Below are 71,139 nucleotides of genomic sequence, written 5' to 3'. Positions count from 1 at the left end.
TGCTGCTTAGTGAGCCGGTAGTATTGCTAGGTAGTAGGCATGAGTTTCTATGTGCTAGATCCTCCTTGGAGTGCTTCATGTTCATTTCATCCTCAGCACAACCCCATGCAGGAGGCAATGTTACTTCTTTCCCCATAATACATATCAGAACCCTGAGGCACAGGAAGCTAAAGCTCCCTCATTCAAGGTTGCCCAGCTAGAAATGGAAGAGCCAGGATCTGAACCCAGGTGGAGACTCCAGAGCTTGCCCTCTTACTGCCCCACACCCTCATCCTTAAGCCAACAGTCTAGTGAAAAAGAAAGAAGCATGCTCAGAATTCATAGGAATATGCATGGGCTGGGGAAGCCCACAGAGTCCCCTAACCCACAGAAGGGAGCTTGTTGGAAAAGCCCTCTTAGAAGTGTTGGGCTCTAACAGATGAGTAGGAGTTGGCTGGATAGCTGTGGTGAGAGTGGTGCTCTTGGCAGAGGGAGTGAGTGTACATATGGAGGCATTTCAGAGAAATGCTAGGTAACAGCCAATGGGTATGGGGGACCTTGGTGACTTAGAGACCTTGATGATGTCCTGGATAAAAAACTAGACTGCACACCACAGATCCCAGAGGTGCTACCAAAGCATGGAGGACACGGTCTGCCTGGGAAAGCTAACCTGGGACAAGGGCAGATTGCACTGCAGGCTGAGACTGGGAACCAGGTGGCCTGGAGGTGGTAGAGCAGAGCAGGGCAGTGACAGTGAGGAGCACTGGTTAAATAGATGAGACAGGATGGGGCCAAGACTATGCAGAAAGAGAGAGGGAGGAGGGCAAAGGGGTCTGTGAAGAGTCTGGACACTGGCAGGACAGAGGCACCTGAGCAAGAGTGGGTAAGGCAGACCGTGAGTTCCTGGATGGGCACACTGAGTCTGGGCACCATGGGACATTCAGGAAGGAGTCCAGGAAGATGCTGGAGACACCTTGGAAGGATTCAAGCCTGACCTGCAATCCACAGATGGGTAAGGCTGCTGCTGACAGGTGAAGGGGGTGAAGGAGGCTCCAGAGCCCTGGACCCTAGCAGATGCACCTTCCCATCCTCTCTCCTCTTGACACCTTCATGTGGAGGGTGAGGCGGGGCCATTTGTCTTGATGTCTTCTGAGCTACACACTATTGTTTAGGGAAGGTCTGTGTTCTCTCTGAGTGACCCTAACAAATGTTAGGCATCCTGTGCACTAAATGCACACTGGGTCGGGTATGTTTGGCACTGTAGATTTCTGGGACAGGAGTTTCCAAGGGAGCAAAGTCTGCAACTAACTCCTCTTCTCCCCACCCCACACCCACACCACATATGCATCCCACTTCTTGGGTTCCCATGCCCCATGTGCCTGCAGTGGGTCTGTGAACAAGGTGCTGTACCCTCTATCTGCTTCATCTCTACACAGACCAGCTAACATGGAACTGCTCCAGGAACAGGCCCTACATAGGACACACAAATAAAGCTCTAGGCTGTGAGTGAGGGGTGGGATGCAGGTATGGCCCCAAGCCCCGACTGGACCCCCACTCTGAAGGCTACACAGCCTAGAGGTGCCTTCAACCCCATATTTGCAGAAGGAGCAGAACTGAATGCAATCACATGATGATTAAACACGCCAAATGCTGCACATAGTGGGCCTCACTATGAGCTCTCCAGTATTTTTTTTTTTTTTTAGCTTTTTTGTAAGGATTGGTGCCATGCAGCAATCCTGCCTTCATGCAGAAAGCACCTTAGACCCCTCCCTTCAGGACAGCCCTGTGGGAACTGCAAGCAGGTGCGTGCCAGCTGGGACCCTGCCTCCCTCCAGGGCTGGAGCCTGGTGCCTGCGCAGGGGCCAGTGGGCTGGGTCACAGGCAGATCAGAGCTGTGGAGCTGGTGCTACAACAAAAGGTATTTGCATTAGATAATGGTAAAGTGTCTTGTTATTCCATTAACTGTGTAGCAATGACTGCAGCAGAAGGTGGGAGTGCTGGAAACCCACAAGACAGGCAGGGGATGAGATTGCTAACCACCAATCAGCCTGGGGACTTCATGAGGGCCCACCAGCCTGCACAGGAGTTGCAGAGGGCTACCTTTGGGCAGAAGGGAGTGGGTGAGGCTGGGCCACAAGGCAAGGATCCAGATGGCTGCAAAAACAAGAAGCACATCCTCGACTCCACCAGTGTCCCCTGATAGAGTTCTGAGTACCCAGGACCTGGGCTGATGACAACCCTGGTATTCAGCCTCCTATGTAAAAGCTAAGGCGCTGAGCCAGTGGGAAGGGGATGGAATCACAGCCCACCTTTTACAAAGTGCTGAGGTGTACATGTACTTGGCCTTGCAGGGCTTTGAAAAAAATGAGATGATACTATTATAGCTCATAGATTAAGGCTATATCATCATCTAACATCATCTAACAAATCCCATGGAGTCCCTACATGCCAAGCACTTTCTAGCTTCTAGAGATCCAGTGAAGAACAATATGACTTTGATAAAAATTTCATCCCAGTGGAGAGGGGAACAAAAGATCATACAAATGCTAGAAAATGATAAGAACTATGAAATGTGGAAATGAGATAACAGGTGGGTATGGGCAGGGAGTATTTTAGAGAATGCTGAGGGAAGGCCACACCAAGCAGGTGACATTGGACTTAATGGGCTCATTCAAGGTGGGGAGACCAATGTGGCTGAAGCAGAGTGGGCAGCTAGGACAGTATGGGTTGAGGATGCAGAGGAAGGAGGGACTGGTCACATACAGCATACCGGCTTAGTATCTGGGTTTGATTTTAAGCATGATGGCAGCCCCTGGAAGTTTAAAGCAAGGGAGGGACATGATCTAATTTCAGTTGTTCTAAAGCCTCTGGTTGCTGGTGAGGGATGATTGAGGGGCCTGTGGGTACAGGGGTACAGAGAGGAGGCTCTGATAGTGGTGGATGAGGGTAGAGCAGGGGAAGATGGGAAAAGGTGGTAAATGAACAGGGCTGGGTTTTAAAGGTGCTGCCAACAGATCCCGCTAGTGATGATGGAGTAAGAAAAAGAAAGTGGACAAGGAAGATCAGAGTCAAATGAGGCTGTGTCTGCTGGGAAAGGGCTTATTTAGATGGCACATGATACATGGCAAGTGCGTGTTACATACTGACCTTCAAAAAAGCACTGTAGTCTGCACCAAGCACAGCCTTTCAAAGGGACCAGCCCCACAGATCACCAAGAGCAGTACTTCTGGTCCTTACTTTCCAGGGTGGGTCAGTTGACCTCAGAGGGAAGAACAGAAGACTATCCGTGCTAGGAGGGGTCAGGCAGTCATGTCTAATGTGTGCAGTGAAATATATTAGGTAGGGATTTGCCCAAGGTCACTGGGCTTCTTAGGGGCAGAACAAGGATAGGAAACAAGTCTCCGGATTCTGTGAAATCCTCTCTAGGATCTGCAAAGTCTGCGATTCCCAGGCATGAATCCTGGCAGCACCTTCCTGCACATCTGCTGAGCCACAGGCACTGAAGTCTGTTTCCTGACCTCTCTTGGGGACCACATGCACAATTGCTATAGCAGAGTCCAACCTCAGAGCCTCTGCACTTTCTCTTTCCTCTTCCTGAACCTTACCATGACTGCTGCAGGTCACTTGTCCCCTCTCCATCTCTCACCCCAGAGTCCTGTTTCCCCCGAGCTGAGCAGGAGCTCAGGCCATCCAAGGGTCAGGTCATTACCACTGCCTTATCTCCTTCCATAGCTGACGGGGAAGAAGGCATCCTCAGTCTTATGCCAGGGGTGGCTGGCATGGCTGCCTGACCCCACTCCTTAGCACTACAAGCCCCCATATGAATTGGCTTTGGCTTCTGGTGGCCATGCCATACAGGGCCACTTTTCCTGCTGGGACAGAGCCCAAGCAGAATCTCCCTTTCACTTTCCTCACCCTGCTCAGATATGAGTCAGGGAATGTCCCATGAACAATCTTCCTCTCTTCTCCTCTCCAGTCATGAGAGCACGAATAGGCCGGACCTGGCAGACGAGGAGAGGAGGAGCCAGTCTCCAAACTGCCTCTTCCTGGAAGGTCTGCCAGGAGCTTCAACCAACAGGCAACCTTACTCCTGTGCTTCAGGGTCCAGCCTTGTTCTAGCCCACACTCAGGACATGGGCTTTATGCTTAACCCCAAAGCAGTCCATGCCTCACTTGAGGCCAAGTTCAGACAAGAGGCAATCACGGGCTTAAGTGGCTGCCAGAGAAGGCCAGCCGCTGGTTATTAAATATTAAGTGGCGAAAGCCTGGGAACATATAATTGCAAATGAGAGTCCAAACCAGATATTGCCAACAGCTTGGACCCATGTTCACAGTTGAGACCAACAGGGGACTTCAAGTCACCAAGCCAGGCTGTTGGCAACTTCTCTGCATTTTCTAGGTACCTGCTGGGTGCTAGGCCTTGAACTAAATGCTGCAGGTAAAAGGCTGACCAGACATGATAGCACCTTCAAGAGGTCCCGTGTTTGGTGAAGAAGACAAAGTAAGCAAAAACTCACAGGCACAGGCAACCCTAGGCATGGTACAGGCCTGGAAGAGCCTAGGGAACTGAGGCTTCAGAGAGAAAATGATCTTCCTTTAAAGGATATCAATCAGTAGTCAATCAACAACTATTCATTTAATGCCTCCTGCATTCCAAATGTTATAGATTCTGGGAAATAAAGTATTAGATAAGTCAAACCCTTTCACTCCTGGCACTTACAACTGAGCGGGAGCTGGCACAAATAAATAAGGATTTCCACCATAGAGAAGTGCAAAGAGGAAAGAGTCTGTGAGAAGTGAAGACTCTAATGTGGCTGGACATATGTGGGAGAGAGGGAGGAAAGCTGTCAGGCTAAAGACCCTGGGTGAGTTCTGGGGGATTTCAAAGTACAGTGGAGTGACCTCTCTCAGGGACAGTGCATGGCTCCTAGGGCTCTTGAGAAAAGACACAGTCTGATCTGGTCTAAGTCTGCTGTCTTGAGAAGCAATAAGAGGAAGGACACGCCCCAGGGACACCTTGCCTACTAAGGCTGCCGGGTTAGCTTCCCACTCCAACCTACACCATGACGCGGATTACACAGTCTCTATCTCTGAAGGATCTTGCAAGAGCCAAGTTCCACCCTGTTACTCTCACCTGCAGGCTGCTTCCCCAGCTCCTGAACTGCTGGAAACATATCCTGGGGACACAGGAACCTTTATGTTGCTGGAAGCACAGTCCCTGTAGAAGGTGGCAGGGAGTGATATGAGATCCCAGACCACACAGGCAACAAGTTCTTGTTGAGTGAGGGAAGATTCCAGTTCAACATCTCCCAAAAGGTCCTAGCTGGTTGGACCTCTCTCCACTGCCCTGGAGGGACCTGATGAGCTTTCAAGGTCATTCCCTGACCACGAGCCTATATGAAGAAAGGGCAAAAAACAGGAGGAAGAACTGCATTTGAAGATGCCAAGACTCCAGGAGGATTCCAATCCTTGAATATGGTTCCAGGAGTCTAGCATTGCATTAGGCTGAGACTAGAATTCTATTGATCTAAAAATGCTACAATTCTAGAATTACGTGATTTGGGAAAACATCATAGCCATCTCCTCTTCTTAATAGAAGGCATGCCTCTGGAGAGAAGCACACACCCAGAACTGCAAAGTCAAGCAGACTTGTTTCCCCCTTTTCTGCCTTTAAATCATCTCACTCCTCTCCTTCGTGTGTGCTCATCTGCACACCCTCTCCCAGGCCCTCCCCCAAGCCTGGCAGCCACGCATTTGCCATCTGCATATAACCCAGTGATTAGCGCTGTGGAGCAGGAGAGGAGGGTGTGGAACCCTTGCTGCCTGCCAGTCAGCCAGGCTGCAGGGAGTCACCCCAGCTCCCCAAAAGAGCTGAGCAAGGGCGGAGAGACAAGATACAGTCACACCGACTCAGATGCACACACAGCAAGACACACAAAAGAAGGTCCCAGGCTCACAGACATATAAAGGCATGGAGAGACACACATGCCACACACGGACGTCACAGGCAGCACACATCTGCATGTGTATGACATTTATACATGTGCAAACAACCAGAAACACACAACCCTATAGTGACACATACTCCAACACACAGGCATGCAAGAACACAAAGGCATGCATAGCACACATGGATACTGGCAAATGCAGAGACAGACAGACACACACACACACACACACACACACACATGCAAACAAGCCCAAGCCCATAGATACATGCTCAGTTACACAGATCTCACCTCCCCAGGGGAACAATAGCACTGAGCTGTCAGCGCTAAATGAGTTACCAGGAGAGTCACCCTTCCCATCCTCATCTCCCACTCCCACTCATTCATGGGCCATTATTTAAAGACTACTAGGCACACAACTTGGCACTGGGCCCTTGGGGGATCCCAGGGCAGACACAGTAGAGTGGAGGTGGGGAGCAGTTCACTCAGGCCCTGGGAGCTGGGAAGAAGCTGGAACCCAGGGAGCTACACAAAACTGATTGCCCAAAAAGGTAGTGAGCTCCCCACCAAAGGAGGCAATCTAGTACTCCAGAGGACTTTGTGAATCAGAAGGGTGAGTGGACGCTTGAGGGGACTGAAGGCCTTTAAAATCCCTTCCAGTCATGATATTCCTATTTCTATCAATTCTGCTGGGCTTCAAAACAATGGTATTCCAAATTTTTGTGCATTTGCATTCCTTATTAGTGAAAACACTTTAAACATGCACTCCAATGTATGCATAGGTGTTCATTTCAATATATTTTACACTAAAATATAATTGCTAGCACACACACAGAAATAGAAAAACTTGAAATAATGAAATAAAAATACATAGATCATTATGTTAAGGAACAGGTAGAAATCAAAGAAAGTGATGTAACATTTATTGAGTACCTCTTGTGTGCATATTTTCATACATATTATTCCTCTGAATCTTCAAAACAGCCCCATAAAGAGGCTATATTGTTTGTCCATTTTCCAGGTGAGAAACTGAATGACAGACAAGTGAAATGCTCTGCCCTCTTTCCAGCCACCTGTACCTGGCAGGGCTTGAAGCTGGACCTCCCCGGGCTGGCTGGCTCCAGAGTCCTCCAGCCACCCTTGGGCTCCACACCATGCTGGGACAGAGTGGCACTTGCACAGAGCTAGGGAAAGACCCATCTGGGTTTTGGGGATAACAGTTGCAAAGCTGGAGCCCTGGGTTTGGCAAGAGGTTCTGCATGGTGTGTCAAGTGCCTGGAGTGACAGCCTTGAACCTGAGCAGCTGGATATAGTCAGCTCTTTCCTTTGTCCTTGCTACTCAAAGTGCAGTCCAGGGACCAGTAGCTTGAGCCTCCCCTGGAGTTTGTTGGAGATGTGCTACGGCCTCACTCAGGACGTGGTAAGTCCGAATCTGCATTTAACAAAAATAAGGTTGGAAAAGCCTGAACTCCTGGTCTGGGAGTCTAACCCCTCAGGATTACAGAAAGATGGGGAGTGAGCACAATTGTGGTCATTCTGGGGGCTCCTTCATCTCCAGTTTTCCCAGTTCTGGGATCTTAAAGAGTCTCTGGGCATTTGATGTGGCTTCTAGGAATGTCCCCCTGCTGCTTGCCATGGAGCTCCTTACCTCATCCCCCATAGCTCCCTTTTCTTAAAGGAAAAGCTGATGCCTTCTTAGGCCTGTGAGGCCCCCCAACTGGGCCCTGCTCCCTCTCTGTCCCCCGGTCTACCCTGTCTCCATCCTCCTCATTCACACTGCCATTGCACTAATTGGGCTCAGTGCTGGCTGCCCTTTCACCTGGCGTCCTGTAGCTCTTGTGGTCACTTCCTTCAGGAAGCTCCAGTCTCATGAGTGTCTCATTTCCAGCACTTGGCCTGACCCTTGGGCCAGAGTAGGTGCCCAGTAAACATTTGCTGATCGAATAGAGCTGTGCCCCTGTCCGACCTTTCCTTGGAACCTTCTGTCCCTAAGTACCAAGAAGCTATGGGGTCTGAGGTAAGGGCAGAGGCCTTGGGACCCATGTCCAGCTTTCTGGGGCCACCATGAGGCCAGTCCTGTGGGCTAGAGTGGTGTTCTAGTAGAGTGCTAGCCTGAGACCCTTTGGCATCTCTAACATTCTCACTCTCTCCCTAGCCTCTGCCTGTTCTCCCTGGCATCATCTCTATTACAGACTGCACTGGATACAAGCCCTAACTTTGGGCATTCTTCTGACTAAGTCCCTGTAGTACCTGTTTTCAAAGCCCAGCTTCTTGCTTGCAGGTGGGGAGAGAAACACTAGGAGAACCATGCAGAAGGAGATTCTCCAACGTGGCCTCTGGCATCCACAGACAGAGAGCCCTTGGTCACCCCTTTTCCCCGCACCTCCATCTCCTTATCTGTTCTGTGGCTGCAACTACTTTCTTTGCTGGAGGAGTGAGCCACATTGACAGAGGAAATTCTTAACAGTGGTTTCAGGTCTGAACCATCCTGGTGTACTAGGCATTGAGGGCTAGGGTGGAGACGGTGGGTTGGGAATGAGGAGGACAGTAAGGGACTTGGGACTGAAAGATCTGGACGTTAGTTTGCCTTGCCCCAACCCAGTGTAACACCCAGCCAGCCTTTCCCCTCATAGAACCTTGGTTTGCTTATTCCTACAAACGGGCATAAGTAAGAGGACTGTGTCTGAGGCTCAGCCTTCATCCACGAAGCACCAGGCCAAAAGGCTCTGGAAACTAACTAGTATGGGGGCTTCCTGGGCCATGTCTTCCCTTTCTTCTGTGGCAATGGCAACCTGGAAGCTGGAGTGGCCACTTGCTAGCACCAGAAGCCATAGTCCTGGCTCACCGGAAGCTGCTGTGGAGAAAGTGATATGTATTGCTTGGGCTTTCCCTGATAGGAGGCCAGTTCCTGCCAGGAATAGACATTTCCTCTCAGGAACAGGAATAAGGCCAAAGGGAGCCTGGGCCTCCTTAGTTGGGAAGGTAGCCAGGAGTTCAGTGAGGTCACCTGTTCCTTGAGGCAGCCCAAGCCAAACCAGGCCTGCAGGAAGGATCCTGGAGCCATGGGGGAGTAACCAGTGCCCTCATGGATGGAACTGCTTCCTGCCAACTCCTTCCATGCAGTCAGCAACTTGCCCAAGGCCCCACTCTGCACAAGCAGGACTGGAGGTGTGGTGAACAAAGGCACAGGGTGTGCATGGAGCTCAAAGGTAAGTGAGAGAGCCACAGCAGCCACTAAATATAGAACATTATGACATCAGGATATATAAATGCTTTCAAGGGAAATAAATACAGGGGCAGGGGGTAGGATGAGATGGAACATTTTTAGAGTGGCCAGGACAGGATTTTCTGAGCAGGGAACATTTGAGCAGAGACCCAAAGGAAGAGATGGAGTGGGCTAAACAGCTAGCTGGGGAAAGAGGGTACCCAGCACAGGGATCGGCAAGTGCAAAGGCCCTGAGATGGGTACCTGCCAGGCATTTTCATGGAATACTCAGGAGTATGGCTGGGTTGAAGTGAGCAAGGGAAGTACATAGGAGATCACCTGAGGCCTTGTGAGTTCTCACCTGAGAATTTCTGGTTTTATTCCAAGAGATGAGATGGAAGACTCCTAGGAGGTTTTGACTGAAAGAAGGACAAGGCAGGGAGTCCAGGGAGGAAGTAGGGAGCCATCAAGGAGATGAGAAATGCACTAGTCCAGGTGAGAAACACAGGTACAGACCAGTGTATGAGGCAGGTAAGAGGGGTGGTGGGATTCTGGGTTTTCCTGTGATGGCAGAGTCAAGGGGATTGGTCAGGAGGATATGTGTGAAGGATGAGGAAGACGTGAGGGAAGGACTCCAAGGTGTGTGCCTGTGAAACTCCATGAGTGGGCCAGAGATTGAGGAGGTGGGACAGAAGCGGGCACCACATGGCGTGTTCAGCTGTCTTTTGCTGATATATATTCATGTTCCCCCCACCCCTTTCTCTCTCTCTTCCACAAATCCTGCTCTCGGCCTGTTTTTGGTTGAGGAAACAGAGGCTCAGATCCACCCAGAATTGCACAGGTAGCAAGGGACAGAACTAGAAGTGAGTTCACATGTCTCAGCCACAGAGCTGTTGGTCCCATCAGAACTGGAAAGTTACAGTCCTGTCTTACTCAGACTTCCATCCACCACGTCCTATGTGCCCACGACCCAGACGTGTACCTGGTGCTGAACTACATAGATGGAAATCCTCAAGCCAGCCCTCAGTGCAGACAGGGACCCAAAGAGGGCACTGTGGGGCATCCCAAGCTCCCAGAAAAGTAGAAGTCAGAATGTGCAGGGTTGAGGAGCTGGGGCTGGGAATGAGTGCTCCAGGATCCAAAGCCGGGCTCTGTAGCTCTCGAGCTGTAGGCTCTTGGGCCAGATTCTTAAGCTCTTTGCCTCAGTTTTCTCATCTGTGAAATGAGGATAAGAACTGCATCCATGTAAGAGCACTACAGTGAGGAGTCACGCTGAAAACCTTTGGGCTAGAGTTTGGCATGTGCTCCCACATTTTAGCATGATTAGTATTCCTATCAGGTCTCTCCAACCAAGGTTTGTCAATGTGCACCGAGGCCACCAGCTCTGCCTCAGCAAGCATCCACCCTCCAGAGGTGAAAGGAAGGTTCAGCTCCACACAGCTGGGCTCTGCTTTGGGTGGAGCCAGATCCAGGAGCCTGAGAATAGTGTTTAGGGCCTGACAGCACAGTTCCACCCCTGATGAGCTCGGGCAAGCTGCCTGCCTGCCTGCCAGTGGCTGTGTGGTTGACTTTCCCGGGAAAGCACTAATTACCACATGGCTCCCTTGGGGTCTGGCTCTGTGATCTGTCACAGACCCTCAGCCTGTGAGTGCTGGCTGCAGTCTCTGAGCCAGGGCTATCCTGCTCTCTGCCTTCCCCCTCAGGAGAGGACAAGAGCCAGGTGAGGAACAGGCTGACCCACCATGGGGAAGCTGGGGCTAGGCTCACAGACAGTTCCCATCTCGGCCTCAGCAGGCCGCTATTCAGTGTTTCTCAAAGTGCGGTCCTACAGCAGCAGCGTGAACATTAGAAATGAAAATTCTCAGGTCTCACCTGAGATCTACTGAATCACACACTCTGGGAGTGGGACCGTGGTTCCATTTTTAAAATCCCTCCAGGTGATGCTGAAATCCGCTCAAGTTGGAGAACCCCAGCTCTGATTCCTGGGTAGCTGCGGCCAGAGGTGAGGGGTGATGGAAGGGTGATTATGAAGTGGGGTAAGTTGAAACACAGGCTTATGGAGACCTACCTTCAAATCTATGCTCTGCCAACACCTTACCCTGTGAGCTAGGACAGGTAATTTTTTTATATAATACATATTTATTGCCAGCCTACCGTTTGCTGTTGAAGGCCCTGGAGCTGCACCTCTGCAATAGTCAATATTAACTCATTTAACCATTAGAAGAAACCTTTTAGGTATGTAGCCCTATCATCACTCCAATCTGCAAGTGAGAAACAGATCACTGAAATATCTCTCCTCAAGCTAGTCTGAGAGAGCCCTGGAGTCTGAGCCTCAGGATCTGCTTCCAGAACCAATCCCTGAGCTGCTGGGTTAGGCTGACCAGTAGCTAGTGAGAAAGAGGGACAAAAATGTGATACAGACACTCTCTTGGCAGGTCCTGATGATGCTGTGAAGACAAAGTAGGGAAGTGAACAGGGCAGGGCAGAGCTGGGGGTGACTGCTCTAATAGGATGATCTGGCAAGGCCTCTGAGGAGGTGGCCTGTGACCAGGGGCTCTCAAAAGTCTTCTTTGTCAACTGTAAAATGAGGGGTTCATGAACTCCCTCCACCTGTGACATGAATATGTCACAAAAGCAAGCCTGTAAAGCACAGATGCTGAACTAATGGGAATTGTTATTTCCTGCAGAACTGAGTTCAAATCCTGGTGGCTTCAGCATCCTTTAGCTCTGTACCTGACGCAACTAACTCCATCTTTCTGGGCCTCAGTTTCCACAGCTACATCATGCAATGACAGCAGCCCCGAGAAGGGCTGTGATGAGCCTTGGCAATGACCCACCTAAGACTCTAAGCACAAGACAAGACTAGTAAGCCACCCCCTCCAGTCCCAGCCCTCTTTCTCTCCAGCCTGCCTGGTCAGCAGCCTCCCTCCAGGGCAGTTGGTTCCCTGGGCCAAGCAACCCAGGAGTCTGTGCTGTTTTTATTTTTATTGTTCTGGCTCCACAGCTGAGGTCTTCAGCTCCAAATGGCTCCTTTTGCCCAGAAAAATAGGTCGTTGGCAGCTGCAGCCTCTTGACAGGCCCCACACAAAGGCAGCCTGGCAGGCTCGCCTGCTTACGCAGGCTGGGTTACAGGAAGACAGGAGCAAGTGTGGGCAAAGCTGTGCCTGTGTGGGCAGAGCAGGTCCCTGCAGGTTCTAACACACCCAGCACAGTGGCCCTGGTCAAGTCACTTTCTGCCTCTGGCCTTGTTCCTCACCTCCCGGAACCGAGCAGAGTTCAGGGATTCCATGATAGGTCAGGCATGCCATGGCTGGGCACTTACCGTACAGAGACCTAGTCCAGATACTTTCCACATATGGGGCCACAGTGTCCTCTCTTATCAAGATTTTCCTTGTCATTATTCTTTTGCATACTGAGGCTCAAAATCCTTTTTTCCCCCCAAGTTGTGTAAGTTAAATAGCCTGACTGAGCCTGAACTTCAAAGGCCCAGATCCCCCCTCCCCAGACTCATTCAGGTCTTTTCCTGAAGGCCCCCAGACAACAGGGCAGGAATTAGACCTAACTATATAAAAGCATCCCTTGGGCTACTAAGGGGGAATGGGTCACTCAGGTGAGAGCTGGTGGAGGATCAGCCCAGGACATTAGCAGCAGAGATGTTGAGAGTGGCTTGGTTTCTTCGTGGGATGGGAAAGCCCAGCCTGTGGGTCACTGACAGCACAGCCAGTAGCAGAGCAGCCAAGGGCCAGTGCAAGATGGAGCCACCTCTGGCTTCCATCTCTCTTTCCTCATGAAACCTTCCTGACCCCCTTTTAAAACTGTGCCTGCCTTTCTCATCAGCACTCTTGCTTCTTCCCTGCTTATTCTTCCCTGAATAGCTATCCCCATCCAACACTAAATATTTTACCTATTCATCTGCTTGCTTCTCCCTGCTAGATTGTCAGCTCCTTAAGGGCAGGGATTTGTGTGTTTTTCTTTTTATTTTTCCCAACTGCAGCATGCCCACTGCTTAGCACAGTGCCTGGCACACAGCAGATGCTTAATAAGTATCAGGGAGTACATATTTGAACGAGATACCTATGAAGCCAGTCAGATTTTAATCCAGGGAAGCCAGACAGTTGCTATCGGAGTGGCTGATTCATATCAATTATCTGCCATAATCTTTCTATGGGACCTCAGGCAAATTGCCCCCAATTTGTTCATTGTTCTCTGTGCCCTCTGGCCATGGGTGAGTTTCAGGTGGAAAGAGAACAAAGTGCTCACCCATCCACTCAGGGGCAGGAGTCAGGGCGAAAGGGGCCCAGCAATGGGAAGCCCTGCTGAGCGCCTTTGCCAAAGGTGCTGTATATAAATAGCAGATGGTTCAATTATTATCCTCCTAATCCGGAGCTTCCTAATCCCAGGCAGGTTTGTGTGTGCACCCTGGGGAGCCATGAACAGCAGAGCCTTCTGGAAGCCCAGGCAAGAAGTTCTCTTATCTCTTACCACATCTTATCACAGCACCCTACACACCCCCTAGATGGAGTGTGGTGCTGGATTTTCCCAGGAGCCTCACTGGTCACCTTTATGGTCCTTCCAGATGCAGATGTGGTCTGATGAGCTAAAGACTCTCCCTGTAGCCCCTGTCACATGATCCCAGACAACTTTCGTCCCTGACACCCAATTCCATCCTCCAGCCAGCGCTCCACTGTTCACAAACCTCCAGCGGCTCCCACTGCAGAATATTGTAGGTCCTTTCCCTCAGCCTTCAAGGCCACCCAGCTGGGCCACCTCTAGCCAAGCTAGCCTCAGGACCTGTATTTGTGCTGCTCCCCTTCCTGGAACACCTTTTCCCCCACATCTTCGCTTTGCTTTCCCTCATCCTAACTGAGCTCAGCCAGCTCACTCTCTAAACTAATCTTCTGTGTTAGTTTTTCTACTTGCCCACTTCTGTCTCCTCTACTAGAATGTGAAACCATCCAGGATGGAGACCTATTGTAATCTCTCATGCCCAAAGACATGAAAATCCCCCTGCACTTCAATGCTGCCCAGAACCCTGTGGGTTCCCAAGGACTGCCAAACACACACCTGTCAAACATTTTCATTACACTTGGTACATGCTAGGCTCTTTTTCAAATGTGCAAATATTAAGTCCTCTTATCCTCACAGTAGTCTTTCTAGGTTGGTCTCATTTCCTATGAGGAAGTGGGGCACAGAAACGATAAGGTATTTTCCCAACTCTACGAGGCTCATGAGACATGCCAGAAGGATATAAACCCAGGGAGTTCGGTCCATTTTTTCAACAGCTGTATGCTGCCTGCCTCTCTTGTCTTAGCAGAAAAGCAGAACCAGGGATTTCAGCAGGTGCTGGAGAGGCGAGGGGTGACACTGCAAAGGTCCTCAGCCTGGAAATCAAACACTGGTATCTTCTTTCTTCCCAGGCCTCACAGAGTGCGTGGCTTTAAACAAATCTCCTCCCTCTCTGGGCCCCAACTCCTTCATTTACAGCGGGGCCTTCTCTTCCTTTGCTTCACTATGTCCCTTAACTGTGAAGCAAAATTGGTTTTCTCTGAGCTTACTTCCAACTCAGCAACTCTCCAATTAGTGATGGGTCCTGAACTGCTTTCCCTCCCTCTGCTCATAACCAGCACTCCAGCTCCCCAGTTCACCACCTGACCTGGCTGCTGCTGTGAACACAGAATCTCCTCAAGGAAGAGAGAGAGAAGGCAGCGTTTCCTCAGGAATCCAACCTGTCCTCCTCTTCTCTTCCTCACTGCCTGTCATTCTCTTGGAGCCCAGGCCTTCAATGGCCCATGTCCCCCACACCCCTGCCTGGCCCTTCCCTAGCCCCTGAATCTGCCCTCCTTGGAGAGGCCCCTAGCCACGGAGAAGCCGTCTCTGGGAAGGCTCGGACCCTTCCCCTCTCTCTGCTCTCCTGTCGCGGGCCCCTCCTCGCCGCTCTCCCCCAGGGCCTCCCTTCCAGGCGGTACCGAAGTCCTTCCTACACACGCGCTATTTTTGTACCATCACTCTCTCCTTCCTCTCCCCCTTCCCCCTACATTCACTTCCTGCTTCTGCTTACCCCCGGCCCAGCTCCGAAAGATCTAGGCCCCTCTGGCCCACACCTACCCCGCGGTGGACCTTCTGCGCTGGGACCCCGGGCAGGGCCACTTGGGGAGGGGCAAAAGACAAACCTCCCCGCCCCCTCCACTTCCCACCGCTGCGCCGCCAGCAGCCGCTGGCGGGCGGGAAGCTGGGACCCACCAACCCGGCCGGAGTGAGCGGCCAACGGAGGTCGGCCGCAACTTCCCCAGTCCACCTTAAGACGAGGATGTAGCCAGCTCGCGGCGCTGACCTTACAAAAACAAGTTTGCGCGAAGTGGAGCGAGGGGCCAGCGTCGGGGCAGCCCAAGCGGCGCTTCCATTGCCTTGCAGCCTTCCCGGCGGCGCAGGTCCGAGCTGGTCGAGGAGCAGAGCGGAGGGGAGCGGAGGGGAGCGGAGGGGACAGGGCCTCTGGGCCGGGGCGCGCTGCACTAGCTGGGGGCTAGCGCGCTGCGAGCCGGAGCCGGAGTCCGTACGGTCCCGAGCCCGAACTGGCACCTCGGCGGCGGTGGCGGCGGCTCCGGGCTGCTGCCAGGGCCGGTAAGGGGGGCGGGGGACCGCGCGGGGGCGGCACTCGCTGCCCTCCGGCCCCGAGTGAGGCGCACAGCCCAGCACCCGTCCCCGCCCCCGGGCGTGCTGCTGGAGGCGGACGCGGGGCGAGGAGGTACCGGGGCCAGAGCCCGAAGCCTCCCCGGGTGGGCAGATAGAAGGAACGGGCTGGGCTCCGGGATCTGGGCGGGCGCGACGCAGAGCCGGGCGGGGCAGGTGGCAGCGGCTGGGGCGGCTTTGCTCCGGCCCGGCCGCCGCGCTGCCCCTGCCCTGCCCTCGCCGCGCGCTCTTCCTGCTCGGCCGCACTGTGTGGCTGCGCCGCGCGCCTCCCCGCGCGCTCTCCCCCTCTCCCTCGCGCTCCCCCTGCTTGCCTCCCAGTGTCTCTGGCGCTCCGCCTGGCTCCCTCGGGTCTGTCCCTCTCCCGCCGCCTGCGGGCCATCCCTGGCTTCATTTCGCGCGCTCTCGGGTCTCTCCCTGCTGCGTCTCCCGATCTCTCCCGGGGCGGGGGAGGGGGGTCTCCCACCATCGCCGCGGCGGCGGTGGATCCCGGACTGCTCCTGGCGCTGTGCTGGCGGGGGGGGGGGGGCAGGAGGGGGAGGAGGGAGCCTTAGTCATTTCCCAGCTCCTGCCCGCGCCGCCTGGGCGCGCACTCACGGCCGCTTTCCCTCCTCACTCCGCAGCCGCGGCCCATGGAGCCCGCCGGCCCGGCCCCCGGCCGCTTCGGGCCGCTGCTCTGCCTGCTGCTCGCGTCTTGTGCCTGGCCAGGTAAGTACCCCTACTTCGCGCCGCTGCCCTCCCCAAACTGCGGGCTTGGGCCTCTCAGACCGCCGCTGGGAGCCGCTCGGCTATTCCCGAACAGCCCTAGGGGGGAGAGATGTCTGTAACCAGGGTTATAGATGCAGACACTGAGGCCCAGAGAGGGCGGGTGACTTGGCCAAGGTCACACAGCCAAAGCTAGAATCCAGGATAGAACTCTTTCTATGAAGGCCTGTCTCCATAGACTTGACTGTGTGGTACTGTGCACTGAAGCTTAGGAGATGAGTTGGTTCACCCAGCCCCTGCCCGGGTGGGAGAGGCAGGCTGACAGAGGCTTTCAGAACAAGGCACTCTAGTGTCTCTAGAAGCTAGACTCATGCTTTTCACAGGTTTGACATCGGGGTCTGAGAAAGGAGGTGGAGGCAGAGGCAGTGCCTGTAATGAAACTGGAACAGGCTGTTGGATTAGGCAAGAGTGAGCTCCCGCTGGTCCGCAGAGTCTACAGTGTTAGTGTGTGGGGAGCTAAAGGGAGAGAAGAAGGAAGGCCCCGGGCTGCAGTGATCAACAGATCCTTCCTGAAATTTCGGTAGATTGTCGCTGTGGTTGGCACAGCCTCTGGCAACATGGTCCCCCTCCCTGCCGCTCACTGCTCCCCTTCCCTCCTGCTGTCCTCAGCTTCCGGGCAGACCCCTGCAGTTCAGGTGTTCCTCAGGGCTGTTACCTGTGGCTCTGAGCCTGTCTTTTTGTCGGCCTATATCAAACACCTGGCTGTCTTAAGGAGGCAGGCTCTGAAGGCTACTGTGTGTGTTCACCGAGGGGTGAGGTCACCATTCCGGAGTCCTGATTCTTAAAGGGGTTCTGAAAAACTGTGGGTCCCCTGGGAGGGGTGGAGGGGCACAGAAATGGAGTTGGGGAGGAAAAGAAATGTGGGGATCTTGTTTTGTGGCCTCTTGAAGCTATATTCTGGGCAGAGGGGTGCCTGCACCTCCCACTCTTGGGCAGGGAGGTAAAGATGAGCTCACTACCCCCACCCTCGTTTGCCTGGAGACTAGTAACCACCTAATAGCAAGGAGAAAGAGGGAACTAGCAAAGAGTGGGTGGAAAGAGAAGGTGGGAGGGGGTGGACAGCAGCTTCTCCCTGCCGGGCAGTTTCCCCTGAAACCCACAAGACGCTCCCCCACCCCAACTTCTTTTCAGGTAGAACCTGGTCCTTGCAGGATAGATAGAAGCACTGGTAGATTTCATGTCTCTCTTCTGAGTGGATCTCATCTGCTCCTTCTTGCCTGAGCCTGCCATTTATCTCTACAAAAAATTCCAAGCTCCTGCCTTGCTTTCCTCCCCCTGGCATGGAAATGCACAGGCAGCTCTCATAAGTGCTTAATTTTCCCAAAGCAGGGAACTGGGCTCAAGTTAATTTCTAAATGTCTGTTCCAGACCCTTCTCCACCCAGGACCCTGTGGTTCAGTCCCTGGCAAATGAGTGGTGATGCTAATTAATAAGTGTTCAGATGGGCAGCCTGCCTGAGCTGAGGTGCTGACTGGGAACACCAACACTTTTCTTGTGAACCATATCTCCCCCCTTTGCCTGTAAAAACAATCTATAAAATTGTAAAGATTGGACCATAAAACTTCCGTTCCAATCCATTCAGCATCAATAGCCTGAGAAAGTGGGAGCAGCAGAGGGGCCCGGATTAACTTTAAAATAAATAAATCTTATGAGGCAAGAATGAATTTCTTGGTTGAGGATGGTGCGGAAGGGATGAGGTATGGCCATCAGAGTTCCCAGCAGCCTTCACTGTGTGTTTCTCTGGGGTCCTGGGCACCCTTAGCCTAGGATGGAATTCATCTGGTCTGGCTGGAAGATGGGACATCAGGCTCCTCCTTCTGTGGTTAGGGGCATGGAATTTACGACAAAGCAGGAAGAGAGACAAGATAGAAGAGCAGGAAGGTAGAAGGCAGTTGTCTAGTTTTCTAAGAAAATGGATTTGTTTGAGTGAGAAACTCAAATGTCAGGCTTAGGAAGGAGGCTTTGGTTTGAATGACTGCTAGTGTCTCTCTGGCAGAGCTGTCATCCTGGGAGGAGTCACATGACTTCTGTGGCTTCACATGATCACTGGTGAGGGGTGCTGGTCATGTGAATTATCCTGGTTGGGGGTGGGAGGGTAAGAAGTTTCCAAAGATTGCATTTGGCACAAGTGCTGCCAGAGGGAAATTCTAAAAAGATTTCGATGAAGTCACCACCCTGTGTTCCTGGAGCCAATGTAAGGGCCCATTTTCTGACACAAATTGAGCTGAGAGAGACTTGGGACACCTGGGGTGCCTGATTCTGGGGCTACAAGGCCTGATACTAAACCTGCAGGCTGCCTGCTTGGCCCCACCTAGGCCTTGGAACCTCAGGGTCACCTCCAGGCAGACCTCAGATGAACTCCTTTGCCTTGGCCTAAAGGAGGCCAAGCCAAGTTGGGGTTCCAGCCTTGGGAGCATTAGGGCCCTCCGTAAGTCTCTGACCCTTGGTAGAGGATGGTATTTTGGTGGCTCTTCTGTACTTTCCTGAGTGATAAAGTTGCTCTCACTTCCTCTTTCGTAGGAAGAGATGTGGTGGGGGTTTGGCTCTGCCATGGCCCGGCTGTGAGGAGGTCTTGTAAAGCCATGAGTTCTCCGGGTACTTTCTGGCCATTAATTTTTCCTTTACCAACCCCGCAGAGACTCTTGGTGTGATTCATTCCTTTGCTTGCAGTCAGCAGGGATGAAGTCCTAATGCGAACCATGTGTTGAGAGAGGGAGGAGAAGCAGTGTTTATTAAGCAGTTAACTGCATTCCAGGCGGTGAGCTTTAGCTCTGTTATCTCATCCATCAGCAAGCAGGAGTTGGCTCTTATCCCCATCTTACAGATGAGGAAAACTGAGTCCAAAATTGGGGATATAACCTGTCCCACAAGTTAGTGGTAAGAGGTGGGGTGACTGCTGGGTGACTCCAATGGAAGCAGTGAAATGACTGAATCTGGATTTCATACTCTAAGCTTAAGGGGAGGGTGAGACGAGGGGGCCCCCTTGGGCTTAGATGGAGAGTTAGGGCTGGGCTCCTTCTCTGGGCAGAAGTTTAAGATGAGCCACAGGTGTCCTCTGAAAGCTGCCCAGGGGTGGAGCTCTGGCAGCCCCTTGGCCTTCACAAGTAACAAAACATTGGGGAGTGTTATGGCTCCTACAGGAGCCCCCCATCTGGGTTGCAGAGCTCTGGAGCCCCCAGAGCTGGAATGTTCCTGCATCTTCCCGGTGCCCTTTGCAACAGATGGAGAGGGGGTGTGAGAGAGGAAGGGAGTCTAAAAGTGTTGTGCAGATCCCACACGTACCCGCTCGCTGCTTCCAACGGCTCAATGCGACAGGTTATTTTCTTATTTGTAGCTTTGAACTGACGAAGGTTTCTCCCTCCTCTATCTTTTTAAATGTGCTCACATTTCTTGCCTGTCAACACAGCTCTGATCATGTCACTCCCCAGATCGAAACTGTTGAGTTGTTGGTCCAAGTTTTCTTTAAAAAACAAAACATAACAGCAGGGCCCGGAGATCCTCCCTGACAAGCCCTGCTTCTCACTGCATGTTTTCCAGCAGGCTGACCTGTTGAGTTGCTGCAGGAAACAGGGCTTCTGACCCTGTAGACTAGAGCTCTGCTCAGGAACATTAGTGCCTGAAAGACCAGAGGAGTGCCCGTTGAGGAATCCCAAGTCAGACATAATTGCCCTAATGTTACCAGAACAAGGAACAAAACACATCTGATTTGTACAACAGTCATTAATGTGCAACCTAACCTAGTTTGTCTCTCAGATTAACTCATATCTCTTATCTCTGTACCTTTGTTTAGGCTGTTCCTGCCATGAGAAATGCCCTTTACTATACCTCCTTGTCTTCCTGTATCTGAATCCTACTGTACCTCCTGCTCTAAGTGATTTCTTTCTCATCTGAGCCTCCAACCATGGGTTTTTAACTGCTACTGTCTAAGGCTACTTACTGTATCCTCCTTGTGACCATGTGCCTGTGTGTTTAGCTCTTATACCTGCTTCTGGAACTTAGGCAACCATTTAACTTCTCCACACAGAGACACAACATAGTCTTAGTGCAGTGGTGGCAAAACTGTGGCACTCATGCTGCAGTGAGCTGTTTGTATCATTGAGAGCTCTGAAAAGTTTGCCATCACTAGTCTAGTGCTACACAATACTGAAGACCCTGGGTGTCAGCCCCAGACTCACTACCTACTTGGACAATTTGCTGAGGTTCTCTGGGTCTCAGTTTTCTCACCTGTAAAATAGGGATGGAATTACCAGGTCTGTTTCAAGGACTAAGTGCATATATGCATCTATGACACTTCAAGCAGGCCTACTATGTAGTCAGGGCAGATTAGCCACTGTTGTAATCAGTATTTTATTCTGATTTCTTCATCTATAAAGTATCTAGCAAGGCTCTGGGTGCATAGTGAGGTCTCAGAAAGCAACTGAGGTGGCTGAGTGAGGGAATATCAGTCTCGCTCCACTTGGTATTTTCGCTGAAGCTTTTGTGCTTTTGTGCTGTTGGGGGATGGACAGGTTGCACAGAAACCTGGGCTGGTGCACTGTAATTGCAGGTTTCAGGACTGAGTGCCGCTGTGGATGTGTCCTGCCTCTAGGTGTCTCTGTCTGGATCCACAGATCTGGAATTGTGGAAAGCCAGAGAGGCTCCATCCTCTCATCCAGCACCTCACAGTGCAGCCCGAGAGAAAGAAAACACATGGACCTAGGGCCAGGCTTGGTAGGATGCCAAGCTGCCTGGGGTCTAGGCCAAGCCTTTTAAAAACTGAGCTGTGCTGGAAGTTTCCATCATGAAACCCAAAAATCTGGCAGGACCCTGAATTCCATGAGAAAATGCTAAAGTAATAATAGGAACCATCATTTTTGGCCCGTTACTGGGCTGAGGGCTTGGTGTGTGTGATCCTAGTGGTACCTTCAGCCATCCTGGGTAGTGTGCAACATTATCATCTGATTCATTTGATCAGTGAGGAAATAGAGGCTCAGAGAGGTGAAGCGAGATGGCCAAGGCCACCAGTGTCAGAATCAGATGACCACAGAGCCAGTGCTGTAGCCGTCACATCATTCTTTAGACATCACTTAGCCTCACTTGTTAGGTAGAAAAACTGAGGCCTAGGGTTGCTGGTACCCTGCTCTTTTGAGGCTACTCTCACGTTTCTGTCGGTCAGTGTATCCTCCAGAAGGTGGGGACAGTGGGTGCTTCCAAGAAGCACTTCCGCCCTGACTCACTCGGGAGAAGGAAGTATCTGTTTTGACAGCTGAAACCATTTGCCCAGCTTCTGGGGCAGGTCTTCTGATGGAGCCCTCCGAAGGATAAATCTTCCCTGCCTGTCTCGACAAACCCTCCATCCAGGGAGGTACACACCAGCTGAGGGGGAAGTCAGAAATGATACAGAATTGGCTTTTGTGTCTGTAAGATTTCCTGGCACGTCCATTTGGGGGCGAGGGTGTTAGATACTGCAGATCAGCACAGGAGCCGCAGGGAGGCGGGGGGGGGGGGATCAGGTGCTGGGATCAGGAGGAGATTGGAAGCTGGAGATTGGAGGGAGCAGTGGGCCTCCCTGCTGGGAGAGACCGCTGGATTGAGTGGGTGGTGATGTGATGCCAGGGCTGTCTCTACTGCCCTATTCTTCAAGCAGATCTTCGGTGTCCTCCAGAAATGGAAGCCTGTGGTAGGAGGAAATACTCAGCACACATGTGCTTGGCACAGACTGAGCCCTGAACACATGTTATCTCTGCAATCTTTTTATTTTGGAAAATTTCAAATCTGTGCAGAGTGAAAAGGAATGATGTAATGTATCTCAGCTTCAACACTGATCAGCTCCCCCTCATTGGTGCAGCACCTGCCCCTCGACTTGCAGGGGGCGTGGGCTTGGGGGAGTTATTGTAAAGTGAGTGCTAGAGTGGATATCATCTCCCCAGTCTGTGCTCTGATGTGCATCTCTTCATGTGCACCATTGCTTAATCCACACAGCGAGCCAGAAACCATAGGGTCCTTCCCCATTTTACAGATCAGGGAACCAAGGCTTCCCAAATCCAAGCCAGGCTCCTCCCAAAGCTACAGAGCCTGTGAGCATTAAAGCCTGGGTCCAAGCCTCAGTTCACTCTTAATCACGTTGCTGTCTTCATTAAGCTCTAACAATATTTTTGAGCACCTACTATGTGCCAGTAAATTGAACATCTACTTTATGCTGCAAGTACTTGGGAAGGATACAGCTGTGGACAAGACAGACAAAAGCACCTGCTCTTATGGAGCTGACATTCTAGTGAAGAAGGAAAACCAAACTCAAGTAAACAAACTATGTCAAGTGGAGACAAGTGCCAGGAAGAAAACTAAAGTAAGAAGAGAAAATAGAGACAGTTAGATGGGGACAGAAAGAAGACTTCACTGAGGAGCAGAGGCCTGGTGAAACTGAGGGAGCAGCCATGGGAATATCAGGAGAAAACCCTTCCATGCAGAAGAATAGCAAGTACAAAGGCCCTGGGGTTGGAATGAGCTCACTGTGGTCCAGGCATAGCAAGGAGAACTGTGTAGGGACAATGAATGGAAACAGGGATAGAGAGGTCAGGGCGAAACCAAGTAGGATCTGATTCACTGAGCACATCAGGTCATGTGATAAGATCAGTATGCATTATCTCATTGAATTCCCACCATAGTTCTGTGAGATGGTAACTATTATTTGGACAGATACAGAAAGTGAGCCTCAGAGAGGTAAAGTGACTTGTCTGAGGTCATGTAAGTGCAGAGCTGGCATTTGAATCCAAGCCCCTAGATGCTGCAATATCTCATCGCCGCTTCTGCCCTTGCCCCTATTGGTGTCTTTACCCATAGCAGCTGGAGTGAGTCTGTCCCTGTGCCCCACCTCTCAAGTTCCTACTGCTTTTAGAATAACACCAGAGTCCTTACCACATGCCCTTTTCGGGAGCATGTCTCTTTCTCTCCACCATCAGCACTTACTACTCTCCTGCTTCTATGAGCTTCATCCTTGGTGACCTCCTTTCTGGGCTTTGTCTGCCCAGGCTTCTTTCCCATCCCAGGGCCTTTGCACCTGCTGTCCTCCTGCTCAAATACCTCTCCTGGCCTTGCCTTCCTTCAGGTTTCCACTGCCATTTTCCTTCCACAGATGCTGTTCCCTGCCACCCCATTCTAAATGAGGTTCACCTTGTGATTCTCCATTACTGTGCCAAATTTGTTTGCTTCCTAGTGTTCCTACCCATTTCTATATTTGTTTGTTTCAAGATTTCAGTGCTGCCTCCCCCAGTAGCATACAAGCTACATGAGAGTAGGTACTGTCCTAGCTTATTTGCTGCTGGGCCTCACAGGACCTTAGCACAGCCCCAGCCCACAGTAGAGGGGTTAATCCATATTGGCTGAGCAGAGGAATAGGTGAATATGAGAATCACTCTAAAGAGGAGGACAGAGCCATGAGGTTGCATGGGCAAACCTTTCCCCTGATGGCCCTACAGTCCTGCCTCTGTGGCCCATGTCAGGTCCAGTCCACAAATCCCTATCCATTGTGCCAAACATCAGGAAGCACAGAAACCTCAGTACCAGGTGGGGCAAGAAGAGGTGGCAAAGAAAACTCAGGGTTCGTGTTTAAAATTCCAGCCCCGCAGAACCACCAGCCCCACTTTAGACACCATGATGGATGAGCAGTGCTGTGCACCATGAACCCTGGCACAGTAGGTGGCACACACTCTTGGACAGGGCTGGGCTGGGAGGGCCCAGCTTGAGTCAGCCTGCCCAGGGCCATCATCATTGCATGGAGTGGTCTGGGAAGGAGTGGGAGGGACAGAGTCAGACCCCTTGGCAGCTTCATGACCTTGACCAAATGGCCAAGCGTCCTTGACCTCAGTCTGGTCCTCTGTGCAGTGTGGGTAGTGACAGCTTGTCTCCTTGGGTCCCTGCAGAGGTTGGTGAAGCTGTCATGCCCTGGGTGACAGTGCTCATTAGCCGCTGTTCCTATTTCTGTTATTGTTGTATCATCATCATTTTATTGTATCATCATTGTAGCAATGGCATCCCTGCTCCATTACCAGCAGGGAGACAGAAGCCCACTACTCTGCTACTGTGAGCCTCAGAGTCCCCTCCTGGGAAGCACAGGCTTGGCCTCATTGCTCTCTGGCAGGGTGATGGGGCAGGAACCCTGGCTATGAGGCCCTGCCCGAGACTGGACCCAGCTCATGCCACACCCTGGCTCTGTGCCCTGGAGCAAGCATCTTCCCTATTCCAAGCCTCAGTTTTCTCATCTGCAAAATGGAAGCTTTATGGCTGTTTCTCCCTGAAACTTTATGGCCTTTGGAGGGTTAAGAAATCTAAGAGCTGTGGAAAGTGCCTTTGTGAGCTGCAAAAAGCTCTATAAAAGGAACCAGTGAATAATGTCAGCTCGGGGAAAAATCCATCCGGGGACTGTCTGCTGGCGGCAGCAGAGTGTGCTCAAACCTTGGCAAATGCCATTTAATAAATGTGTGTCATTTGTAAGGGGGCCTTTATCTTGGCCCGGAGAGTGTGGGCACATCCTTGGCAGGTCGAGAATGCAGAAGCCTGAGCCAGAGCAACCCTGTCTCAGCGAGAGGTGATCACACATAGTGGTCATGGGCTGCAAGGTTTGAATCCTGCCTCCTGGGTCTCCACATCCTCTTCTGGAGGGGGAGTGGTGAAGGTAGCAGTCTCTTCTCCATCTCCAGCCCAGCCTGTCCATTGCCCACTGAGAGCATGGCCTCTCAGCCCTGTGGTCGGTCTCAATGCAACAGTGGGGCCCAGAGGCAGGGAGGACACCACCTGGGCTCTCAGCCTCTGCTCCAGGCCTCACCCTTCCGTCCAGGTTCTATTTGAATCCAGCCACTAACATCAGGGCCTCTGACCCTCCCAGTCCCTGTTGCCCTTCCTGATGGTGCCTGGCCTGCCCACCAGCCCGCTCCAGAATGGTCTTATGCATAACCTTAAGGCAGAACTGGTTCCACCTCAGGGAGAGCCCTTAGTCCCACAGATTTCAGTGCCAGCTGCATGGGCAGAGCTGCCCAGCACTGAGTACCTACCAATGAGCCCGGTGTGGTGCTCAGTTCTTTACACATGCCAGCCCATTTTGTCTCAGCACCCCCTGGTGTAGTCATCGTCGTCATCGTCGTCGTTGTCGTCATCATCATCATCATCATCATCCCCATTCTTCAAATGAGAACCCAGAGGTCCAATGAGATTAGGATATTTCCTGGGGTCTCATGGGTGGGAGGGTAAGCATCCAAACCAAAACCTGTGCAGAAATGCCAGGCACTGGTCTAAACCAGGGGAATAAAACCAAGCCCTTCTTCTCAAAGGACTTATAAGGAAGTCTAGGGTAGGGAGATAGACACTAAAAAATTAAGTAAATACAAAATATGTCAGGTGATAGGTAATGTAGACAAATCAAGCAGAGCAAGGGCATTGGGGGAGTAGAATTTCATGCAGGGTGGCCATGGAAGACTCACAGACCTGAAGGAGGCAAGGGAGCCAGGTGGGTAGGGATCAAGGGGAATGAAAGTGCCAGGCAGAAGTAACAGCAAATGCAAAGGCCCTGCGGTGACCAGAGGATCTGGCGTGGTTGAGGAAGAGTGAGGCTCTCAGGCCCTGGGAATTACCATAAGGATTCTGGACCTCAGTCTGACTGCATTGGGCACCACAGAAGGACACGAAGGAAGTCACTTGCCTTGGGCTTAGAGACTGCTCTTGTTATAGGTAGATCATGGGTTGTAGGGAGATGAGGCAGGGAGGCCACTGTGATAAGGGTCCAGGTGAGCAATGACAGTGCTTTGGAGGAGGACACGGGAGATCAGAGTTGGATCACATCTTGGAAGCTGAGCTGGCCAGACCTACAAATAGAAGGGAGTGGGACATGGGAGAGTGAAGAGTCAAGGAAATGGTAACTCTTAGTCCAGCTTTTCCACTCACCAAGCATGAGCCTTCAGAGAAGGAGGGTTGCATCTCCTCTTTATAGGTGGGGAATCAGGCTTGGAGAAAAGCCACTTTGCCATATCACCCCACTGGGGAATGAGACGGACAGGTCTCTGGCCCCAGAGCCCGAGCTTGGCACTGGCTTGGCACCTTAGGAGTTTACTGCCACATGGTGGCAGTCAGGACTAGGGGAGCAGCACAGGGTCCTGTCCTCAGAGCTGTTCAGATAGAGCTGAGGGAGGAAGCCCACTTCACCGACCTGGCCACATGTCCCTGTTGTGCTATTTCAGTGCCATGTTAGTTTCCACCACAGCATCCGGTATCTCTGTCTGATGGGCTCACCCAGTGGTGCCAGCAGAACACTCTGGGCAACCCGAGCCACCCTGCAGGGCTCCAGGTTAGCCCTGTCCCAAGCGAGCCCCTCCCAGTTTGCTAGGATGTGAGTCCCCAGGTCTTGACCCTGGTCCCCAGATCATACTGGCTCTTGTCCCTTCTCTGTGTCTTTACTCTTGCTCCCTCCTTCACCCAGTGCAGGGTCACCACCTCCAGGAAGTCTTTCCAGCCCCCACTCCCAAGCCTCCTCTGGCAATGCTGATGACCTCATGTGTGTGAGTGGTCATTGCTCGTGTCCAGGACGCCCCACAGAGTGAGCTGTTATCAGGAACAGTTCCCAGCTTATTCCTCTGTGTCTTGTGGCATCTAGGACAGGGCCTGGCAACAGAGGGTGGCTTGGTATGAATGATTCATTCTGACTCTAGAGGGAAATCACCATGTGGCTGAGGCTATCCAGAGCCCCAAGCTCCCACATGGGAATGGTGGAATCCAGGCAGCTGTGTGCAGGGGTGGCCTCAAGGAATCCAGCCCCAGTGCCCTCTGCCTCCATGCCTGGTTGAGCACGCTAGCAGGGCAGCTCTGGGCAGGTCCTCCCTGTACTCTATGATGGCACATAGGAGGGAACTGCTCTGGGAGGTTAGTGCCACCTCAGGGCCAGGACTAGATGCAGCTAAGACCGGCCCAGCAAGAGCCCTGATGGACTCATCACAGATGCACTCTTGTGCTGCACCTCAAGATGTTCCTGCCCCATGTATCATCTCTTTACACGCTCACAAGCCCACGTGCCCCCTTGTGCCCACCCATGTGCACACGTGTGGGTACTTGTGCTCTGTACACTCAGGAGCAAACACACCCACTCACATCTTCCTTCTCTTGCGTTTGTACTCTTGTGCACACTCTCATGATGTGTTCTCCACACTTGCCCCACATCCTGTGTGCAAGGGGTTTTATTTTCAAGGGGTTAAAAACACTAGTGTTTATATATTTTATACATTCCTGTACTACACCCTGTGTGTGCACTTTCTCCACACTCTTGCATAGTTATGTTCACGTGTCCTTCTGCACACTCCTACAGTATACACACACAAGCCATTAAATCACAATCAGAATACACAAAAGGTTGCACTGATGAGATGTTAGGTTTCCCTTTGCATGGTAAGCTGCAGCCCCCAGAGAATGGTGAACCCTGATTGTGATCAGGGAAGGGGGAGCTGAGCTGCCTCTGCTTCAGGGCTGGAGTGTCATGCAAGGTGTCTTGGGATGCTGCATCTCAGGCAGTGCCAGGACTCTGCCCATGGCCTCAGGGAATGGCCAGCTCCCATGTAAGTGGCAGTGAATGTCCCCCTGAGTAAGGCCAGCTCTGAGGAAGTGCACACATCAGCTGTGTTCTCCCTGATGAGGCATGCTTCTGCACAGTAGGGGTCACCTGGCCCTGCCACCCTCTCACACACTTCAGTTCTAGGTTGATTTTTTTATCCATTAGAAAACTTATCCAGTTCTTGTGAAAGTTGTTTTTATCTTAATCTCAAAAGCCACGCATGAGCATTGTTTTTTAAAAAATAAATTTTTTAAAATTTTAATAAATTTTTTTAAAATTTTCAAATATGTATTTTCAAGCCCAGTGACCAGTTCTCAGTCCCCACCTTAAATACATCTCTTGATGGCATTTGACACAAGTAGTCTAGCTTTCCTTAGCCAGTTGAGGAAGAGTAAGAAGGCAGGGTGGTGGAGGCAGCAGGTCAGAGAAGGGTGTTAGGAAACAGAGTCAGAGGAGACTATGGGACCAGCTGTCTACTGAGTGGGGGCCATTCCAAATGCAGTCACTTAAGTAATTTCAAGTGTGTCTTCACTGCTAGTGTGCAGGCTCCAGGAGGCCAGGGACACAGCCATCTGAAGCCCTCAGTCTGACACACGGTCTGGCACATGGTGCAGATTCTGTAAATCATCACTGACCACCCCTGAGCTGTGGGCCACCCGTGTCCTGAGTTCCTCTTAAAGCAAACACATGGCAGTTATTTCCCTCTTAGGAAACCTATTCATGTGTTCTGCTTCATTACTTCTATTTTTTCTAAAATGTTTACTGCAAATATAAATACTTTATTATATTCAATATATTATTTACTATAAAGTAACAAGAAAATGTGCCCATTTCCCTCCTATCCTCCCCTTATATCCCAGGTGTAACACACTGCAACATGGTTGCATTTGTCTTATCTTTTTAGACCTCTTTCTCTAGGCATGCAGTTGGTCAGTCCATGAGCAAACATTTATGAGCATGTCTTCTGTACCAAACACAGTTATCAGGAACTCGGAAATAGCAGTGAACAAAACAGGCAAGCTTCTAGTTCCAGCACTCAGGAGGCTGAGGCAGGAGGATCGAAAATTCAAGGCCAGCCTGGGCAATTTAGCAACTTAGTGAGGCCCTGTCTAAAAATAAAATTTCAGATACCTGGTACCAAAAAAAAAAAAAATTCAAAAAAGGGCTGTACCTCAGTGGTAGAGCACTTGCCTAGCAGGCACGAGGCCCTAGGTTCAATCCTCAGTATTGCAAAAATAAAAACAAAAACAAGCAGACAAACAAAACAGACAAAATCCCCAGGGGAAAGTTCATTCAAACAATAATCATGTGTAATATGCAAGTGCGTGAATAGATATCTTCAAATACAGTGATATACTGTATGTATTCTTTGAATGTGTACCTGTTTTTGTGGTGCTGGCAATCCAACCCTGGCCTTGTGTGTGCTAGGCAAATGCTGTACCACTGAGCACTGACCTGTGTCCCTAGCCCAAGATACTATATGTGTTTTAATGTTCATCTAGTTTTAGAAAATATGAAAAAGACCCAAAGAGAGAGACAAAGATGGAGACAGACCCTATGAGTTTAGATTCATGATCCAAAAAATGTTACATTTCATACCTTTGGATAGTACCTTGCAGTTGTTCATAAATAATTTTATTTTGTCTTACAAAGTCACAATCATAATGGAAGTATAGGTTTTCCTGTCAGGTAAAAGGGCCGAAGACCAAGACCAGACCAGGCCACAACAAGCCTTTATTAGGGGAATAGATCTGCCGGGCTGTCTCTGAACAAAGGAGAGCGAAAGCAATATGGCTGGGGCAGGGAAAGTCTTTTATAGAGACTGGGGTGGGGTTTGTAGGGGCAGAGGTGGGGTTGAGTGAGGTAGTGACTAGGGAATGGAGGAGCCCATGATGTCACTAGGTGGTAGGAGGTGAGCGAGTATTAGGTTACTTTCTAGGCGGGAACAGGGGCATGCTGGGAAGAAGGGTTTATTCTTTGGTGGGAGCAACCATCTTGGCATGACATCACACAGGGGAGGGGACAAGGCACCATAGGAAGAGGGCGGCTACTATACATAATAGCTGCTGAGGTGGTGGGAGACCTATCATTTCCTTCTTCTCTTTCCTTGCACAAGTAATGCAAACAGAAAACATAAACAAAAGCAAAATCCCATGTAAATCTGCCACTGAAAAATAATCACTACTAATCTTTACTATCCTCCACACCAAACCGTAAGTTTGGGATCACACTGACTCTACTACTGGGTAACCAACTCTGACCTTGCAGCAAATGCCCACTACTTCTGCACCATTATTTTTATGACTGTGGATTTGACTGTCAAATGGATTCACCACAATGATATCAGCTGGTCTCCTTTCCTTGAATATTAGGATATTTCCAATTTTTCATTTCTAGCAGAACGCTTAAATAAATGAACTAAAATATTTGTACATATCCTTAGTTATCCGAAAGTGTGCTCTTACGTTGTTTTTGTTCACTTATATTTTAACTACAACACATCAAAATGTTGATTGCAGTTATCTTTGATGGTATTATATGAGATTATTATTTTGTTTTTATACTTTTTTGTTTCCTCTAAATTCTTTGCAATGAACAGCTTTTATTTGCATAACCATAATGTTATTTTAAAATGTCCATATTACTGTGGTGTTCATGGTAATAGTGTTTTATGACTGCCTGAAATTCCATGTAGGAAGCAAGCTGTCATTTACTTAGCCGTCCTGATCACTGGGCCTTTGGGTTGTTTTCCAACTTTTTCGAGGAGACCCCCTCCATATCTGAGGGTATGTATGTCTTTGGGAAACAGCCCTGTGCAGGCTCTGGCCATCCTGTCAAACTGCTTTCCCCACAGAAGGTCCCAGCTTCCCCTCCCACCACCAGCATGTGGCAGTGCCTGCTCCACCACCCTCTCCTCTAGGATGGCTCAGGCCCCTAAACAGGCACACACCCTGCCAGCAGGGCCAGGGAGAAGAGGAAATGGTTTCATCAGCAGTGCCAACATGGTGATCCCAGGCTTGGACCACAGGAGCCAATTTTTAACAAGCCCATTTCCCAGAACAGAACCTGCAGAGAAAAAGGAAAGACAGCAAGCAAAGAAAAAAGCTCTCTGCTGGAAAAAACACACACATACCCAGATTAAAATAATATTTGACACTTATGTTGCACTTTTAAAATTCTTAAAACGCTTTGTAAACACTAGCTAATTAATTAAGATGCCTAAATCTGGCTGCAGTTGGTGGAGAGAGCTAAAAAAAGGGTACCCAGCCCTACCCAAGTGCAGATTTTATTGTCGCCTGCCTAGGGTGTGATTACAGGCCTCCGGCTGCACCACAAGAATAACCCTGCTTCAACTTGCCGCACACTGAACCCACAGCCACTCCTGAATGAGGTGCTCCCACCTCAATGCTGACTCACAGGGTGCCACCGTTATTGATAAGGATAATATTAACTGGCTCTGTGATAGGCCAGTATTAGCTCTATTGAACAGATGAGGGAAGAGACTTGGAGATGGAATTTGCCAGGGTCACCACACAAATAAAATCCCACCTTCCACCATTTATCCATGTGTTCACTCAGCATATGTTTATTGAGGACCCAGTGTGTGCCAGATACTGCTCTAGGCAGGAGGCTGGAAATAGTTCCTTGTAGATCCAACATCCTAGTGGGAGATATAACAATCCTGAGAAAACCAAATATATCAATACAGCTATGTGATAATAATGATAGGAGCTGGCATTTAACCAGGGTGTATGTAGCAGGTGCTTATGTGTAGATCTGTCATGGTCTTCATGACTATATGGGAGTGGTGGTGGATGCTGAAACTCTACTTTGTGGATGAGGGCATGAGGGCCAGAGAGGAGGTGCTAAGCTGGGGGAGCCTGTTCTTGTCTGCTGGCCCAAGACCTGTGCTCCTGCCAGGCAGCATTTCCAGTTGGACCAGCCGCACATGCTGGAGTACTGTCTCGGTGCTGTGAGAATCAGGCAGGGCTCAGAGTGACACTGAGACCCTGTTCACCCTGCCATAAGAACTGGACCTCGGGTGGGCCCTGTGGCTGAGATGGGGAGAGAGGCAGGAGAATGGATAGGTGGTACCAGGCTTGCATTAAGGCTCTGGGTTCTCCCCATGAGGGCAGAGGGGTACATGAGCTTCCCTTCTCATGAGCACTTGCCTCCTGCCAGCAGTGTAGTGCCAGGCCCAGGGGCTGGTGGACAAACTCACAAGGTCTCTTCTGCCAGCCAGAGCTCAAGGGGCTACTTAGGGAGTCTGCTCCAGCCCTCTGTACTGGACAAGGTTACACTGAGGGTCAGCACAGAGCCCAGTAGAGGACCTGGATCACCTGTCCCACTGTGTATCAAGCACCACTCTTGACTGTCTTCCTTAAACTTCTTTTCCCCTATCATATCTCCCTCTCTGTCTTGCCTCTCAGTGCCTCTGCTACCTCTGTGTGAACAATTGTCTGTCATCCTTGAGTTCACATCCACATATTTGACCAGCCATAGATCAGAAATGTAGTTAGGCCTATGATGGCTGCATCTGTACTGAACAAGTGCAGATTTTTATGGTTGTTGTCATTATTCCCTAAACAATCCAGTATAATAACTTTTTACATTGCATTAGGTATCACAGTCATGTACCACATATCTTATTTTGGGTAACAATGGAACTCATACTACAGTATGAACCATATACCTAGGTATGTAAATAAGCCATACCATCTTGGTTTGTGTAATTATACCATAATGTTCACCCGATGATGAAATTGCTCGATCTCCATCATTAAGTGACACATGACTGTATAAGTACTCTATAGATGATTTACAGTATACAAGAGTATGTATATAGGTCATATACAAATGCGCTATTTTATATGGCACAGTACCCTCAGAAGGCACAGAATCCCTCCCTGGATTTGGAATCCAAGAGAGTTCCTGGAACTAATTCCCCACAGATACTGAGGGATGGCTGTATGTGTTTCTTCAGGGTCTTTATGACTTATCTGTTCTTTTTCCCCCATTTTCCTCACCACCTCACCTTCCCTTGGCTTAGAGTCAGGGACCCTGGCTGTGCCTTGTTCTGCAGCTGTTCTCGTTCAGCCCCTGGGTATCTGCAGCACAGCTCACAGCCACCACATCCTGCCTGGTCATCTTCCTGGCTATACCCTCTAACCAGTGCCCCCCCCCCATTAGGGCTCAGCTCACCCCTGGGGCTCCTGCCAGCTGCCCAGCCTGGGAGCCCAAGAGGCCTGGTTCAGCTCCTGCTGTGTCCTCACAATGCAGCCTGAGCCTGGCTTGAGAGGCATCAGCAAGGGTCAGTAGGAGTGAAGTTTAAGCAACAGCCCCTTCTTGTTTATTTCCTTTTTGATGACAACAGCTTCTCTGTACTCAGCCAGGCATTATGGGACTTCTTTGTATAATATCACTTTCAAAACAAGACAGGCAGCCTGGGAGGTGTTCTACCCAACTCATGGATAAAAAAAACTGAGAGTCAAAATAGATGGGTAAATTAGGGTGTCATGTGAATGAGGGGCGTACCAGGTTTCAAACTAGGTCTGATGAGTCTGGACCAGATGATGCATTTTGACGCTATCCTCAGCCTCAGCTTGTTTGGTCCTCCCAGAGATCCATCAGGATGACCTCATAGTAACTATTTTACAGATGAGGAAACTGAGGCAGGGAGCCATAAAAGGCCATGCCTAAGCCAAGGACAGCATTTCTATCCATGCAGCAAGTGGCAGTGGAAGAGCAACTGGGTCTTCTCACTTACCTAAGTGACAACCCCAGATGACACAGGATGCCACTGATCCACAACTCAATCCCATATTCTTTCTGCTATTCCACTACTATCATATGGCTGAGTCTGTCTTCCTGCTCAGGGCCTGCTTCCTGGTCCAGACCAGAAACAGAACCTATCAACAATGACTTTCTCCCATCTTGTAGAGCCCCACACATCCCAGGTGGCCTCCTAACCCTGCTCGGCCTACTCAGGCTGGTCCCTCTGTTGGAACACCGGGCTCCTTTCTGCCTGGTAAATGCAGATTTGAGTTCCAGAGCCCCGCTCAGACACCACTCTTCCACAGAGGGCTCAGGTAAGCAAATCCCCACTCTCCCATGTTGATTAACTTCTCTGTGCATCAGGTTCCATGTTGATATTAGAGTCTTGAGGTGCAGGACCATTTGAGGGTTACATGTCATAATACATGCGGAATGCTGAGCTCTAGTGCACTGGAGTGCTGTGCACTCAGTGAAAGTCATTGTTGTTAGACTCATGATAAACACCCAGGACCCATCAGGATGAATAACTGCTGTGTCTCCCTCCAGGAGCAGCCGCAGAGGAGACTCTGCAGGTGATTCAACCTGAAAACCCAGTGTTGGTCGCTGCTGGAGAGACAGCCACTCTGCGCTGCACTGTGACCTCCCTGCTCCCTCTGGGGCCCATCCGATGGTTCAGGGGGAAAGAACCAGGCCGGGAGTTAATCTACAATTTCAAAGGAGGCCACTTCCCCCGAGTCACAAATGTGTCAGACAACACACAGAGAGACACCAAGGACTTTTCCATCCGTATCAGTAACGTCACCCCAGTAGACGCTGGTACCTACTACTGTGTGAAGTTCGAGAAAACCACCTCTGAGGACACGGAATTTCGGTCTGGAAGAGGCACTGAGTTGTCTGTGCGTGGTGAGTACAGCGTGCGCCTCCCTCAGCCTTCAGACCTATTGTGTGACAATAGGTCAGGAGTCACACTCCACTCTGCGAGCACCAGCTAAGAAACAAGTGCTTCTTCAGCAGACCAGGGAAGCTGAGGTCTGCAGAGGCCATGCTATTTGCTTCAGGCTCCATGGTTCATAAATGGGGGCCTTCTGCACCCCTCATGTGTCTCTGCTCCACAGACCTTGTCTTTTCCACTGGGCCCCAGTCCTTTGGCTCTTTAAGTTTGAGTGACCTGCTGAGTTGCAGGGCCAGGCCTCACCTCCTGCCTCCAGAAGGCTCTTTCCCTTAGTGGCAGAGTTCTTTCTTTATACCACAGCACCAAGGGTCTACTGTGTGCAGATTGTTTTGATTGCACCATGGAAACAGGGAGCCATCTGACTGGAGCTTATCCCCCACCAAGCCTATGTTCCCCTCCTTCTGTGAGCACCAGTCTCTCTAGGACAGGAATGGGGCAGGACACGATTTCCTTGTTTCCTCTACAGAAACAGCTCAGTGAGACTATCCTGACAGGCTCAGGCTCCCTGTTGAATCTGATGCTCTGGCTGGAAGAGCTGCTGAGAAGTGGGCACATTGCCTTGGGTCTTCCTGCAAAACCCTGTATATTGGCCACTGGCTCTCACAGACACTGCCAGCTCTGGGTCCTCTGCTCACAGGAGAGTCCCCCATGTGGTTGATATAAGGGCTCCCCGGTTGAGGCAACAAAGTGCTTACTTTGGGTTTCCTTCCAGAGACCCAGGGTCCTCTTTCTAGTGCCTGGTTATAGGATTGTCAATAATAAAGACCTTTAGACCATTCAACCCAACTGCTATTTACAGATGGGAGCCTGAGACCCAGATGTGGCCAGTTAGTGCCCAGATAGAGACCAGAACACAGATCTGAATCAGGGCTAGGCTCCTTGCTTCCCCAATGTTAGATATTTTCTCCACAGAGGAGAACAGTAGGTACACAGTAGGTGCAAATTAAAAGCTCCTTGACCTGAACCACTGAGCAGGGAGCCAGCTTCTGCTCTTCATTGGCTTCTGAAAGGCTCAGCATGGCACAGACATTCAGAGCCTGAGACTGGTTGGTGATTAGAACACTTCCTTCAAACTAAAGCCATACATACAGTTCATTCCTTACTGAGACGTGTGATTACATAGAGAGCTACTTCATTGTTTTAACAGCTGCATTGTGCTCCAGCATCTGCATACATCATACATTTGACAGTCTTCTGTAGGTGGATGTTTAAGTTGATAAGAAACATGTGCTGTTACAACAGTGTTGTAGTGATGACCTTGTACGTCCATCGTGCTGCATAAAAGGGAGAGCCCCTGGAAGAGGCCTGCTAGGTCAGAATGAATGTCTTCCGTTCATGCCGATGTTGCTAGTTTTCCCTCCCGGATGTGGTAGCATTCAAATCTCATAACTCCTGGACATAGGCAGGGAAGGTGGCTTCATTCTGACTTTGTGGGTATCACAAATCCACATGGTGTAGCCTGAGTGTAGGTAGTCACAGCTGGTAGGTGGCTCAGGCACAACTCAATCTGTTGACTCCGAGGCCACAGAGGAAGAGCTTTGTTTCCCCGGCAAAGGTTGTTCCCCATGGAGCCTGGGGAGTGAGATGGTTTAGATTAGCATAGGGTGAACACAGCAACCTGGTGCCTGTGTGGCAGGGCAGGGACATCTCTCGAGGAGCAGGCCCCAAGGCCACTGAGGGACATCCCAGAGACCTACTCAAATCCCAATCTCAGTGTGGGACCTGACCTCTTACGCATGTTTGTGTCTGGACAGGCACTGGAGCTCAGCAAATCCTCACTCTTCAGCATAGAAACCTCCCTTGATGAACCTCAAATGACCCAACATGTCACAAGGAATTTGTCCTTTCTCCCTTCACAGAGCTTCCAGCTCTGTAAACAGCTGCTTTGGAGGATGTGCCTGTGATCTTGCCTGTATTCTGGAAGCCCGTTTACCAACCTCATTTTCTTTTTTTTTTTTTTTCCCCATTAAGTTTATTGGTACATTTTCGGTATAAAATACAGTTACATTCATCATTGGGATCTTGTACCTTTACATGAGTATCTTGGTTCTTATTTTTTTCCCCTTCCCTTGCCTTCCCTTCACCCCCTCCACCCTTTCCTATTTGCAAAGACTTTGTTTCCATTTTCTTCCTTTTCTCATATTTTTTCTTTTCTCTTTTTTCCTTTCCCCTGCCCCTCCCACTTCCCCTGCTCCTTTAGACCTTTTCTTCCTGTTACAGAATATCAATTATACATTTTTTAAATTACAATATCAAGATCTAGGAGACATTACCACAGATTTTACAGAATTTAAAAGGATATAGAAAGCCTATTTCAAAAATCTGTTTTGAAATAAATTTGACAACTTCTAAGAAGTACCTTGGAAGACAAATTAATGAAACTAACTCTGCAGGAAATATAAAATTTAAATAGCACCTATTAAAGAAAGTATATTCCTAGCTTGAAAACCTACCTATATGACAACAGCAGGCTCATACACATTTTAACTGATAAATTATATCAAACAATTAAAGCAGAAAAAAGAAGGAACACTTCTCCCCTCATTTTAGGAAATCAACATTGTGCTAATCCTAAAACTGGATAAAGATAATAGAAGAAAAAAGTATGAACATAGATAGAAATTTGTTTAACAAAACAAACTATTAGAAGTCAGATCTGGCAGTATGTAGAAAGTGGTTTTGTTATAGGGATGGCAGTGTTGGTTCAGCATTGGAAGATCCACCCCCAAAAGTCATCATTTTAACAGAGGAAAGGCAAAAGCCATATGATCCTGTCACTAGTTGGAGAAAAAGTATTGGACTAAATTCTACAGCTGTTCATGGTAAAAGCTATCAGGAGCCTAGAAGTAGAACAGAACCTTCTCAACAGATTAAAGCCATGTACTCCATACTTCCAGCGAGAATGCCTTATATGAATGGAGAAGATACAATGCTTTCTCCCTAAGGTGGGGAACAAGGGCAGCTATGCTTACTCTTTATCTGTCCATTAAACTTTGAAACCTAGGCCCCACCAAAATAGTCTGGCAATAAAATGATACAATTAGGATAGGATTGGCAAGGTAGAAGCAAAATCTTTATATGTAGATGAAATGATCATCTACAGAGAAAATATCAAGAAATCTCTAGGAGCCCCTAGAACTTGTACTTGAATTTAGCAGGATTAGAAAACACAAGGTACATATAAAAATTCAGGTCTGTGTATACTTGCTATAAATGAAGAGTTGGATATTGAAATTTAAAAGTTATGTAGGAGTACAAAGGACCTAGAAAAGTTAAAAAACAAAAGTGTTGGAAGACTTTTAGTACCTAATTTTAAGACTTCTTCTAAAGCTACAGTGATCAAGGCAGTGTTGGTGTAAGGAAAGACATATAGATCATTGGAATAAAACAGAGAATCTAGAAATAGAACCACACATATATGGTCCACTGAGTTTTGAAAGATTATTTAACATTAGCATTTTATAGAATAGAAACTCAATTCAAGAGCTGAGGAAGAGATAGTGTTTTCAGCAAACAGCATCAGAACACCTGGTATCCGTATATAAAAAATTAACCTCAACCCTTTTTTTCCATACATGAAAATAACTTGAAGGGATCTATGAACCTAAATAAGAAAGCCTAAAAGTATAAAACTTTAAGAAGAAATTATAAGGGAAAATATTTAGGAATTCAGGGTAGGCAAGAACTACCTAGGATACAAAAGACATGATGTATGAAAGAAAAAAGTTGATAAATGAGATTCCATCAAAATTTAGAACTTTAAATGACATCATTAAAATGAAAAGTAGTCCTTAAACAGACCATATTTACAATACATATAACCTATGACCAGAATATATAAAGAATTCTTAGAGCTGATTAATAGACAACCCAGTTAAAAAGTTAGACATAAGAAGATGATAAATAGCCAGTATAGCAAAAGGAAAGGTGTGCAACTCTAGAATCAGAAAAATACTAATCAGTACAATAACAAGATTGAATTATACACTCATTAGGGAGATGAAGTTAAAAGTTTTAAAACCCTTGTCATGACTTTTTCTTTTTGTTGGATTCTCCCCCTTTGCATTTAATTTGTCACGCCCAATGGATTCATTCTGCTGGGTTTCCTGGGGTTGTGATCCTCATTGTCTTTTCCTAGGGTATTGTCTCAAATTTTTGGAGTGCCGGTTTGATATTCATGAAGTTCCTGAGGTGCTCTTTATCATGAAAGCATCTTATTTCTCCATCAATTTTGAAAGGTAGTTTTGCAGGGTACATCAACCTGGGTTGGAGGCTGTTTTCCTTTAGGGCTTGAAATACATCCCTCCAAGCTCTCCTTGCCTTGAGGGTTTGCATTGAGAAGTCTGCTGTGATTCTGATGGGCTTTCCTTTGTATGTGATTTGTTTCTTTTCTCTCACTGCTTGTAGAATTTTGTTCTTCTGTTGGATTTCTGGAATCCTGACTATTATATGCCTATGTGTAGATTTTTTTTGATCAAGCCTAGCTGGAGTCCTGTATGCCTCACTTATCTGTATGTCAAGTTCTTTTCCCCTCCCAGTTTTCTGCCATCACTTCTGTGAACAGTTTTTTATGTCATCTGCACTCTCTCCTCTTTCTTCATTGACTCAGATCAGTCTTATGGTATTCTTCTTTGCATCGTCTAGCAGCTGCTGGATTGATTTCTTGTGTTCCTTTACAATTTTAAAGCAATTTTTCTTTTCCTGGTCACTAATTGCAATCTTTTCTTCTATATCTGAAATTCTATCCTCATATTGGTTCATTCTGCTGCACAGACTTTCGATGGAGTTTTTAATCTCTTGGAAATCTGTTTGCATCTGTTTCATGGATTCCATTTTTTTCCTTATGTTGGGAATCCATCATGTTCCTCAGATCCTCTATTTTTTAATCTGTGTCCTCTCTAGATTTATTAATCATGTCTTGCACCATGAGCAAAATCTTTGCTGTTATCTGAGTAATTATTTCTGATTTCATTTTTCCCAGATCCTCTTTTGTTGCCAGTTCAGAGACTCCAGGTAGTTGAGTATCAGATTGTTCCATCTCGTTTCCCTTTGGGGTTGCTGAAGGTGATCCAGAAGTCTGTTTTTGAGGCTTGTTTATGTGTCTTCTCATTTCCACGGGGCGTGGCGGGGGGGGGGTTCTTCTGGCACCCGAGCGCCTCACCTTCTCTGCCCTAGGAGCTTGGGATGGCAGCAGGGACCAACCTCATTTTCTGAGGGAATTATTATGAAAACAGGGGAAGAATCAAAATTTAGTGTTTTCTTGTCCTTTTTTCACTTAGGTTTTTCATGGCAGCTGCAGAAACAGGACTGAGAGTTTCCTGGTGTTTCCATACTTCTTTTGTTGTGCCTTCTGGCTGCCTAGAGAATAAAAATGTATTTTCAAAAATAATAGTAATAGCCGTCATAAGTGTTATTTATTAAGCACTTATATTTGTCCTCATTTTACCAGGGTGGTGTTTTCATTCATTTTGTACAGAAGGAGACACTGAGGCTGAAAAGATAAAGAACAGATATTAAATTAATCAGACTCTATAGGATGAGATGAGCTCAGCTCTTTATTTCCTTCCCCATCTTGTGTGTCCTTGTCGAACCACACCCTTCTTCAGCTTTGTCCCATAAAGGGACTCACACTCGGACCCCTTCATGGGGCTGGTGATACAGAAGGAGCAGCCATTGCCAGGCTTGCTAGAACTCCATAACTGGCAGCTACAGTGGTCCCTCAGTTCTGTGGAAGTCAGTTTCAGGATCCCTGAGGATACCCAAACCCAAGGATGCTCAAGTCCTTCATATGAAATAGTGTAGTATTGGCCTGTAACCTCCTCTCATATACTTTAAATCATCTGTAGGTTGCTTACTCATGTAATGCCTTATACAGTGCAAAAGCTATTTAAATAGTTGTTACACTGTATTATTTAGGGATAAAGGCAAGAAAACCTGTTCATGTTCAGTACAGTTACAATTTTTAAAAATTTGTTTTCTGTCAGCAGATGGTTGAATCCAAGGATAGGGAACCCCTCATACAGAGGGCTGGCTCTGCAGCTTCCATCCCTTTAAGATCTTGTGGACTGCTGGTGTCTTGATGGCTTGACTTATTCAGGTGACACTCAAGATGATTGTGTTTGGTGGATGTTAGGGAGCAAGTTAAATATTTACAAATGGAAATATGTGTGATATTTGTCACCTGGTGACTTTTATAGATAGTTCTAGGTAATAATTAGCAATTTGCAGGTACCCATTAGGACCCATACAGGGCAAACTGCCTTCACTCATTTGTGTGCCTTTAGGACCAGGGAGAGCTGCCAGCTCAATGGACCTGTGTCTGTGTCTCTTGAAATTAATTAGCAACTAAGAACTTTCTCTACACCAGGTGATCTGTTTCTAACCCCAAACTGATGCAACGGAATCTCCTAGATTCAGGAAAACATCCTTTTAGCCTCTCCCTTTCAAATTCAGGGCTTAGAATAGGTCAGACCTACTGGCCTATTTATGGAAAGAAGGAAAATATGGAGTAAATGTCTAAGTACCTGCAAGAAGAACTCTAGATGGGACTAAAGTCTGGTTAAATACAGATCTGTGTGTGTTCGTTTTTCAGCAGCATCTCCTGTGAATGATCCAAAGCAAAATGATTCCAGGGCCCCATTTCATCTTCACTGGCAATAGGAAGGAGAAATGCAGTAGCCCCTTGTCACAGATAGAGCTCTAGGATGTACCCACCACATCTTTGGTGCAGCCTGCCATGGTGCAAATGTGTCCCCTGTATTTACCTCTACAAATGCTTTCCCTGGGTGACAAAGTTTTCAGAGGAGACTGGCAGGAAACAGTTAATACAAAGAGTGAGACCTGTCCATAATTTACCCCCTTTGCCCAGATTAGTGGGAACTCCTTGGTACAAAAAGAGGAACTTTGACCTCAGGCCTAGATTCCACCTGGGCCCCCCCCCCCCCGTCTCACTACCTGGCTGGGCAGGTGTGCTCACCCTCAAGACAGGAGGCAGAGGCTAAGGACATTACCCTCTCAGCTTTCTTAGGATTCATAGATGTCTATGGCTGGGAATGTAGCTCAGTGGTGGCTGTGCTTAGCATGCAGGAGGACCTGGACTCAATACCTAGTACTACCCCCTCCCCTGCATAATAATGTCCAGGAAGGTTCCTTATCGTGTCACTCGCTTGCTATCAGTGGTGGTCATTGCAATCATGTTTCTTGTCTATAAATGCTCCTTTGTAGCCAAACCCTCTCCCCCTGAGGTGTCAGGCCCTATGGCGAGGGCCACACCTGGCCAGACAGTGAGCTTCACCTGCAAGTCCCATGGCTTCTCCCCCCGAGACATCAGCCTGAAGTGGTTCAAAAATGGGAACGAGCTCTCCGACTCCCAGACCAGCGTGGATCCCATGGGAAAAATCATCTCCTACAGCATCTCCAGCATAGCCAAGGTGGTGCTGGCTCCTGGGGACGTTCACTCGCAGGTCATCTGTGAAGTGGCCCATGTCACCTTGCAGGGGGGCCCTCTTCGTGGGATTGCCAACTTATCAGCCAGCATCCGAGGTAGATGACCCTGACCCTGACCCAAGCCCAAGTCCACTCCTGCCTACCAAGCATGATCCTCCCAGCTGACTTTTGCTCCTGGGCCTGAATGGCCTAGAATCTCATTCCCAGCAGGCCTACCCACCTACTGTGTGCATGTGGACTCCTCTATGATGAGCACTGTGCTAGTAGTTGCTTTTATTTTACCAACAGTAACCGTAATTGTCAGGCACCTACTATGATCAAAGTCCCTTTATGCTCAGTGATTAAATTTATTCTGCTCCAGTCATTGCATTCTGACTGCATGTCAGGAGTTGCACTTGTTGATTTCACTCATTATTAGCCTTATAAGAACCACCAGTCCTTGAGCACCTACTGTGTGGTAGGTGCTGTGCTTAGTGACTTCATTCATGCACAAACCCTCAATGTTTGAGCCCCTGCTGCATGCCTAGCACGGTCCCAGGTGGTGCCCTTGCCTTTCTGGTGGGAGCTCAGCTCTCCAGCCCTTCCTCTGTGACCTGTCCATGCCATAAGGTCAGAGCTTCTGCCTGTGCTGTTTCAGTTCCACCCACCTTGGAGGTCACCCAGCAGCCCACAATGACAGAGAACCAGGTGAACGTCACCTGCCAGGTGAAGAAGTTCTACCCCCAAAGACTGAAGCTCACCTGGTTGGAGAATGGAAATGTGTCCCGGACAGAAACGTCCTCTAATGTCACAGAGAACAAGGATGGGACCTACAACTGGACAAGCTGGATCTTGGTGAATTTATCTACTCACAGGGAGAAAGTAGTGCTCACCTGCCAGGTGGAGCATGATGGGCAGCCAGCAGCCACCAGAAACCTGACCGTGCCAGTCTCTGTCCCCACAAAAAAGGAGGGCATGGATACCACCCCTGGTGAGGCCACCTCTCTAGCTAACTAGCTGTTTTTAGACCTTATCTTAATTTTTAAAAAAAATGTTAAAAATAATATTCAGGCTTAGTATAGAATAATATAGAAGTCTATAAGCATAAAGTACAACTTTAACATCAGCTTCCCTCCCCCGAACCTCACACTCCAAGAGTCTCTACTGTAGAGTTTGATAACATATCTCAGTGGATTTTTGATGCAAATAGATATTAAGGAAGAAAAGAGAGGGAGGGGACCATCCTTTCATGGTGTCCTGCCTGTTTCCTTCCCCAGTGTAACAGTGGTTACATTGTTGTTCCTGTGCCCCCACCCCACCTCCCTCACTCCTAGACTCTGCCTGATATCTAGCTGATATTGTGTGCCTGCCACTGGGTAGGGGCATTCAGGATGCTTGCAGATGGACTCAGGGACAGTTGATGCTGTAGTGAACTTCCTTGCATATATTCTGCCCACATGCGGCTGTTTCCTGGGACAGTCTCTCAGCTGAAGAGTATTTCAAGGCCAAAAACACAATCATTAAGGACAAAGGTCGCACTTCTGTTCTCCTAAACACATAGTAGGGACTCAACAAATACTTCAGGGGTTTTTTTTTGGGGGGTGGGTACCAGGGATCGAACTCAGGACCTTGCACTTGCGAGGTAAGCGCCTGAACCCCTGAGCTAAATCCCCGGCCCATCAGCAAATACTTTTAGAAGGGATCAGAGAGTCAGTTGGGTAACTGGTTATTTAGGTAGTCTCAGAGTTAACCAATGGGGTAGAGATTATTTTTGGCCTCAGTAACACCAGAGGAAGCCAACACAGGAGAGAGGCTCAGCTGCTTTGCCCAAAATCAGACATCTACTTAAGGCATTGATTTGAATCCATGTGTCTGTGGCTCTGACCCCTGCCCCTGACTAACCATGGTGCCCTAGGACCTTCAGACTGCCCTGGGCCCCCACGGCACTGTGTCCTTCTTGTGTGTCCTAATGGAGAGCTCCTAGGCTGTGGGCTAGGTCCCAGGCACAGATGAGTGGTCAGCCCCTGAGCATCTACAGTGTCCCCTAGCCAGCTGGCATATCCATGCTTTTCCTGCTCGACCCTAGTGCCTTGTTTGACAGCCAGTTGCTGATTGAGAGTCTGAGATGGGTCTTTGCTGCTGTTGTGGCCCCTCTTGTTACTCCAGGTTAGGAGTGTGCTTCTATTCTGTGGGAATGAGGTAACTGCACTCATCTTGCAGCTGGCATCCTCTATGTATGTCAGCAGCACGCATTTTCCCTCCTGGCCCCCAGCATAGCGTTTATACCACTCCTGAATGACCGTCATGGGCAAGTGTGTGCAGACCCTATATGTGCTCATGTGGCTGGAGTCATCTGAGAAGGCCCAGCCAGATGTTCTCCATCAATAGGAGAAGCAGTCATCTGCGTAGCAGTGGGAAGAGGAGTGAGCTTTTATTTTTCTCTTTTTAATCTACTTACGTGAAGCCTCTCTTCCGTGCAGAGAAAAATGCCAAAGACAACTGGAACATCTTTATCGTGGTGGGTGTGGTGTGCACCTTGTTGGTAGTCCTGCTGATGGCGACCCTCTACCTCCTCCGAATCAGGCAGAAAAAAGGTGAGTGGACTCTCTGCTTCCTCCCTAAGGTTTGCCCCTGGGTTGTCTTTCCCAGAGGGTGTGGCTACTAGGTGCCCTAGGCAGCAGTGACTTACCTTGACAGAAATGCCAGAGGCAGCAGTGCTGGACTGGTGAGCAGCTTCACCATGGAGTTTGGAGGGTCAACCATGGAGTTGCCCTTGTGATTGCAGAATGGCCATCACTGCCCCAGGCCTCGTGTCTTCCTGGGACCACTACTGAGGTGGGAGGAGGGAAGATGCCAGTGTGGAAAGAGGGGACTTAGAGACTCTTATTATGGGCTTCAGGGAGGAGCAGTCTTTTCCAGGAGCTGCTTAGGCTTCTGGTTTGTTCCATGTCCAGCCCTGGGTAAGAGGTTAGAAGAGAAAGGACTAATAGTCCCACCTACCTCTAGGGCAGGGGAGCTAGAGGCTGCATGGATACTGTGTGTGAAATGTTAGGGAATGACCTGGCCCATGAGTGCTTAGTGAATGTCAGCTCCTGCAGTTGGTACATGATCTCCTCTCAGAAAACCCCTGTGGGATGTGCCACCCCAGGACATCTTCCCCTTGTTTGTGCTCATGTGTGTGGCTGTCGATATGACCAGGCTTTTGACTCTGAAGTCAAGCAAACCATAGGTTCAGATCCTTGTTATACACTGTAAACAACTGGCTGGGCCTCCATGTGCCTCAGTTTCCTCATCTGTGAAATGGGCTAGCAACCCCTGTCTTGGAGGATAGTTACGAGGCCCAAGTGAGCCCCTGTGAAACAATGGGTCTGATACATCCTAGTACCTAAGTCAGAGCATGTTCTCTTCCATGCTTGGAGGAGTTGATTTTAAGCTGGTATTTCTAAAACCTTTTTTTTTTTTACTGCGAGCGATTGAAATAACATTTCATGTCTCAACCCAACACACCCCTTTATATAAAATTGAAACGCTGGTATTTTCTTTTTGGTCATATTCTGTCCTCTTTCCTGTTAAAAATGTTTCTTGTGACCCAACATGAGCCATAGCCTGCAGTGACAAGCGCTGCTGCAAGCTGCCGTGCTACGCTGGGCACCTGGCTAAGCTTGGACGGGCATATCAGGCACCAGGCACAAATCCCTTCTGCACCCCTCCCCCTCTGCTCCAGTTTCTGCCCCTCCTGGGCTGGCCAAAGGGCTCTGCTCTGAGATAGGGCCCCAAGCTGCCATCTGGGAGGGCTTGAGTCGGGCCCCGCTACTCTGGCCCCGCTACCTCTACCTAATGGTTCACGGGAGAGCCTCACACAGGAAGGGCCTCAGCTGGGGGGAAACAGGGCCCCTGCCTACCCAGGGTGACAAGCATTTGTAGCAGCCCTTGGTGAGATCCCATCCCTCCTCTCTGAGGCTCAGCCCTGGGTACCGTGCTCCACTCTGGCACATGTGAGATCAGCTCACCACTGTGGGGTCTGGCCTGGTGCTACAGAGGAAAGGGGACCTGAAACCCCCCCAGCCCCTGAGTGGTAGATCTGTGTGTGGAGCCCAGCTCTCCACCCAAGCTCTGGGGATAGTGACAACCCGCACTCACTCTGCCATTACCATGTGCCTGTGCTGCTCCTGTGCCTTGCAGTAGTAACACAGTCCTCACCACAGACCTCAGGGGAGGTGTTTCTAGCCCATTTTACAGATGAGGAGACTTAGGCATGGGAATGTTATAAAGCTTGCTCAGCCTCACAGCTGAAAGGTAGGGCTAGGACTCAAAGCTAAGGACTGTGTTAGGGCCACTGTGTTTATCATCTCCCTCCACCCTGAAGAGTCTTCCCTCATCCCACTTGGGCCCTTGAAGGCTCCACTCCTCCTCTACCTGTCAACACCCACAGTAAATGTCCCCATTTCAACTCTACGACTTGCCAGCTATGTGAGCCTGGAGAGTCACCCAGTCTCTGGTGTAATGTGAGGACATTCATCGTCCAGTCACTTGATTCCCAGAGATGTCTCAGGTCCCAGCACTTGGACCCCTGGGCCTCCATTTAGCCATGAGATGCCAAAGCTACTGGACTGCTCACCTCAAGGTGGAGCCCCTGCCCAGCCCAGCCTGCGTAATGGGCAGCCAGAGTGGTCGCACTGTGGTGGCCCACGCCTGTGGAAGTGTGGCGCTGAGCACATTTGGGGGTGTGTGCTGCTTTTTAATTACAATTTTACAGCAAAATGGGAGTCAGATGGCTCCTGAGCCCCAGAGGCTTCTCTGTGGGGTTCCCTGTATCACAGGTGTCAACCTCTGAAGCAGACAAAACACACTTTCCTTCTTGGAAAATGATGCTGTAACATGTAAATAAATGGATGCCCAGGCCGACCCTGTGAGTTACAGAAGCTCAGAGACGGTAATGACCCACCTAGGGTCACACAGTGGGTGTGTTGGTCCACAGAGAGCAGGGCAGCTGGTCTCTTCCAGGCCTCTGGGACCCTTGGCATCTCCCAGAAGTGGAAAGACAGAAAGGGAAGGGCGGGCTTACTCCTCCTGGGCCTCCTGTGGAAGATGATGGACCATCTAGAACATCCACTTGGGTGGCCATGGGGTTCCCTGTGGTTCCCAACATAAGATTTCAGTAATTCCTCCCATATCCCTGGTGGTAGACCTTTGCCTCGCATTAAAGACTTCTGGTTAAATAACTGGCTTTTGTTTCTTTTCCCTTTTCAGCCAAGGGATCCACTTCTTCTACAAGGTAAGGGCATCACTGAGTGGGGATGCTCTCACAGCTATTATTTGGTGTATGTCAGCTCCCAAACCACAGCACATTCATGTGCCCGTTGGCCATTCCTGTTTGTTCCCTTTGTAACCTGCTTGCACAGGCCTGTTAAGTTATTGCTGCAAATGAGTAGGTTTTAGTGCACAGTGAGTGGCACACATTGCTTGCCTGCTATCCACAGACAGCAAGGCCCTTATCTACTCCCATGTGGACAGTGAAGAAACTCACAGCCTTCCTGTGCTCACAGACATCCTGCATGTACCACATACTCATCCTCCCCAGACCCAAATCGTACACTGACTGCTTCCTTCTTTCAGTATGGGCGCAGCATGGCCTGGGCAATGTCAGTGTGGTGGATAAACCTTGGTCAGGAGCTCAAGTGGTGCCGTACACATAGGAATTTGTGTCTCAGCAAGAAAAGACATTAAGGCTGAGCCAAAGAGCACAAACACACAGGCACAAGCTTTGAGAAGGAAGAGAAAAATGGGAGAGGGACTTCAGCTTGAGGAGAAGAGCTGAAGGATACACAGCTCTGTTGGAGAAGGTCAGGCTGGCCTGTTAACAGGAAAGGGGACAGCTCGATTGGTGTGGTGAGCTGGGGTGTGATCATTATCTCAGGTCTGGTTCTACAGGGTGGTGCTGGAGAAATCCTTGTGGGTTGCAGGGGCAGTCTGGTTCCCATGAGATGATTCCTCCTGCTTGGGGTTGGGTGGGGCCCATCATGGGGTAGTCTGCGTGCCAAGGCTCTGCAGGTTTAGGGCAATGACTGGAGACTTCTAGGCATTGCTCCAGGGGTCTGGAAGAGGATATTATAAAAGCTGACAACTGAATGTCCCTGTCAATCTTGAAAATACTTTAGACTTACCATTGTGTCCTCAGTCTTGAAGGAGGATGAGATAAGTTAGGTAAATTAGAGCTAATAAACCCATTTTTAGACCTTCTCCTTAAGTGATTAACATGCTTAGGTGCAGAGCTGAGCAGAGATCTGACCCAAAGTTTAAGGTACTAAAGGAGGCAGATATAAAATGAAGGCAACTATGCCAAACTTTGCCCTGCTTTTCATTACCCATTTTGGATCAGCAGGCTTAAGTGAAATGTCAGTGCTTTTTAGCAAAAGCTCCCTTTAGTCCCTCACTGTCTCAAGGTGATGGCATTGTGTCACAGAGGGCACATTAGTCTGTTGATTCACATTTTCTGTAATGTGTTGCAGAGCCCTACTCTGTGCAGCTCAGCTCTGGGTGTGGGGACACAGCACTAAACACAACTGAGTGTAGGCCTTCATGGTCAGGACAATGAGTATGGAAGAAAAATGATCCAAAATGTCCTATCAGGTGGAGAGAACTCTAGCACATAGCAGATGGAGGCATATGGAGGGGGCTGCCTTAGGCAGAGGAAGGGGCTGCCTCTCGGGAGCTCATCTGAGTAGAGCTGTGACCATGAGCAGCGTGCTGGAGGAGAGAGCAGGCTTGGCCAAGGCCCTGGGGTACAATGTACAGTGTGGTTGGAGCAGAGGGAAAGGCAAATGTGCTGCAAACCTTTTAGTAAAAGACTTTCTCAGCTTTTAGGAAGCCTTCATATACAGTATTCATCCCAACAGAGTGAGGATGGCACTGCATAGTTTATCCAGTGAATGTAGGTGGCTGCATGTAAACATGGACATCTGTCCCAAAGGTGATAAATAAAATTGTAAACAGCCTCAGGTTACTTCAAGTCAGGTTTTGCCACCAAAGGAGTTGTATAAATCTTTCACTTTTTAGAGCTTTCTGGATTTCAGAGTTGCAGAGCGGAAACTGGGGATCTGGATTGGAGGGTCTAGGGCCTGTCACTGTTTGAAGGATTTTTACTCCCTAGAGGAGGATGAGCCATAGAAGGGATTGAGCAACCTTTTATTTTAAAGGTATCATCCTGGGCCAGGGATTTAGCTCATTGATTCCACCACCTGCCTCGAAAGCACAAGGTCCTGAGTTTGATACCCAGTACCAAAAAAAAAACACCTCAAGTGGAAACTGGGGTATAGGAAGTAATGGTGAAGGCTGCAGCTGGTGAGGTTCAAGCAAAGGATGGGAGTCTGGAGCAGGGTGATGAGAAATGGTCACATTCTGGGTATATTTTGAAGGCACTTGCTGATGGATTGGATGGAGAGTCGAGGACAATACCAAGACTGGGAGCGATGAGGTGGTATGTCCTGAGTTGGGGGTAGGCGAGCTGCAGGTGATAAGGAAACCACTAGCACTGAAGTTGCATGGAGCAGGACCATCTCACCTGCCCAGTGGGACTCTGGGAAGCTTCATTTGCTTCTTTTCTGCCAGCAACAGAGTTCCCAGTGCCCTTGAGATAAAGCCTGCTTTCTGCTTGGGACTCCATAGACAGTTTCCTGGGCTGAACTTTGCCCAACCTCCAGACCTCCTCTTCCCCAAACAAGCAGCACCCTCACTTCCTCCAGGGAACACTGTCCCCTTGACCCTTTACCTTTCACATTCCCACACTTGGTACCCACTTTTCCAGGGGAATCCTTTTTTGGAAAGTCCTTCATCCTTTGCTGGAAAATCTTCAGTGACTCCTCCACATACACATGCATACACCATGGCCCTCCAGATAAAGTCCTTATGGCCCAGCCTCTGCTGAGTTGGACATTTTCACTCCCACCCTTCCTGGGCCTTGCTCTAGCCATGCTGGGCCCCTCGTGCCACACTTGGGAACCTTGCTTTTCTGGCCCCTGCACCCTGGCCTCTTTCCTGGGATATGTCTCCCACAGGCACCACCCAGGATTCCCATAGTTCCAAGGGCAGCAGGCACAGTGGAATCTGAAAACCATAGCCCCTAGTTTTGTGTCCTTCCACCCAGTTACCTCCTGTTCTTTCTGAGTCAGTGAGGACATGACCTCCAGGGCCAGGGGCTTCCTGTGAGCCTATGCTGGTATGTTCGAGGTTTCTCTGCAGCCATCCTCATTTTATACCACCCTTCTTGGGGATAGGAACCATGTTCCTCATGTTCACAGCTAATAGCTCCTGATGTGGCACCATCCCTGGAATGGGTAGGGGCTCCACTGAGGTTTGTTAAAGGAGCCAGTGAACCAAGGGATGAACGCCATCCCTCACCACTGTTTACACTGAGTCCTGCCCTCTCTGCATCCCCAAAACTTCTTCCTCCTCTTCTTCTTTCTCTCTCCTGTTTTGTTTTTGTTGCTTTACTTACTCTTTATTTGTCTTACACAGTGAAGTTTTGGAAGAAAAGAACAGTGTCGATGTCAGTGACAATAATCACAATAGCAGTTGCTGCTACCATTTATTGAGTACTTACAGTGGACCCTCAAGTTACAACTGGCTTGACATACGGATAACTTGGCTTACGGTCTGAATTTTAGTTTTAACTTATGACCAAAGTCTTGTGTTATGATCAGAATGCCAGCCACTTGTGCTTCCAGATGGTCTCAGATACAAATTTAAGCCTTAAAGAGTTCCGAAAGGAACGTTACAACATCCTTTCCTATGGAGTTAATTGGGAAATCCTGGGCCAATGTCTTAAGGACACTGAGATCTGCCTGGAAGAAAGTGTGGCCTAAGACTATATGGGAGAGAGACTTAGAAGGCTGTGTAGAAGAGCCTGAGCCTTCAATTGACCAGCTTGAGTTACAACCAGTGCTCATGAACAAATTGAGTTTGTAAGTCAAGGGTCCACTGTACTATGCTTACTGACCTGGCCCTTCACACACATGATCCCATTAGTGATTTTTATTTTTACCTTGTAACTTATTACCATCCATCTTTCATAGGACCATGGGTCTTGCACTTGAGCATGTAGCAGAATCCCATAAGCGGCATCTTGCAGTCCCTGATTCAGAACCTGTATTTCCAGCGAGTTCTTGGGATGCTGGTGCTGCCACACTTGGGGAACCCTAATCATATTGTTGAGGCTACCAAGGCCTAGAGAAGTCCTAGGATATTCATGCCCAAGGCCTGCAGTTGGAGTGCTGGGATTAGACTCCCAGCCTTGACTTCCCACTGACGTGGTACTTTCCATCCTGGCTCCACTTTCCCCCTGCTGTCTTCCTTCTTCCCTAGAGGAGCAGATCATTTTTTGCCTGTTTCTCATTTCTCCAGCGTATGCTGCCCAGGGAGCCATGAGATCACTTGCTCCTTTCATCTCTCTCTAAACCAAAGTGATGGCTGCTGAGTGAGTGGCAATGGCCATTTCCCATTCGACAGCAGCAGGCTCAGCTTGCTAGGATCAGACGCTTTCCCCTCTGGGAGTGTGCGAGGGGGAGGTCGATGCTTTGAGCTCAAAGGGCCCTTCAGGCTGCAGGCCATGAGGCATGAGGCACCTACTCTAGTTATGTCTGTGGTTAGGAATATGCAGGCCCACGCTAGTCTGCATATCTCCAGCTCAGACAGGAGAGAGCTCCATCTCTAGTCCCTTAATTGGGCACTGGGGTTCATCCAGCAGGCCATTTATTCCCTTGTCAGACGTGCACTTCATTTATTCTCAGGCTTCCGTGATTCTCTCATTTATCCATCTGGATTGAGGCCAGCTTGGTGCCAGGCTTGAGCTGGGGGATCGAAAGGGAAACAGAAAAGATGCTAAGCCTGGTCCTCTACCACTTGAGATCTGATAGGGGAAGTGCTCATTCATTCATTCAGCAAATCTTTATGGCATGCTGAGCATGTGCCCACCCAGTGCTAGATGTTGTGGCTTCAGAAGTGAACAAAACAGGGTTCGTCCCTCCATGGAACTCACTATCCCTCTGAGTGGCTGCTTAGTGCGCAAGCCAGAAGCCTAATAAAGGATGTGTTGCAGGGCTGACAAGATAAAGAAAGGCAGGGAAGGAATGGAATAGAGGGTGGGGATGAGGGCAATAAGGTCTCTCTGAAGTGATTCTTAGAAGGCAGCTGAAGGATCAGCAGCTCTGCTTGGGGCTATCTGGGGCCAAAGTAGAGCAGACAGGGAACAGCCAGTTTCAAGGCCCTGAGGCAGGAGCACTTGGACAGGATCAGAGATGGGGAGGAGCCCAGAGTAGTTGGAGCAGAGGGAAGGAGGGAGGGAGAGAGGAAAGGGGTGTGGGGATGGAAATCCAGACCAGTGGGTGGCAGAGCATTGCTGGTTAGGGTGAGAGATGGATTTCACTACCGGATGTGGTGGTGGGGTGTGAGTGTTCTGAGCAGAAAAATAAGGTGACATCATCCATGCATTTTAAATGTGGAGAATGGAGGCAGGAGACACGCAACCTAGGGAGCTGGGATGTGGCAGATGAAGGAATGGCTGGATTGGATGTGTGGATTTTGGAAATGGGGCCAAGCATGCAGTGAATTAGACCAGGGACAAGAAGGAAGAGAGAAGAATCAGGGATGATTCCCACTTTAGCTTGAACCCAGGGTAAACCATAGCAGTGCCATTCGCTGAAGTAGAAAGACCTTCGGAGGGATGAAGCAGAAAGAAATGGATAACTGGTTAGTCAGAAATCAAGCTCTAAGAGAGGAACTCAGTATTAGAATAGAGCTTGAAGAAAGGGGGTCGGTGCAAAGGCTCTGAGGCAATTTGGCCAGCATTCATTCCAAGTCACTCATTGGGCGTCTGTGTACGTGTTGAGGCAGGATGAAAGACAGTGACACAAAGCAGAGTTGAAGATAGGCTAGGAGTTTTGAGATTGTCAGAGAGGAGGATTTGGCCCGTCCAGTGCTGATAGTGACGTCTTCCCAAGGAGCCCATAACATAGTGAAGTCTTGAAGGATACATGAAGGTTAACTAAGAAAAAGTGGCCATGGGGTTGTTTGAGGCATTTGTCAAAGTATGCAGTGCAGAAACAGTAGGTGGGCGGGTAAATGACTAAATGAGGGCAGGAGAGTGAGTGAGCCCAGGTGCCAGCACAACAGACCACATGGCGCTTCTGAGCAGGATGGCCAGGGAGACCTGAACCAGACAGGCATGGGGAGCTACAGAAGGCCTGGAAGCTGGTAGGGTGGGGACAGATCTGCACCCTTCCCCTCCAGCCTGTCTCCAATCCTGGAGGGCTATGTCTGTGGCCACGTGGGATTTGCTATGCCCCAGAACTGCCTTCTGAGCCAAGCACTCATGCCAGCTCCACTAATAACCCCGCTGCCATGCCCCGTTGCTCAGTGCTGACATTTCCCTGCCTGGCATCCCCAGAGTCACCGGCTTGGGAATTTATACAACTCCTGCCCAACCGGTGGCTCTGCTTGGCTCATCACCTTGACCATGACCCTCCAGCCAGCCAAGCCACAGCCTCCAATTACAGAATCAAGTGCATGAACAACTTTTTTGATTAACTGGGACATCTTGGTCTTTCTCTCTCTCTTTTTTTTAAACGGTAATACATAGATATTTATAATATAGAACATTTGGAAAATATGGAAACTAAAATGAAGAAAAATACCCCACAAAGACTACTGCTGTTAGCACTTTCCTTCCGGTTTTACCACACATTTTTCATCATCGAGATTATCCCACAGAGACTTGAGACTTGCCTTTCTGCTTATCATCTCAGTGTAATCATTTGTAACTTAAAACTGGCGTAAATTTTTGAAGTCTTAATCTATAGGTTTATCCTAATTTCCTAAACTGGTCCCAATTGGCAGAGACCCCAGGTATAACCCCGGCCCCCCATCCTGCTCAGGCCACATGTCTTCATACACAAAGATTCTATTTTGATTTGGTTTGATTTGGTTTGTTTGTTCTGCAGTACTGAAAATGGGACCCAGGGCCTTTGCTCTGTACTACATCCTCATCTCTTTTTTATTTTGAGGTAGTGTCTTACTAAGTTGTCCAGGCTAGATGTACACTACCATGCCCGGCTTCTGAAAGCATTATATATATTGAATGTGTGTGTGTGTGTGTGTGTGTGTGTGTGTTTGTATATATATTGAATTCCTCACAACAAAGTGCAGTTATGAGTCAATAGATTCTCTTGATTTTGTCAGCTGCTCCCTGAAAGGGTGGCACTGGCTTGTGTCTCCCAACAGCGGTGTTATGAAAGCACCAGTCATTGTCACCATAACCTCCCCAGACTACCTTCTCTGAGCATTACCATTTTTAAATTTCCTGGTCAATATAAGTTTGAAAAAAAAAGGACAAAACAACAACAAAACAGTACATTGTTTAAAAATCCTTGTTAGTGAGATGGGTCCCCTTGTCCAAACATTTGATAAGCAGTTGTATTTCTGTTGTGAATCATTCATCCGCATCCTCTATCCATATAGGAAGTGGAACCTAAATGTTATTCTTATCAATTTGCACGAGCACTTGAGATAGTGTGGATATTTTTATCTGTGTCTCTTTCCTTTTTAGGTTGCATGAGCCCGAGAAGAATGCCAGAGAAATCACACAGGTACAGTCCTTGGTGAGCTGCCCTGCCTGGGAAACTCAGGGCGTGATTTCCCTGCAGCAACCAGAGTTGCAGATCCGGTTCTAAATTAAGACTCTGTCCCCAGGGAGGAAGGCGGAGAGTGGAAAATCCATACATTGTTAGTTTCTTCCCTGTCCTCTGCTGATTCCTTCTCTGCTCCAGCTGAGAGGCTCTGGTGCAGCCAGAGCTTGTCTCATTGCTACCCATTACACAACTCCTTGTCTCATTGCTTCCCATTACACAACTCCAGAGGACACCATTCTTAATGTGTCCCATAGAGTCAAGCTGCGGCCTCTCCTAGTATGGATTGCTCCTTCCTGCCTCCTGGCATTTGCTCAAGCCAGTTTCTCTACCAGGAGCACACTGTCCACAGCTCATTCCCACCTTCTCTTTGCAGCCGCTGCTCCCTAGAATAGTTGCACAGCAGAACCTGTTCTTGCCTCTCTTGCCTCTGCTGATGGAAAGACCTTGTGTCATCAATTACCTCTCACCCAAGCGCCCTCCCTTGACATGGTGATTTCTCCTCAGTATTGCAGAGGAGACTTCACAGGCAACATAGCTGGCCTGTTTCTGAGAAACGGAGCCCTGCCTGTCATCAGCTGATGCTGTCAGACCTCGGAGGCACAGGGCTCCTCAGAGCCTGGTAATGAGACAGGCCCTGCTCTGACCCAGACTGAGAGAGCCAGCTGTCCTTGACATTCCCAGGCTATTGGCATCATTTTAGACATAATCTGTGAAGGGGCCAGGCTGCTGAGAGAGCAATGGGGCAGTGTTTATAGGCCAGACACCTCAGCCTGCCATCCTGACCTGCTACATCCCTGTGCACGGCCTTGGGTGGTAATTAGCAAATACAAAACAGTTTCCAGTCATGGCAGAGAAAAGCCTTCTCCCCAGTCACTTTTGGGGTTTCTTCTGGGGAGTCTTCTGGGGAAAGGGTGAGAATAGTGAGACACCTTGGTCACTAAAACCTGTAGAAATCTGCATTCAAAGATTACTGAGCTCCCACTAAGGGCAGGAGCAGCACAGTCATGACTGCTGGTGTTGGGCGGCAGGATTATGCCTCAGTTCCCAGTGACAGGACGGACTCCAAAGCTGTCCATGTGGACTTCCCAGATAGCAGTGCGTGAGCATCTGCAGGCTCAGGACATTGGAGCCATGGTGTGAGAAGACCACAATGCTGGGGTCAGCTGACTTTGGTTCTTTTCTAGCTGGGTGACTTTGTCTGCATGATCAAGCCTCCCTAGGTCTGGGTTCTTCATCTGTAAAATGGGCTCAATAATTCTTCCAGGCAGGGTTGTGGTGAAGCCTAAATGAAGTGATCTGTATGATTGGGAGGGGCTAGTGAGTCCTGATGAGCAGCTGCCATCATGTGGAGTGAAGGCTTGTGCTGGTGGTAGTGATGGCCTCGCTCGACTTCTAAGCACCGAGGCTGAGTGTAGGAGAAGCAGAGTTTGTAATCCATGGGTAAGATCAAGGCAATTTCCAGTGCGAAGATAAACGTGTGGGAGGTATTCAGGTTTGGCAAGTGGTTCATGATGATTGGGAACCTTTATTGAAAGTAAGTGTCACTTCATGCCAGATTCTGTCCTAAATGTTTACCTGGATGATTTCATTTGATCCTCACAGCAGCCCTGGTGATAGAAACTATGATTTTCCGTATTTAACAGAGGAGAAAACTGAGACTCAGAGAGATTTAGTGAATTGCCCAAAGTCCTTCTTGTAGAAAAGGCAGAACCAGGATTCAAACCCAGACCTTCTGATTCCAGAATCTTTACTACTCATCCATCCATCCATCCATCCATCCATTCATCCATTCAATTATCCATCCATCTAGCCAACCAGCCACCCATCTGTTCATCCCTTCAACAAGAATGGCACTTCTGTGCCAGCCTTGATGCCTGTATCATAATAAATGACCAGTGAATATTTGTGGAATAAACACAAGAATGAATGAGTGCCCTCACCCCATAGGAGACCACACCTGCTCAGGCCCCAAAGCAGATACAGTCCCTGGCAGTGGGTGCTATGAGGAGGAGCCCTGGGGCCAGCCAGTGGTGTGGAGGGGAGGGAGGGCAGGGAAGCATCTTTAGGATGGAGTGATATATGGACTGAGATGCACATGGTGGATTAGAATTCACTATAAGGAGAAAGAAGGGCAGACACTCTAAACAGAGAGAGAGATGTGGGAAGAGAGAGATGAGAACTGTGTGTGATTCCAGCTGAGAGGTGCTGCTGATGCAGGACTGTGAAGTGACCACACTAGCATTTCAGAAAGGCTCATCAGGAGGAAGTAAGGCTGGAGCCAGTTAACTCTGACAAGACAAGAGGGAGCCTGATCTGGGGCTGAGCCCATGGGGCCAGGACCATCCAGACTTGGTACCCAATTGATGGGTGAGCAGATTGAGAGTTCCAGAATGGCTTTCTGTCCATCTCTTTTAGATCCAGGACACAAATGACATCAATGACATCACATATGCAGACCTGAATCTGCCCAAAGACAAGAAGCCTGCTCCCAGGGCTGCCGAGTCCAACAACCACACGGAGTATGCCAGCATTCAGACAGGCCCACCGCCCCGGCCAGAGGACACCCTCACCTACGCTGACCTGGACATGGTCCACCTCAACCGGGCGCCCAAACAGTCGGCCCCCAAACCTGAGCCGTCCTTCTCAGAGTATGCCAGCGTCCAGGTCCAAAGGAAGTGAGTGGGACTGCTCGGCCTTGGGCCTGTCCTCACGAGCTTTCTTGTCCCACATGGAAGGGCCATGGTGAGGACAGTCAGCCAGTTCTCGACAACCAGGTGGCGCAGGCCCTGGGACCAGGAGCGAGGGTGGCTCTTATCTGCCATCCCCCTTGGCTCTCCAGCTTGTCCAGGACAGCCCTGCGCCCTGACTCTGACCCACATCTGGAGACTGATGTGGCTGAACCAGCGGGGTTAAGTCACCGGGGAGCTGACCAGAGCCACCTGGGGTCCAAGAACTGTTGTGCCTTTGGTCATCAGGCACCAGTCTGGTCGTGGTCTTGGAGACCCTGGGCTATCTCCTCGATGCTCTGGAGCCTGATCTTCTAGGTTGAGGAGGAGAAGATCCCACCTCCTCCTGCCTCCACCACCCACTTGGGGCTTTAGGAAAATCTTTCCTTTATATCGAACTGCTCCATCCATGGGAGAACCTGGAAAAACTGAGACCCAGACCCCAAAACTTGGTGAGGCTGCTGCCAACAGTCCTGGCCTCCCTTCTACCTTGGGCCCCTCTGTGACTCCCAGGGCACTGATCAGGCTGATAGGGGTGCTCTTAGTGGCCCCACCTCTCCTTTCCAGACCCAAGCTTGCTTCCTCCAGCTAGCACTAACTCAGCAGCATCGCCCTGTGGACGCCTGTAAATTATCAAGAAATGTGAACCGTGCAATCTTGAAGCCAAGGTGTTAGAAAACTTGATCTGTGGTGTTTTGTTTTGTTTTGTTTTTTCTTAAAACAACAGCAATGTTGTCTTGGCTCTTTGTCATGTGTTGAAATTCATGGTTGGGTCTTGTGAAGTCTGAGGTTTTAACAGTTTGTTGTCCTGGAGGGATTTTCTTGCAACAGAAGCTGAGTTTCCTCCAGGGCCCAGAGCCCTGAGGATGAGGAAGAAAAGTCCGTTCAGCTGCTCAGCAGGGACATTGAGCCTTCTCTCTGGGACTCAACTCAGCCTTCTCTATGGGCCCAGCCATACGGCAGGGTACTGTGCTAAGTGCCACCTGCCCAGTGCTTCTCCATGCCACAACCTCGTCCAGATCTGATGCCTCAGACTGCTTTCCATAAAGAGGGGAGAGGGACAATGACATCCTCCCCACCATCTCACAAGCACTTTAGGGACATGCAGAGGGGAGGGACACTGAGCTGGGCCATTTGCCCCACCCCTTTAGCCATCGCCCCCTTCCAGCTCTCTGAGCTGATCTTCTCTTTCTGCTCTCAAACCCCATTGGATGAAACTAGAATAGATCCCAGTCTAAGCCAGGATAGCTCAGCTGTGAGCCAGGGCTGATCCACCCTCTGTCCCTCTGTGACCACATCACCTTCTGACTCCTGCCCTTCCAGTTGGGTGCAAGGGCCTGCCTGGGCCCTGGGCCAGGCAGTGTTGCAACTCTGGTTATTGGTTCTTCACACATAACTGAGTCAAGACACCAATGTCCATGACCCTGGGCTGTAGGATGCCCAGGGAATTCCCAACCCCAGGCTGTCAGAGCAAGAAGCTGAGCCATCCTGCCTGTTTCCACAGGTTCAGTGGGGGAACTTCAAGAGCCCAGCAGAGACCAGCTCTCTGGGGTCAGTGACTTGTTGTACATGATGGCATGCAGGAGCGAGCTGAGCCAACAGGCCATGTGGGCAGCACTGGCTGAACAAGGCAGGGCTCCTCAATGGCATCTGGGAGCTACAGTGCCCCAGCCACCTGCCCAAGCTGTTTCCCAGTTTTGAAGGATTGGCTTGTAAACCTTCATCTCCCTCTCTTCTGATCAGAGACAGCACATGCGTGCATGTGTGCGTGCGTGTGTGCATGTGTGTGTGTGTGTGCGCATGCGCGCACACGCACACAGGATTTTAAAAGAATGTTTTCTTGGTGCCATTTTAATTTTGTTTTATTTTAACTTGGTAAAGAGATAAGGGAGTAAGGCCAGTGAGGCAGGCATGTGTGGCTTTAGCTTTGGCCGGGCAGCCTGGAGTGTCCCCATGCCATGTGTATGGAGCCCTAGGAAATGGAAGAGGTTGAAACAACCCTGCGGAAGGAGCATGGTTTGGGGAGTTTATTTTCAGATTGTTGGGAAGGAAACAGGCCCCATTTTGTATATAGTTGCAACTTAAACTTTTTGGCTTGCAAAATATTTTTGTAATAAAGATTTCTGGGTAACAATGACATCTTGGGCGTTCTGTGTCCTTCCTTGTCATTGGGATTTTTGTCCTAGTGCCTCTTTAGAGGCTGCTGTCTGCCTGTCCTAGGAACCTAGGTGAGGATTGAATGTGGGCCCAGGCTTGGTATCAGTCTGCAGTGTTTGATCCAATCCTCGGTCTTATAGACATAAACCCTTTGTTTCTCCCAGCTGGAGGGAGGCTGTGTAAGCTTGAGACAGACATCCAGACAGACCACTGGTCTGAATCCTGGCTCTGCCGTGTCATAGCTGTGGGAATTTGGACATCTTACCTCCCTGAGACTCAGGCTGCCCATCTGCACAATGGGGGCAGCTCAGCCCCTGCTAGGGTTCCTGAGAGCATTAAAGGAGGTAACCAGCACTGAGCCCTGTGCATGTCACATGGTGGGCCCTTGCTGAGCCCTAACCCTGCAGGCCCCTCAATCCTGGTGGGTTCTTGGGCAAGTGGCTCAGCCAGGCCCCAGCCTCACTTTGACCAAGTGCAGGTCTAGTGCTTGCCTGACAATAAACTTGCCAGAAGACTATGGCAAGTGCTGATTATATAGTAGGTGCTCAATAAATGTTAGTTTCCTTATCCTCCTTCTATTAGAATATCATTGATAATAATAGTAATGAAATAATATATTAATATAGAATTCATACCAGTGCTTACTATGCATAGCATTTTACATTGAGACTGTTAAACCTTATAATTCAATGAAGTCAATACTGTCATTGACCCCATTTGGTAGACCAGCCTCAGAGAGGTGGTATAACTTATACAAGGTCACACAGCTAATGGGTGATGTGGTATGGCTGAGCTTCAAATTCCAACTGCCTGACTTTGGTACCAGATGCCTGACCACGGGGTTAATGATTAATGCATCTCACATAAGAACTGGCTGCAGAATCAACAATAGCTGATAAGAGCTATGATGGGTAATGTGCCCAGTACTCTGCAGTTATTAACTCCTTTCATCCTCCCAACCACCATGTACACTAGGAACTCATTCTCCATGTTTTATAGATGAGGAAATAAAAAAGTCATTTCCTCAGGTTGGAAACCGGGACCTGACTCTTCCCCAGCACATTGTACTGACAGCTTCCATCACTGCTGGATAGCTGTGGTTGTGTCCATTTTGCAGAAAGGAACATTGAGGCTTTGGAAATGCACAGTGAATCCTTAGGCAGGCTAGGACTTCTATTCAATCCACTGGGAATCACCCCCCACCCTGGTCCATGTGATCAGGATCACCAGAGCCATGGAGGCTCCTGTGGGGCTCAGGTCACTGTCTCAGGCCAGGATATTGGTTGTGCCCAAGAACTCAGCCCTCTGCCAATGCTCAGCGCTTGCTTCCCTCGGGGTCTAGGCTATGAAGTATATGTACTGTTTCTAGGGTTGAGATGTTCAAGGCATGAATCCAGGCCAAGGGGGCAGGGAAGCGCCGTGCATTTCCTGGGAAGGGATGATGGACTGCATGTCCAGGCAAAGAGACTTGGGGATATCTTTTATTCAGCACCTGGGCCTAGCTTCTCCACAGTCCAAATCTCCAGGGCTGGAGGCTGGCAGGTGGGGCAAAGTGGATGGGTGCCAAGTGGTGCTTTTCCTGCCCACCAGGAAATCAGTCAAGCATTTGGCATTTATCGGGCACCTCCTCAGAGCAGAGAAGGATGCTCAGGCTCCCTCCCTCAGTGAGGACCAGCCCCAAGGCCCTTGCTTTCTGCCTTCCAGAGTCCTTGTCCACTTTACACATATGCTTGGGAAAATCTCTCCCACAGAGAACATCCGACTGCAAAGACTTCTGTGTCCTCCAGTGTGTTCCCAAAAGCCAAGATTGGACCCACATTTATTTCATTTAATTTTTATATAAGCACATACTATATACCACACACTCTCCTAAACTCAGTACAAATATTAACTAATTCAATATCAATTCCCTCCATCCTCTTAACCTAGGAGATATGTACTGTGATTGCCACCATTTAATAAGAATTTTGAGACATAGATTAAGCACCTTGTCAAAAGCCTCCATCTGGGAAGCAATGCCACTGGATATGTGTGATAGGGGTCTGGAGGCTGCCAGAGAAATAACGGTCACACTCAGTGCTCCATGTGCACAGGACTCTGTGGGAAGACGGAATTCCACAGGGTCTCACCACTGAAGCTTCAGAGTGTCAGCCTGGTAACAGGCAGTCGAGTTACCCTGAGGCGCTCCTGTCACTGCTGGCGTCCCTAGTGCCTCCTGTCACCATCACACTGTGTTGGCCCAGAGTCTTGGCTTATTTTCCAAACACAAGATTATGACATTAAAAATTCTTTTGTGCAAAACCTTGGTGACAGAGGTCAAAGAGTGGCTACCCTTGGAAAGAGTTCCAGAAAGCCTGAGGGAGCAGATGCTCTGAGTGTGTGCCCCTAGGACAGTCCCTTGGGGTTCACACATGCAAAACCTCCTCAGGCTGCACAATTACCTTGTCCAAGTTATACCTCAAATTTCTTAAATGGCGGCTGCCCCATCCCCTCCCCCAATTTTTGATGTCTGTTCCTACCTGACGATTTCTTTAAAACAGTGTTAATGCCTTATCTTTCATCCCCAAACCCAGCCCAGGATCTGGTGCAGGTGAGAGGCCCAAGGAGTCTTGTTGAGTTAAATTGAAAGACAGCATCCCAGTGACCAAAATAGCACCTGAAACAGTGAAAGAAAAAGTGCCCAGCTGGGCAGGAAGAGCAAGGACAGCTACAAGGACAACTATTTATCTGTCATCCCTTCATCTGAGACCCCCTTCACTACTTGTCCTTCCACACACCCTATGCCCTCACCCCTCCTCCCTCCACCATGGCTGCCCACAGAGTCTTTGCCCTGCAACCTTGGGCAAATGGCCTCACCACCAAGCCTCAGTTTTCGCACCTGTGAAATGGGGACAGTAGCGGCCTGTACCTGTGGGGCCTAGTGAGGACTAAATGAAAAGAGGCTTCATACCCTCTGCAACAGTGGGGCACTGACGATGCTCACTGCACACATACAAGTGTGTGTACACACATTCACATAGCTATCTTCACATTGATACACATCTGCTCACACTCATTCATACACAGTCACGTTGACATTCCCTCACATCTGCACACCTATGCACACTCACATATTCACATTCACACAGCAAGGCCAGGTTATTAGAGAAACTCTACAGCACTGCGTCTCCTGTCCGCGCTGAAATAACTTCATCAAGTCCTTCCCTCTCTCATTTGCCTGAAATGGCTCCCTCCCACCAATTTTGGGGGCCAACACCCCCCCTAGTTTTTGGGTCTTCTCCCCTACACCTCTGCTTAACATTTTAAAGGACATTTCCTATTCCTCTCCAGCTACAGTGGAACTCTCTGCCATGGCTTTCTGTCTCACCAAATACCAATGGAATCTGCCCTGACTCTGCAGTGAGCCATGCCCTCTGTGACTTGTGTACCCCCACCAGACCATAAGCCCCAGAACTTCATGTCCTATCTGGGATCCAGCCCCCAGGCTAAGAAAGGCTATACCCACAACATGCCAGATAGGATCCTGGCCTCTTGAAGTATTTATTTATTTATTTATTTATTTATTTATTTATTTATTTTGGTACAGGGGATCGAACTCGGGTCCTTGTGCTTGCAGAGCAGGCGGCGGAACCACTGAGCTAAATCTCCAGCCCTAAATCTTTATTTCACAGACACCCTTTGCAGACTGGTGCTATGACTTCCATTTCACAGATAAGAAAGTTGAAAACCCCAGAGGTGATGAAATAAGCTTAAGATCATTCATTTAACTAATAACAATTTCTCAAGCTCGTACTGGAAACCTGACCCTGTACAACATTCTGAGAATGGGGTGTGGGCAAAAGATGGGTCACATCCATATGAATGAGCTCATGGGGAATGAGGAAGCAGGGACAGCTGGCCATCCCAGGACAGAGAGGAGAGCTGTTCAAAGAGGGTGTCCAACATGCGGCACAAGCTCATGAGTAAGGCAACCAGTAGGTGGGCAGCACCAGTTCTAAGGCCAAGCAGGTCTACAGGCTTTCCAAAAAGGATTGTGGGAATAAAAGGTCTAGGTTAGATACAGAAACTAGCTAAGGTCCTACAAGGTGATAAAACCATACCTTTGGAGTGATCTGTTTTCCCAGATGAAAGTCATTTGTGCCTAAATCTACAAATTAGCATGTATGACAGCTTTGTAAAATCTGGGCCCTGACTAAAGACAGACTCCAGTATATCCCTTGACAGAATGAACTAATCTTAATGGATCTTTTTAAATAATGCCCCAATATGGCAGCCAAAGGTAATATCACCTTCTTTTGCCTTGTTCCCTGAGACACAGAGGGTGAGGATAAGCCTGATGGTGCAAAGAAGCTGCTGCCTTCCAGAGACCAATCCCCTGCCAAGCTCTGCAGCCCCATCCTTCGTGACTCTCTCCATCACCTTCTGCACTGGCAACTCCAGCCTCCTGACAGCTTCTAGTATGAGCCACAGGGCCCTTGCACAAGTTGATCCCTCTGCCTGGAACACTTGCTGGGTCTTGCTTGCTTGCCCTCCAACCTAGAGACTAGGCCAAATTTGTCTGTTAGACACTACCATGGTAAAGTAATCATGTCCAGTGCATCTCCTTTGGAGCCCTTGTCACAATTTGTAATTATACATTGACCTTGTATTGCTTAATATTCTTCTCTATTGTCCTAGGAGCTGCCTCAATGTAAGGAGGACGCTGGCTCTACTATCCTTTTGAGTCTCATGTCCAATGCATAGGAGACACCCAGCAAATAGCTGTTGGAGGAAAGAGTAGATAGATGGAAGGACAGGAATATGAGTGGATGAGTGGACAGATTGATGGATCCATGCGAGGACAGATGGATGGATGGAGGGATGGATGGGTGGATGGATGATAGATGGATAAGAAAGAAGAAAAGAAAGCAAAGGGGAAAAAGAAGGGCATAAAAGTGGGAGACTGCTTTGGATCTTAGGACAACTGAGAGCCAGGCAGGAGGTTTAGAACTAGGTTCAAGCCCCAGCCCCTTAATTGTCCCCACTGAGTTATTCTGCCTTTCATCATCATCCTGGGGTCAGAGCAATCACTTTTTTAAAAAAAATGATCCTTGCTCCCTGACAGGAAGGAGCCAATGACCCTTGTCCACGCTTCTGGTGCTTCTGCTAGGGAAACTGGGGCTATACTTAGCAAACAGGATGAAAGATTGCAAAGAGCTTTCTCTACCCTGAAATTTCACAACTCCAGTGCAGCTGGTTAAGTGGCCCAACTTTGAGAGCTGCCAGGGATCTGTCACTCAGCAGGCACGTCCTCCTGGCCCCACTTCAAGGACAACAAGCCAAGCCTTCATGGTGGAAGGTGCCGTTCCCACCCGCCTGGCCTTCTGTCCCCATAGCCCCATTGGGGCAGGATCAGCTGGTGGACTTCCGAGCGCATGTATCTGGCCACAGCCCCATCTCCAGAATGAGGTCAGGTGAGAGTTTAATGGCTAGGAGGCTGCAGCTTGACTGACGCTGTCGGCTAGGTTCGGCCATCGCTCCCTGGATGCCAGTAAATGGACCCTGCGCCCATGCAGATTAACGCATTATCACTCATATTATGTGCTAGGCGCAAAGATGTCTGAGCAGTCAGGCCCGGAGCTGCCATTACTGCAGGACCTTTGCTGGAAATTTTTTCTTGGGACAATTAAATCCTCAGCTGTCTCCTCACAGGGAGTGCCAGCTTGCATTTTAATTATCCTTAAAAGAGGGAAGTAGGGGAAAGGACATGCAGCAAAGAATTAAAAAATAACAATCTGCTTTATAAACACAGCCATTCCTCCACAGATGTGCATCCTTTTGCAGCTTTTTCCCCCATGGGGCCGCTCAGCGACCTTGACCTCCTGGTCCCCAGGCTGCCTGTCATCTGCAGGGCCCTCTCTAAGGGAAAGGGGAGGTGATGGCAGAGAGCAGTTCTGAGTGGGAAATACGCACTGGTGTTCACAGCAGCGTTGCTCACCGGATCATTTGCTGTTCCCCAAATTCTGTGAGGTGGAAGTCATTAACCTCACATTATAGAGAGGAAACTGAGCCTGGGAAAATAATTGGTAAAACTTGACTTGTGGCAGTAAAAAGAAATGAACGTACATAGAACTGGATGGGTGAGTCTCAAAAAACACAATGCTGGGCTAAAGGAGCCAGAGCTAGACAGTGCTTTTATGCCAAGTTTTAGAACCGCAAAATTCATCATAAGGAGCCAGGAAGGGACAGAAGAAACCTTTAGGGAGATGGAAATATTCTCTACCTTGAATGAGGCCATGTTTTCATAGGGGTATCTGTTTATCAGAGCTCATCAGACTGCACATGAAAACGGGGTACATTTTATTATTTGTAAGCTATACCTTAATGTATTTTAAAGGAAACAATAAACCTGGTAGGGGGTACATGCCTGTAATTCCAGCACTCTGGGAGGCTGAGACTAGAGGATCACAAGTTAGAGCCCAGCCTGGCAATAATACAATAATGAGTTAATATTTATCTCGGGCTGACTGTGTACTAATTCTTCTTGTAAACAATTTCCAAGTGTTGGGCCATTTATCCTTCGCACCAGTCTGTGATGCAGGTGTGAGGGCTCATTTGTCAGAGAAGGAAACTGAGGCCCAGCAAAGATGATGGTGAGCAGGAGGCAGAGTGTGGGTTCAAAGTCAGGTACAGTGCTCCCTGCACCTAAGCCTTCAAAGAAAAGTCCAAGATCACCTAACTGATGAGCACCAGGGCAGGACAATCCTGGGGCCTTTCTAAGGTGATGAGACCAGTGGAAAGGGAAAATCCACCATTTGTCAGAGAAATATCTACTTGGTGTCTTTTTGTTTGTTTGTTTGTTTGTTTGGGTACCAGGGATTGAACTCAGGACCTTGTGCTTGGGAGGCAGGCAACAGCACCACTGAGCTAAACCACCAGCCCTGTACTGTCTTTAGCAAATCAGACACATGAAGAGCAACAGACAAATACAACTCCTTGTCTGGGAGGAAAGTGACCCCCAAATAATCAGGAGAAATGTGCACTGCACCCAGTGTCAGGAGCCTCCCAGAGAGAGGAGATGAAGAGTTGCCAAGAGAACCCAGATGGAGAGTTGCCCGCATCACACCTTCCTCTCAAATTTTCAAGGAAATGAGCTGCCACCCACAATGGACACAAAATTCCTGAGCCATCTGCTCCTGACTTGATTTCCCTTCAAGCTGTGCATTCTGCTGCTACAGGATGAGTGGCAAGGGCTCATCTTTCAGGGTCTGCTGCACAGGCCCTTTAAAGTCACTACGCTGCACTTGGCACTGTGAGCCTGAAGCTCAGCTATTTAAAAAATGACTCCTGCACATTCTCCTCACAGGTGGCCCAGAGAGTCACATTCCAGGGCATGGGAGTGGCAGCCCGGAGACAACTGGGAGAGCCTGGGCACCCACGGAGGATAGGTGTATTGAGCCAGGATGTGTGGAGCCTTGTGTGGGCCTGGCTCAGGGAACTGGAACATGGCTTCCAGGGCTGCTTCCCAACATTTGCATCCTTGGCTGCCAGCTTCTGTGTGTTTGGGTACATGGTCCAGTGTGCTCCCCAGCAGTCCTGGGCCCCTGGTTCCTAGGTGAGCACAGAGAAGGGGTGGCCTGCCCAGGACACTCAGTGCCAAAGGAGTAGAACAGGCATCTGTACACTCCCAGGGACTTCACTATCTTCTCAATCTCCCTGCCCCTCCATCCCTAAGATAACCACTCCATCTCATTTAGAGAATGTTTTGGAGGAACTCAGACCCTCCAGCTTCCTGGATCCCCCATTTAGTTGTGTGGCCTTGGGCAATTTCTTGACCTCTCTGTCTGTCAACGAATGTTGCCAAAAATCATACCAACACCAGGGAATTATTGAAAAGATCAGGTGAGACAAAATAAATGTAAAAGTAGTTAGAACTGGACACAGATGGTTGTAAGCCCTCAAAAACTGGTATCCTTGACAACTGTGAGGATTGTATTTATTTATGTTTTTCATGAATGAGCTTGTATCTACTGTGTATATTGAGGGCAGCTCCAACATAAGACCTAGATGGCCACCTTGCTCTTTCAGACAGCTTCAGAGCATTCTTACCTCCACTCTGTCATTCACACACGTGTAGAGGGGCAGCTCCTGTACGCCAGGCACCCCATCAAGCCCTTACTCTCCCTTCTAGTAGGAGAGATAACTAAGAAGATAAATAATAAATAATTGAGACCATGTCACCTTGTGATGAGCGCTATGAAGAAAATAAGATGGGCTAAGTGATGGAGAGATATGGGCTGGGAGAGGGAAGCAATGTAAACAGATGACCTTTACACAGCCCCCAGAGGAGAAAGGGTGAGGGAAGGACCCAGAGGAGGGGCAGCAAGGGCCTAGGCTGGAAGGTGGGACTATGCTGGAAGAGGAAGAGTATGAGCAGTTTGGAGAATGGCTGAGGCAGGCCAGGCCCCCATGAGAAGCTCCGAGATGAGAGGTGAGGATGTGGGACTAGATTTTATCCTGAGAGAGAAGCAAAGCCACTGCAGCCAGGAATGGACTGGGAATCTGAATGAGAATGAGGGAGATCATCAGGCCTGGAGTCACAGAGGCCCACACAAGAGGTGATGGAAGCAGGGACTGGGGAAGCAGCCTCCAGCTTGGAACGTGGAACCCATGGGACCAGCTTGTGGGAGAAGGAGTCTAAGGAAAAGGAGAAACAAGTTGCTGCTGACAGATGTCAGCATAATAATTTAATTAACAAACTCCCTATTGAGAAAGATTCAGGCTGTTTCTATTTCTCCACTACTTGCAAGCAATTTTGTTATAAACATCACTGAACAGAAATTCCCACAAGTGAGTGATTGGGTCAAACTGAACGTTTTTGATCATTTCCAGATCATCTTGTTTCCTCCACTCTGCTCCCGTCCCACTCTGTGAGAGCTCCAGTTCCATTTCAGGTCTTTCTCTACCCTCCCAGCTCCTGGGAACACCCAGCCCCTGTGCCCAGCACAAACCCACCATCTCAGGTACATTTGGCTTTCCTGTTGCCATCTGGAAATACAGATCCTTAAGAGGCACCCTCATAACTGGCTAAATGGCTACAAAGACTGCCTGGGGGCCTCCTTTTCCAGAGGGAGTCAGAGAGAAGCTTTCCAACACCCTGAAGTGGCCAATTTACCCCTATTCTTCCAATCACACAGAAACTTGCTTTCCTTTATGTTCAGCCTTGAAAACAAGGCCCCACGCTGAGACAGCAGTGGAACTGGCCCTGAGTTACCAATGCTAAGGGCTCACTGCAAACCCCACCCCAACGCTGTCCTAGAGTCCTCTGCTTCCGCTCCTCTGGCCCCACCTTCCCACCTGCTTACCATTCACTACCCTTGCTGTGTCCCCCCCCGTGCTGGCTGCCAACCTTCTGCTTCCGTCCCACACCAGCTCAGCTGCCAGGGGCTCCTTTTCATATGTGGCCTTTTTAAAGGAAATATTTTCTTTTAATCACCAGCCACTACATCTGCAAAGGTGTCAAAGAATAATTTTATTATTTTTCCCTCACTTAGGGCTTATTTATACCATTTATTTGGGGGATGGGGGAAGGGTAGCTAAGACGGCACAGCTTCACAACTAGCGTGCATACAACATTTCATTTTAATGTTGGCATTTATGCTTTTGAAGATGGGTTATGTTGTTTTCCCAAGATTGACCTGGTGGGTTACTTAATCCAGAAAGGCTTTGGCAACACATTGCTTCTTAATATAATTGTCTCTCCTTGTCATGAGATATGAATTCCAAGACCTGCAGTGGATACCTCAAACCATGAATAGTATAGAACCCTATATGTTCTATATTCTTTCCTATTCATATGTATCTATGATATAGTTTAATTTATAAATTAGGCACAGGAAGAGATAAACACCAATAACTAATAATGAAATAGAATAATTATAGCAATGTTTTGTAATAAAAGTTATGTGAATATGGTGTCTCTCTTAAATGAGTCAAAACAAATATTGATATTTTCAGACCACAGTTGACCTTGGGTAAGTAAAACCACCGAAACCAAACGGTGGATAAGGAAGGTTTACTATATATCTTATAAGACAAGTGGCTTTTTTTTTCATAGCCAAATAAATGAATAGTAAACTCTTTGACACAAATAGTAATTATTATTAATTAACTATTTAGGAGGTATTAACTGTCAGGCTGGGCTTATTGTCTCTGAAGAAGCTAAGACTTTAGTGCCCATTTCACAGGTAAGGAAACCAAGATATCACAAATAAGTACTACCTATAATTCAGGTTACAGAGCTGGTCGAGGGCAAGATGGGGTGTAGACACTAAACTCCCCAGGGACGAGGACTGGTTAAACTAGCAATGCCAGAACTCTGTTTCCCAGAATTCTCCCCTTTATGACTCTGGGTTGACACTGACCATGTGCAACATTTTGCTGAAGATTTGGAAGCACAGTGAAGATACAGTCATAATCATGTGCTCTGAAGGCCAGTGTGGCCTCTTACATCACTGCTGTGGGGTCAGGACTCACCTTCCGCTCCTCAGACACCCAGCCCTCTTCCTCCAGCTTCTCCAAGTCCTGGGCTGGGTGCACGTGAGGCTACGTAGGGCAGGCAGCAGGTTCTGCAGGTCACCAGGCAGCATGTCAGAGCTGGTGGCAGACAGATCCCCTGTGCCCTTCCTCTTGTTCACAGTAGCTTCGTGTTCTGACTGTGGGTCCAGCTGAACCCACCACCAGGGTCCACACCAGGAGCAGAGGCCACTGCCTGCATAGGCACTGGCTGGTCCCCAAGGCACACCAGTTCGCAGGCCCACGGTGACTTCTTTACTCTGGATCACGTAGCCTCTGCTTCTCTACCTGGACCCTGACTGTGCTCAGGGATTGGGTTTTATTTGGGAAATGGCTTGCTCTCCCCCACCTGGATTTGACAGATTAAACAAATGAAAACACAGGACACCCAATTAAATGTGAGTTCCACAAAGTTAATGATCCTTTTTCAGTATAGCTTATGCAATATTTGCGATACACCTGTATTTTTCAATGTAGCTTATGGAATAATTGGGATATGATTATACAAATAAATTGCTTGTTTATCTGAAACGCAAACCTAACTGGGCATGGCTAACCCCAGGTTCTCTGGTAACCCTATCTCTATCCCCATCCGACGCCCTTCCATAATCCACAGGCCAGTGATTGCTGCTTCAGGACAGAGCCCAGGTTCCTCAGCCCAGGTTCACCATCAGAGGCCCAGCTCACCTCCCACCCAGCTCTCACAGCCACCTGCAAGGACTT

At 49.1% G+C, this 71,139-nt stretch overlaps 1 protein-coding gene across 9 annotated transcripts; it reads left to right on the top strand.

The window, feature by feature from the left end:
* Positions 1 to 15,426: 15,426 nt before the first annotated feature.
* Sirpa (signal regulatory protein alpha) lies at positions 15,427 to 59,842 on the top strand. Of its 9 annotated transcripts, none has more exons than XM_087188738.1 (9): positions 15,427 to 15,560; positions 16,440 to 16,524; positions 34,469 to 34,825; positions 42,099 to 42,416; positions 42,958 to 43,290; positions 44,780 to 44,893; positions 47,550 to 47,574; positions 54,898 to 54,937; positions 57,395 to 59,842. In XM_087188738.1, exons 2-9 carry the CDS (start codon positions 16,449 to 16,451, stop codon positions 57,656 to 57,658), a joined length of 1,527 nt encoding a protein of 508 aa, XP_087044864.1. In that variant the 5' UTR covers positions 15,427 to 15,560; positions 16,440 to 16,448; the 3' UTR covers positions 57,659 to 59,842. The 9 variants fall into 9 exon arrangements, with proteins under 9 accessions (XP_087044864.1, XP_012926136.2, XP_087044868.1 ...); XM_013070682.3 differs by having other exon boundaries at positions 54,898 to 54,949; XM_087188739.1 differs by lacking the exon at positions 15,427 to 15,560 and adding an exon at positions 15,845 to 15,905.
* The last annotated feature ends 11,297 nt before the right edge of the window (positions 59,843 to 71,139 follow it).

This window comes from Heterocephalus glaber, unplaced genomic scaffold (assembly GCF_053883595.1).
Source record: "Heterocephalus glaber isolate CG9 unplaced genomic scaffold, H.glaber_assembly_v1.0 deba00001532, whole genome shotgun sequence".
NCBI lineage: Eukaryota > Metazoa > Chordata > Mammalia > Rodentia > Bathyergidae > Heterocephalus > Heterocephalus glaber.
Note: the sequence above shows the minus strand (reverse complement) of the source record. Positions and strands in the feature narration are given on the sequence as shown.

Bases quoted from the DNA above. Each gene is read 5' to 3' on its own strand.
- Sirpa (XM_013070682.3), top strand. From the start codon at position 16,449: ATGGAGCCCGCCGGCCCGGCCCCCGGCCGCTTCGGGCCGCTGCTCTGC. The intron at 16,525-34,468 runs GTAAGTACCCCT...GTCTCCCTCCAG, and splicing joins CGCGTCTTGTGCCTGGCCAG to GAGCAGCCGCAGAGGAGACT. The intron at 42,417-42,957 runs GTAGATGACCCT...GTGCTGTTTCAG, and splicing joins CTTATCAGCCAGCATCCGAG to TTCCACCCACCTTGGAGGTC.